The sequence below is a fragment of the Chionomys nivalis genome, chromosome 9 (genome assembly GCF_950005125.1).
Source record: "Chionomys nivalis chromosome 9, mChiNiv1.1, whole genome shotgun sequence".
NCBI lineage: Eukaryota > Metazoa > Chordata > Mammalia > Rodentia > Cricetidae > Chionomys > Chionomys nivalis.
In genome coordinates, this window is record NC_080094.1 from 65,945,998 (window position 1) to 66,018,086 (window position 72,089).

The window sequence follows — 72,089 nt, forward strand, 5'->3', positions numbered from 1 at the left end:
CATTGTTGTTCACGATGGTGTTTTTGCCCTGCTCTAGAACACTCTTTTCTCATGCTCTTCCTACCTGGAGTGTTCTCATTTTGCCCCTCCTTCCCATTTGTCACTTATCAAAACTACCTCTTACTTTTCCTTTCCCCAAGCAGATTAGATGAGAGTATTTCTTCACTCAAACACAGCCATGTTGCTTACATTCCTACTTTTCTACCTGGATATATATGCATCTTGATTTCTCTTAATGACTGGGTATGATGTCACTTTCTTTTTAGACTAATGTGTGATTTTGTTCTCCTTGGTTGATTGGAGGTTTTCCTATTTCTTTTAAGCTTTACTTTCATTATTCCTCGTTATTCCTATGTGTGTATGGGGACTGGTCATGTGTGTCTGTTCGTAAATAAGTGCAGGTATTATAGAGGCCAAAGGCATGAGATCTCCCCAGAGCTAGAGTGACAGGCGGCAATTTAGTGACATCAAAGTGTCAAGCACATCCTGGGTACATGATAGAGCATAAAAACTCAGACATGGGTGCTGGGAACTGAACTCAGGTCCTTTGCAAGAACAGCATACATTCTTAATCTCTGAGTCTTCTCTCTAGCCTGAGATTTCTTGAACCAAAAAGAATACCTGATTTTAAATAATAAATACATATTTATCCATATTTTCATTATTATGAGGCAAGTAACTTTTATTACTAATAATGTGCTTTGCAAAAGCCATAGGGGTAATCATGATTCTTTTTTGACAATTGAGCCCTATATAACATATGTGATAATATAAATAGTATTTATTAAATAATTAAAGTAGGTGCACTCACAGAGGTTTGAGGTGGTGACTTGGAGCAAATTCTTTATTTTCTGCATGTATTTTAGAAGATCTCCATCCTCCAAGTGTGTATTTAGTGCCATCAAAGTGTCAAACATCATCCCAGTTACATGATAGAGCATAAAAATTATCAGGCTCCCTGGGATTTAGGAAAGGTACTCTATCTTTGAACAAGTACTCAACATTTTCAGCTATTTTCTTAGTGATTTTTATCTTTCAGAAAAATACATATTTTGAAATTGAAAACTTTTAAGCAATTTTCTGTCTTTTCTGATGTACTGAGGGGGTTTACACTATGAACAATGATCTTTCCTTCATGATAGGAGACATTCTTCCTCGCATTATATCAGTTTTCCTTTCAGAAGCGGTGCCTGTTGAGTGCACAATGAAAAGTATATAATAGAGTTGCTGTGTGATGACATCAGTCTTTCTCCTTTGCATACAGTAGGAAATTTAGTAACTGATGTTTCCTTATTTCTCCTTCCCGTTGACTTCGGCTCCTGCTCTCACTGTATCCAAATCTTAACGAGCTTGAAATCCTAATGGGAAGGATGAACTTGATACTTTTCATTCCTCACTAAACACATATTGATTGTTTGATTGAAAATGTAACCCATAGGCTCATAGGAGTGGCACTATTAGGAGGTGTGGTGTAGGAAGTATGTCACTGGGACTTTGAGGTTTCAGATGCTCTAGCCAGGCCCAGTGTCACTCTCTTATCCTGCTGATCCAGATGTAGAATTTTCAGGTATCTCTCCAGCATCATGTCTTCCTGAGTGCCGCCATGCTTTTTAACAGGATGGTAGTGAGCTAAACTCTGAACCTGTAAGCCAGACCCCATTAAATGTTTTCCTTTATGAGAGCTGCCATGGTCATGGTGTCTCTTCACAGCAATAGAAACCCTATTTCTTCAGTAGAGGACAGGCCTCCTATGGACATCAACAAAATAAGGCATTTTAAGTTGTAGTATTCCTAAGCACCCTGCTATGTATTAAGGCTGGGCAAGGTGACCCAGTATGATGAATGGGGACCCCAAAGGCAGCAAAAGAGAGAAAGGGGTGGAAGGGGGGCAGAAGGGAGTTGAGGGAAGGGGATTGGAGGAAAGGAGTGAGGGGAAATGACAATCCAGTTGTAAAATAAATAATTTTTTAAAAAGTTAAATCCACTGGGAACAAAAATAAAACAAAAAAAAACCCCAAGATGCATACATTAAGTTTTCAATAGAATTATTTATGTATACACTAAAATGCAGTAAGAAATACAGTAACATTAAATAAGAAACCCAATAGAATTCCACCCTCACAAAGCTTACTCTTTAGCCTAAAGTCAGAAAAACAATCCAAATAAATACTGAATCAAATAAGTACATTGTATGAATTAAGTTCCATGGAAAAAAGAGCTAAGGGTATGGCTCAGGGGCAAAGCAATAGTCCAGCATGTACAAGATCTCAGGCTCAATCTCTAGTACTGCCCCAAACAAACCAAAACAAACCACATAGAACAATGGAGACAAAACAAGGATGGGAAGGATGAAGTAGTCACTTTAAATGGGTAATATGGGAAAATGATCTTTGGGAACAGTACTTAACAGAAAGGACAAGAGAACAAATCCTTGGAGCTTTGTGGGGAGAGGAGTTAAAATGAACACCGTCTCTGAGAAGAGAATTAACAAGTTGGAACATAAAGTTAGACACTCAAGGCAGGTGCCAGGTGTGACAGGAGTGCTGCTGGGCTTGTGGGCCAAGTGGAAGGAACAATCCCTGGGGCATTGTGAAGGAAGGAAAGACACATCTAACGTATTTTAACGAGATTATTCTGGCTGTCTTGTGTCAGACACCAAAAAGCAAAGAGAGAACTCATTAGGAGACCATGCAGTAACATGAGTGGGTGACAACGGTGACTTGCTTGACAATAGCAGTGATGCTGGAGGTGTAGAGGCCTAGACATTTAAAAGGTGTAGCTATAAAAATTTACTAAAAAAAAATGCGAGGAGACATGTAAAAGGGCAACATCAAGATTTTTTTTATTTAAGCAACAACAACAACAACAACAGAAAAACAACCAAATAAAAAACAATAGAGTTTTCATTTTGTAGGTGGCATATATTGGCAGCAGGAAGATTGAGGTGCCCATTAAAGTATTAGGTGGGAAGTTGTGTACAATATAGGATGTATGGGTACAGTTCTAACGTGTGATTTAAGTTGGTAACTCATTAGCATACTGATGGTATTAAAAGCTTTATGAGAGAAAAAGAGTTGCCATAGCTACATCAAGGATATATACTGTCTGGGAAGCAGGCATTCTAAGGTCAAGGGCCTGGGGTAGGGAGATGAACCAGAAACCTGGGGCAGCTTATGGGGACTCAATAGAACCGGATCACAGCACCCAGGAAGCAAAATGGCATGTGTGTCAAGGAAGGGACCAATTTTCAAATGCCACAAACTAGGATGCCGATTTTGCAATATGCCTTGAACAGATTCTTTGTGCTTTTACCCAAATCTGCATAATATCATTAAGGTTGGCATCTTTGAAAACATAGCTTTCATTATGTCCTACTTCAAACAGCATTCACTTGCTTGTATATGCTAAGTGCCCAAATGCCTAAGTTTGCCATTAAAGATATATTCAAGAGGCTCCTCCTGGGGCTCTGCAGTAGGGGGTAACTGGTAATTTTGAGCTCCTTGATCAATTACGCTTTCCTCATCCTTCATGTGCAATTCTACACTATTCTGCACTACATACGGACTTTCCATCCCCTTCTGTGAACCTCAATGCTCTTCCACACCCAGTTGAAGAGGCTCACATGGGTCTCTCTCTCTCTCAGTTGAAGAGGCTCACATGGGTCTCTCTCTCTCTCTCTCTCTCTCTCTCTCTCTCTGACTTACAGGTATCACTCTTCTGTCATTCACAGCACCACTTGTTAAGTGTTTAACACTCACCTGGGCAGATGTCTCTGCTTATTTGTGAGACGCAGAGTTTTTGTAAAGTAGGGGCTGTGTTTAAACTCTCTAGTTTTTGTTGCCCTCTGTAAGATCAGCTCTTCAATACGGAACACTTAGCCATCTTTCCAGGGACATTTTGAATCACAAGGCAAGAGAATTGAAAGGTGGCACTTGATATTTGGTTGATCTAGGCATTTTCTTCTTTATTTCATACCATAAAAGTCTTTTTTGACATGAATATCCTACAGAAAACTCAAGTTAATATCATAGGTAGTCCATGTGTTCCTATTAGGATACTCCTTTCTACCTAGCTTCACTAGGGCTGTGAATTGTAGCCTGTTCATTCTTGGCTTTACGTCTAATATCCACTTATGAGTGAAGGCATACTACATTTGTCTTTCTGCATCTGGGTTACCTCACTCAGGATGATTTTTTTTTCTACTTCCATTCATTTGCCTGCAAATTTCATGATGCCACTGTATATTTTTTACCACTGAATAATACTCCATTGTGTAAATTACCACTTTCTTTACTGATTCTTCAATTGAGGGGCACCTAGTTTGTTTCAAGGTTATAGATGAGATCTCCTGGGTAAACTGGGGACAGGGCTGGTAGAATGGAGGGGATGGGGGATGGGAACATGAGGGATTGGGATGATTGAGTTGGGGGAGGAAGAAAAAATGGAGAGCAATGAAAGAAATACCTTGATAGAGGGGGCCCTTATGGGGTTAAGCAGAAACCTGGTGCCAGGGAAATTCGCAGGAATCCACAAGGATGACGCCAGTTAAGAATTCTAGCAATAGTGGAGAGAATGCCTGAACTGACTTGCCCCTGTAGTCAGATTGGTGACTACCATAATTGTCATCATAGAACCTTCAACCAGCAACTGATGGAAGCTGATGCAGAGATCCACAGTTAAGTACTGGGCTGAACTCCAGGAGTCCAGTTGAAGAGAGGAAGGAGGGAATATATGAGTAAGGCAGGGGATCAAGATAATGATGGGGAAACCCACAGATACAACTGACCAGAGCTAGTGGGAGCTCACAGACTCTGGACTGACAGCTGGGAAACGTGCATGGGACTGAAGTAGGCAACAGTTGTGTGGCATGGTCTGTTTGAGGAGACCCTGCCAGTGGGTTCAGGATCTATTTTTTTCAAAAAAATATTTATTTATTTTTATTATTTAATTAAAAATTTCCACTTCCTCCCCTCCTCCCATTTCCCTCCTGCTCCCCCCATCCCCCTCCCCATCCTTCTCCATTCCAAAGAGCAGTCAGGGTTCCCTGCCCTGTGGGAAGTCCAAGGTCCTCCTCCCTCCATCAGGATCTATTTTCGATGCATGAGCTAGCTCTTTGGAATCTATTTCCTATGGTGAAATGCCTTGTTCAGCCTTGATGCAGTGGGGAGGAGCTTAGTCTTGCTTCAACTTGATATGCCAAGCTTTGTTGATTCCCATGGGAGGCCTTACCCTTTCTGGATGGCAATGGAGGAGAAGTGGATGGGGGTTGGCTAAAAGAGAGGTGGGAGGTGGGGATAGGAGAAAAGGAAGGAAGGGAAACTGTGTTTGGTATATAAAATAAATAAAAAAATTAATAAAAACTTATCATAGGTAAAAGTTGAACTGATCACCGTTGAGGTCAGGAGTCCTGGGCTCTGCCCTTTTGTTTGGCCGCTTCTGCACTTACCCTACAGAAGTTTCAGTAACAATTACAAGGAACCTTTTATTTTTTGTTGCAAACGAGGAAGGTAAAATTCAGAAGGTATTTATTAAAGCAACAAATGATAAAAAAAAACAAACCAAAAACCTAGGAGTTAAATTCCCAAACACTGCATTTTTCTGGCATTACAGAAGATGAATATAAATTAATTAGTCAATGACTGAACCAAAAAAGTGAGAGGAAATAGAAGACATTCATTCATCAGTCACCATGGCCTGGTACTCTTATTACATTTCTTTATCTTGTCAACAGGCAAGAAAGATCACTTCGTATTTCTATTAGACAGAGGAGAAAGGTTGAGGAGTTTAGCAGATCATCTCAAAGTTAAGAGATGGAAATGGGATTTGTCCTGGTCAGTGGTTTTGTTTTGTTTTGTTTTTTGTCAACCTGACACAAGCTACAAACTAGGGTCATTTGAAAGGAGGGAACCTCAATAAGATCCAGCTGGAAGACATTTTCTTAATTAGTGATGAATAGAGAAGACCAGGCCATGGTAGGTGGGGCTATCCCTGTGCTGGAAGTTAAGGATTCTGTAACACAGCAAGCTAAGAAAGCTCTGAGAAGCAAAACAGTAAGTAAAACCCCTTCATGGGTTCTACATCAGCTCCTGCCTCCAAGATCCTGCCATGTTTGAGTTCCTATCCTGACTTCCTTTAACGATGACCAGTGCTATGGGAGGGTAAGCCAAATAAACCCTTTTCTCCGAAGTTTCTTTGGTGATGGTGTTTTGTCTCAGCAAGAGCAAGTCTAAGACAGGATTCAAAGGATCTTGAGTGAGGACAATTGCATTATTTCTGTCACAGAAGAACTTGGCTAGAAAAGCAATAGCAAGTAACCAAGGCCCGATGGCCTAGGCTTAAAATCCCAGCACTAGGGAGGCCGAAGCAAGAGAACTGACATAAATTCAATGTCAGTCTTAGCTACATAATGACTTTGAGGATAGGAGGCTACATGAGATTCTCTCTCCTCTCTCTTTCTCTCTCTCACACACACCCCAAAACACAGTAACAAAATAAACCAAAAATTAGCAACTAAATAAATAAAATCTCTATATTGAAAGATTATTTCTTTTAATAAACACAAAATAAACAAAACCAAAACCCTACGAGTTGGAGGCATTAGAAAATATCTAGCACATCTCAGTTTTTGATTTCTCTGCAAATAGGATCTGTCAGCTAGCAGAGTTGTATTACTCCCTGTGTGTCATAGAAATCACTTAGTGTTGCATGGGTTTTAGCTATTAGTATTGCTTTGGGTAGAACTTTGCAGAATTTTTTAATGTTATGCTATGTGTCTTTGTAGCCTAGTTTTGATTTTCTACTAAAATTCAAATGAAATTCCTTCTTGAATGGACTGTAAACTATAGCCATCCTGGAAGCAGCATAGATGGCAATTATAAGGAATTCTTGAGTCTACATCTTGCACATTAAAAAAATGGTGAATGCTCAGATATAGGAAAAGAATAATTCTGTGATCTGTAGGATATTTTCCAGTTTTATAACTTGTTTTTCAATATCACATCCCATTTACTTCTCATAACAATCCTGTGATTTAGGAAACCATATCTGCTGTGTAGATAAAGAATTCAGTGATCACAAGACTTATCCAAGGTTAAAAGGCTCAGACTGACATTTTCTGCACATGTGAGAGGAGTATATTTCTTTATTATATTATCATATATTTTTAGATTCTATTTTTGTTGTTGTTTTTTAGGGAGGGTCTCATACTTTAGTTCCAGGCTGAGACTGAACTCACTATGTAGCAAGGCTGACCTCATACTTGTGACAATCCTCCTGCTCCAGCCTCTTAAATTCAGGAATTGCAAGCACAGACTACTATGCCTAGCTTACATGATAATGTTACCTTTTCCTATGAAGAAGTATATTTTGTCTTCCCAATTGGAAATTTCTCAAGTGTTACAACTTTAATATCTTCTAGTTAGCCACTATTACTAAACAAATGAAATTTACAAATGGTGTTCTCGGTACTGGGAGAGAAATGATAAGTAAAACCAAACAATGTACCCTTCAGGACAGTATGTGGTTCACAGACTATATTTATCTATAGTGAATTTATGCTTTGGTAATTCTGGGAAGTCAGGTGGGCAAACATCTTTGCCTAGATTTTATAGATGAACTCATTAAGTGACATGGTACGACTTAGATAATCACAGGGCATAAGAAGAAAGGCACAAATCCAGTCTTGGATGTCAAATCAAGGTTACAGATCTCATTTTAGAGTACTGTACACAAGATGTGGTGCTTTCCACATGGCATGATGATATGCTATTAACTTTTATTCATATATCAGTCTGGCTTATGAGTACGTTTAACCTTGAAAGTCAAATGGAAGACCCCATGATCAGTGGGCTAATGTGTGTAAACCCAGCTAATCACTCAGTTCTTTAATCCAACTGATAAAATACTTGACTGCAAACAAGTCAGGATGTAGAGGGCTGGATCTGAGTGGGTCAATTATTAAGTGGCCAGTTGGGAAAATTTGTGAGTAGAAGTAGACTTTATTTTACAATGTGGTGAGCCCTCTGGATATCATTGCATGGCTCTTAGCCAAGATTGGTTTTACATTTCATTAATTTTCTCAGGGAAGCAGGGGTGGGGACAAAGATGCCACAGTGGTCACTATGAATCACTGAATCAAACTTTGATGTGCTGTAAAATAAAACAACATTGGCATGAAGGTAGTCTCAGATAGCCATTAAATTGAGTAATTGGGAAATCATTTAGCACAAAACACGAAGCATCTATTTAACCCAGAACTTTCAGAGCAAGATGCTGTAATAACTGTTATTTATTATATACTTACCATGTGTTGATCCCCATGATAGATAAATTATATTTAGGTATTCCATAAATCAGACAGGCCTGGGAATGTTCCAATACAAGGAAGGCATCTGTCCTTACACAAATATGAACTCTCTCTTCCTCCTCATTTTTGCTTCTTTTCTCTCTTTCATTCTTCTTTTTGTATAGGGTCTTGCTATGAAATTCAGGATGTCTTTGAATTTATATTGAACCTGTTTTAGCCTCTCAAGTGTAGGGATTAAAAATGTGTACCAAAATGCTTTAAAGTCTCTTTAAAAATTGCACAAGACCTGCATAGGTCCAAACCAGACAAAATCCTAGCACTGTGAAGGAAAACTGGTAATTTCCACCTATAACCAAAAAGCTGTTTGCAATTGTTGTATGCTAGGAAAGGGAACATCAGTTTTCTCCAATGGAGTGACATGCCCCGGGCAAGGTTCCATTCCCAGGAGGAGTTAGACAATAAAAAACAGACCCTCATGGGTGTTTTTGTTTCTTTGTTTGTTTTGTTTGTGATTTTGCTTTCTAAGATATTTTTTAAAGTTTTACACACACACACACACACATGGGGGGGATATGAAGTTGGTTGGGTAGGGAGGTGTGTAGGATCTTTAAGAAGTTAGGAGAGAGGAAATGATATTATCAAATTTATAGTGTATGAAAAAGTACAGACTTGTCTCATACTTGGAGAAGTCTTCCAGCTCCCGGATTCTTAAGTGCCTGAACTGCAGAAATGAACCACTATACCTAGCTTATATTATCACATTACTTTTTATGAGGAAGAAGGACACCCACCCCCACTTAGTAAACAGCTTCTCCCACTGTTAGATCCACAAAAGAAAATGCCAAGCAGAAAAAGAAATCTCAGGAAAGAGGTTGGCGAGACGCCTGAATGCATAGGAGCAGTTGCTGCACCTACAGACGACCAGTTTCCAACACCCACGTGGTGGCACACAGTCATCGACAGTTCCATTTCTGAGGCATCTGACACCATCTTCAGGCATCCATAGTCATCAGACATTTATATGGCTCACATACATAAGGGTAGGTAGACGCCTACACACATAAAATAAAAAGTAAATTATTCTCAATTCCTCAGGAAAATGAATAATTAGATGTAATGAAATATTTAGCAAAAATATTAATAATAAAATCTATGTTGTAAATATACAGGTGATTTAATCTATTACTTAATGTACTCAATAATGGTAGATACAATTATTACCTAACCAATGCAAGTGATGAAACTAAGTCATTGAAAGGCTGTGTAGTCCGCGACTGCACACCTCATAAAAAAGAAGAAAGACTGCAGTGGGCACCAGATTTCATCTGATTGGAAAGAGCTCTGAACCTCCCCCAGTGTGGTTTACCACAGTGGTCACAGTAAACATCTTTTCTTGTAATCGCTATTTACATTCCACACAATTAGAGTTTCCCAGAATACATTTTAGAAAAGACAGCCATAGAGTAGAACAGAGGGAAAGAAGTTTCATTTATTTATTTGTATTTTTCACTGTTAATCTCATAACTTTTATTGATTAACTTTCTACCACTTTATATAGCAAGTCCATTAACTACTGACCTTAATTTATTTTTTTACAATGGGTACTTAGAGCTATTAAGTACCCCATCTATGGTCTACACATCTAAGAAGATTCTAAACTGGGTTTGGAACCCAAGAGTATCTGTCATTTCCCAAACCTCCACTCTACAATTGCTTTTAATTAGTGTATCTTCTTTTCTTCCTGCAGTGAGCTTAGAATAAACTGAAATGCTCAAGACAAAAGTCCTGAATGTAGTTAGCAGGTGTTAATTCTTATCTGACACATAACATCATTGGAATATTTACAAATTTTTCTTACAGTGGTTCAAAAATTATTTTATAAAAATTAAAATAAAAATTAGTCATACCTAACCTGATTTAGTAGATTCTATGATAATAACATACATCAAGTTTCCAACATATTTTATGACAGGGAGTTAACACCTTATTACTCCCGTTCTCTCAAGGGAAGGATATAGAAATTTCATTTAATTATTTTTCCACATTGCTCTTCTTTTGATTTCTTTAATCTGAAAAATGGACAGAATAACAATAATCTCAATCTGGTTGGCTGGTAGTGTGAAAATCAGTATCTGCTGCAAAACTCTTCAAAATATGCTTGTGTGACATTATGATCTTGCTCTGTAATATGTTGATTTATTCTTCCAAGTTATTTGCATGTGGTATTGTTCAGGAATTGACCTTTCTATTAGGAATACCTTTGAACAAAGGAGAATGCTCTGCCCCCTTGAAGGTCTTGTTCTGGTGAGAGAATCAGACAACACATGAATGAACCAAATAAATATGTCAAGTAACATATTTAGGAGAATCTTATCAGCTATGAAACATTAAAACATAATATACCATATCCAGGGATTAATTTAACAAATTGTTTATCACTATTGTAACTTTTTCAATGAAGGCTTTCACAAAAGATCTGCATTCTGTTTCTTCAGGATTCATGATGAGGCTCCATCACAATCCATGTACCATTTGTTTCAAAAGGAAATGCCAATTTGCACATATGCTTTTAAGGCCAATTGACACTATATTTCAGATGTATATGCTTTATGCCATGATGGTATGGAGGAGAGATGCTACCCTGTGCTTTGAAAGATTTTAGAATATCCCTGTTAGTGACCATGCAGAAGAGAAACAAGGCAGGCTCAAAGGCAATAGGGGGTATATATTTGACCAGGTGACTTAAGCAGACATGCAGGAAACAAGGAAATCCTTGTAATTGTTAATTGGGTGGAACGTTCTTTACTCCACAAAGGGCACTAAGACCCAAATTTGACAATATGTTTGACTGTGGGAAAGCCATATGAAGGTTTGGGTGATAGCAAAGGAAGACATTTAGAAGACTGATAAGTACTTGGGATTCTTAGAAGAGACCTGATGTAAATTACCTGTTGAAAAGGTCATTTGGTTTCTGTGTAGGCTAGGAGGCTGTGGAGTATCCAAATGAGACATGATGCTAGATTAAGTTGTGGAGTCAGTGTGCAATTATAGGTATAATTTGAATGTAGACTCATGGGAATTTGTGCACTGGCCAGGTGTTGGATATGGAAGGAAGTAAAGAAGTCAAAACAACTCCGAAGTTTGTAACTTGCACAGACATAAAGCTGAGGTGGAAACGTTGAGAGGAACAGAAACCTAACTATTTTGATCTTTAATCCTTAACAGCATCTCTATTAACAACAAATCACTAACCTTGCTGAGAAAACGCAGTGAGGCTCATGACATTAAGTGGCTTATCCATGGGCATCCTTCCTGATCATTCAGATATAAGATACACAAAGCAATTTCCTTTATTCTTTTGGTTTTGCAATGAACTGGTTTCTGATTTGTTTTTAGATTTGGTATTTAAAAAGTTTAACTGCTTCAGAAATAAATTTAATTCTTAGTGTGGAATATTTAGGGGACTGGTAAACACCACAAGCACTTGAATCTCTTAAAAAATGTTGTAATAGAAAGTTTTCGTTAGCACCAATGCTCCACATGAACTGTTAAAATTACGGCTCAGTGTAGGCCATGTGCCTATGTGCGTATAAATACTAGAACAGTGCAATTTCTAGAGAAGAAGAATAAAGTCAAGTGTCATTTCATATTTTACATCAATCATAAGGTAACAGCAACAGAGACATAAATATAAATTTTATTTATTTTATAGTTATATGTGTCATCTTTATTAATTTATGTTATGTAGGAATGCAATTAAGAAGATACATTCTAGTAATGTAGTTAGTATATATGTTATATATAATGTATAAAATATAGAAATAAATGATTGCAGTTTATTATCACATATTATTATGTATCACTGAATAGATTAATATATAAATACATACCTACAAAATATTATAGTAATTAATACATGTGTTACAAATTATATATGTAGTATATAGTATAAAGAGTATCTAACATTACATGTAATATAGTTTTATATCATATCATATTACAAAATCTAATAGTGTTATGAGAGATGATGATATAAAATATAGTATTTACAATAGTATACAATGTTAATATATAATACCTGAAAGGTAGATAGCTACTTACATGTACTATAATATTCTATACACTATTTAGGCAGTATAAATAGTAATATTCTATTTTATATAAACATATAATATATGTTCTTAAATGTTCAAAGTTATAATTTATTCCTAAATATATCTTATAGTACATTAATGTTATTAAGTGGTTGATATATATCTATTTTTTGACTTGTAAAGTTTGCTTAGGAAGTACAAGGGTCTTTTCATAGGTAGGTGTTTATTCTTTTAACTGTGAGAAGTTTAAGTTTTTGTGTTGTCCTTAGATCAGCATTTAAAGCCCTATGACCTGACCCCTTCTTCCTCTCTGGTCTAATTCCACTCTGCTCTCGATCTGACCAAGTATGAATCTCATAAATAATCATTCAGTTTGCAACTTAGTAGATTTACATATGCTCTTCTTTTTCTCCTAAAATTTGTTCTGCTCAACTGCCATTAACTTCACTCCCATCTTGCTTATCCTGTAAGAGTCAGACAAGGGCCAACTTTTTATTTGTTTCTTTGTTTGTTTTACATTCCAACTGCAGCCTCTCCTTTCTCCTCTCCTCCCACTCCCTTTCTCCTTTACCCTCCCCTCAACTGAACCCTCCTTTATACTCACTCAGGAAGGGGCAGGCCTCCCATGGACATCAACAAAGCCTGGCATATTAAGCTTCCCTAAGATGAAGCACCTCCCCCTGTTTTCAGACTGGGCAATGCAATCCAGGTTGAGGAATAAATTTCCAAGATCCAGCCAAAGCATCAGGATAGCCCCTACTCTCATTGCCCGTAGTTCCTCAAACAGATTAAGCTATTCAGCTGTAACATATATGCAGAGGTCTATCTTTTTTTAAAAAAGTCTTTGAAAATGGTACCTACAGTGACAGTGTGTGTTTCTTTAACAATGCCTATAGTATGCTTACTGAGTAGTCTTGCAGTTAGCAATCCTCTTTTCCACTCATCACTTTGGAGACCAATTTCATCCTATTACTTCCTTCTCCTAGTTACGAAGGTACACATATAAAGAGCCATGTGCAATTTATCACATAGTCACTCAAACAATATGTATTAAGCGGATGAGTCCAAAGAACCTTCTGAGCAAAGGATTTCACTGACAATGTCTGCAGGTTTTACAGTTAAGGCCTAAGCTGGAATACCAAGTCCAGTTACTTCTTTATTCCAAATAAAAGGATGATGAGTTTAGCCTCTGTTGGAGCCAGAAAAGCTGTTTTGAGACTCTCTCTACACTTGTCTTGGGGACCCAGGGTTAATAGGTGAGCTTTAGTAGGGACAGAAGAAGACAAGTTAATGAAGGTAGTCATTTAAAATTATTTGTTTGTGTTCCCCAATGAAAATCATGCAACCTTTATCACTCCCATGGGGTGTTATTTTCCAGTGGAAATCCTGCTATTAACTTATTTGTATACATAGTTGTTCCCATGATCCAGAAGAGAACTCTTTACTATACTTATTCAGGAGATTTTTTCCAATATGATCTGTGGTCTCTTAAAATGGAGTATTTCTTGAGAAAATACAAATCAAGCCCCTGATTTGATGTAAGGCCACACTGTTTTGAATATTGGCAGGTGCATCCAGACATATTATTTAATTTTGTTTACGAATCTTATCATGCTTTAGGAAGCCCATTTACATGACCTCAGAGGAAGCATGGTATTGAAGCCTCCATGATTTCAAATCTTTTTCAAAGTGGAATGAAGCCAAAAGCCAGAAAGAGAAGCAGTTTTCAAAATTCACTTATGCTCTACTGCTGGTATGAACATGTACTTCCGTCATCATCTAACAAGGTAACTATGTGGCACACACTTGTATACACTTACAATGTACTGTATTTTCAATAACTTTTTGTGTCTCATATTATGAAAATATCAATGTACCTATGAATAGGTTAGTATGAATTTTCAACCTTCAAATTTAATTACTACATAAATTTGCTAGCTATTTTACTGTAGGTCTCATCTTTATACAATATTTCATTTTCCCCAGTTTTCTATGTTTTAAAATGCTAATTTGTTTAGAAAATAGTTAAGATGTAAAGTAATAATCTTATTAGTGCCAAATATTGGCAAAGCGGAAGTAGACACTCCTGTGTTTTCTTCCTCCACAACCACTGTCTTTTTTATCATTATCAACATTAACATCAAAATCATCACGAAAATTATCATCATCATCATCATCATCACCTATATTGATTTGAGTGTGAAAACTTTAGTGTCCCGCTGGGAATAAATTTTATAAGTAACTTAAAGAGAACAACTAGTACCCTTGGGTCTCTTGTCTTTCTGTTGTCAGTCACCATGAACCAACTCACTGGAGTCTGAAGATTTATTTCTCAGTTTCTGAAACAGCCATAAAAGTTTGCTTTAAGATATTGTAATGTATTAGCATATTAGTCTGAGGAGACCTTTGTCTAGGACAACTGGGATATTTGTCACAGGCTATAATTTGGGAATTATCGAGGCTTCGGCAACAGGTGAACCTTGTATGAATGTAAATGATGAATTACCTCTATTCATTTTCTCATGACTGTAAACTTGCTCTTAAATGGACAACTGTGACCATGTATCGTGATAAGAATTTTATGTGAAAAAAACAATTGATACAGTCATTAAGGACCTACGCTAGCAGGATTTACAAACCCTCGTTGCAATATTAAAGAAGACGTTGCCTCTATTGACGAAGCGGAAAGTCAGCTGTTGCCCTGGGCTTCCCATCCCAGACATCTGTGTAAACACTGGTTACATGTCTGTGTTTGGTCACAGATTAGCACACAGATAAATGATTGCTAGCACCAGCATGGTAAAAGAAAGACTCCATGTGTATGCTCAGAATTGAAATGCTCTTTAAAATAAGCATTGTATTTATTTTAAATGGAAGATTTCACGTGAGTTGTTCCCAGGCTCTTCAGATATAGATCTGTTCATCAAACAATAGTGTTCTTGTTTTTCAACTTGGCAAGGAACTTGCGCTGAACTTTGGTGTTTGAAACAATTCCTCATGATAGGACCAAGTTTTCGTACTCAGTTTCACAGTGTTATCTTAGAGATGATGCTGTCGTTTATAGGAGAAAACTGAGGACAGCAAACTCTGTGCTGCATAAAAGTGCATTAGAGCAGTATTTCCCAAAGGTTTTAGTATTAAGATCCTTTTATAGGTATACAAAAAAATATTGAAGACATCAAAACAATTTCTGTTATGTGGGTCACATATATAAACACCACTGTATTCAAAATTTAAACTATGCATTTATCAGTTTTAAATTTACAATAACAACTTCAAATAGATGTATTTCCAAAAGAAAATATTTCAGGAAAGAAGAGTGGTACTGTTTCAATTCTCATTTTCTTAGTTCTGGCGACTGGTTCCCCATACATGCTGCTGTCCTACACTGTATAGCTCTGGTTGTGTTATAGGAAGACACTGTGACTTTGTATCGAGAGAGGAGTTCTCTAAAACACGTTTCTGATTACTGAGTATATTCTTACCTAGTACCAATTTTTAATTTTAAGTGGTATCTGGTATGTTGCTTTCTGTTACACTAGTACTATGATGGGCTATCAATATTTACGTATGTAACTTAAGACATTCGATTTTGGCACCATAATAGAATTATGCCAATGCAGGCTTTATATTACAATTGATCTCTTTGACCTTGAGTGAATATACTACCCTTGTATAATTTTGTAATATCCTTCAATGGTCATTTGGAAAATGCTGTTGCACAAAATTATGATCTAGCTCTTCTCAGGGTTGACTCATTCCATTACCCAGCATAAACAGCTGTGCCTATGAATATTACTACTTCCCTCAACAACAAAAAAAATGTCATTTTAAATATTAGGAAGATATAATACTCACAGGGAGAAATAAATTTTTTCTAGAACCCTAAGAAATATTTTTAACTGGCATATTTTGGTAGATCAGTTTCCAGCTTTTTGAGAAAACTTTGCTCTGATTTCATAAGGGTTGAAACCCTTTTCCTCCTACTAGCAATAAATAAGTGTTCTCCTTTCCTTGAGTCCTTGCCAGCATGTGCTTTCGTTTGTCATATTGTTCTTGATCTTTCTGACTGGATAAGAAAAAATCACAAAGTAGTTTTCATTTGCATTTCCCTGATGTCTAACTTTTTAAAAAATGTTTCTCAGTCATTTGTGTTTCATCTTTGATAACTCTCGGCCTAGTTCTAGATTCCACTTTTATCTTGTGTATTTATTTTCTTGAAGTTAAGTTTTTCAGTTCTTTATATATTCTAAATACTAAGCCTCTTTGAGATGTATAACTGGTGAAGAAAACATTTTACTTAATTCATTGAAAACTTATTTTGATCACACACACTCCCCATCCCCCCATTTTCCCCTCTATCTTCTCTCAGATCCATCCTTTCCTTCTCAGGACCTCCAATTTCTACGGCTTCCTTTGGATTTAACTTTTAACAACCAACTAAGTCTGGTCCTGCTGATTGTATACTCATGTGTGTGAGGTCATACACTGGAGTGTAATGACTGATCAGGAGCTATATTCATAAAGAAAAATTACTGTCTCCCTTCCCCAGAAGACAACAATCATCAATAGTTTCTCAATAAGGTTGTGGTCTTGTGAGTCCTCCTCTCTCTGTGCTTGATGGTTCACTTGTACAGACAACCACAGCTTCTGTTAGTTCATGAGTATAGTGGTCATCCTGCTGTGTCCCAATGACAGTTTTCACTATGATCATCCCAATATCTGGTTCTTACAGTTTTGTAATCCCTTTCAATGATGGTCTCTGAGCTTCAGACAATGTGATGTGCCCTTTGTGGCTGAGAATTCCCTGACTCTTTGCACTTTTATCAGTTGTGAACTTCTATGTTAACCAACACCAAGAGTGTTTGCAAAGCCATATGACACCTTTGTCAGCTTCATATAAAAGACTTTAACCAAAGCTACCTTGTGCAGGGGAAGTTATAAGCACAAGATTTAGGATACTTTTCTCAAATTTTTTGGTTATAATATATTATTATATATTATACATAATATATTACTATATAATATACATAATAGATATTATTATAGATAGTACATTATATATAAAATATATTATTATACATAATAATAAAATCGATTGCCATTTATATTGGTTTCCCACTAGAACATAATAGTAAGACCCTATAGTTGAAGAAACCATGGATTTTAGTTTCAGGATCTGAAGAAACCACACTATTCTTGATCAGGAAGCTTCCTTCCTGCTAGCTAGCTTTCATAATACTGGAAGGTGCTATGTAGGCTGGAGAAAATTCAGTTGTGAATGCTGTGAACTACAGTCACGCTCAGGTGACAAGACTTTTCCCATGGGTACAATTGTGGCCCGAATGTTTTGGAGCTAACTGACTGTGTCCTAGCTGGATTCCAGGCCTACTTCACAGCAGAAAGCCCATACCTGGTATTGTAGATCTGGCTAAGAATCCATGACTGGGAACTTCAGAGCTGCAGCAGTGAACTGACTATTACTCCATGTAAGTAAGCACAGTAGCACATTGCCCTCTAAATTAGCATCTCTGTCCTCAAAGATTAGTGAAACTTTCAGTCTTCGTCATAGAAATTTGTCCTGTTAATATTTTTGAGAGAAAAATTAATTTCTAATGAAAAGCTTTCAGTATCAGTGTTACAGTATAGTTCTCAAGACCTGAAAAACTGTGGCTCTTATACAAACATATAGTCTGTACTAAAGGCTTATTGATCAATAGGGGAAAGCAGAAGAATGCCAGTCTCTTTTTAGAGAAAAAAAACAGAGGAATAGATTTTATACTTAGAAAAAAAAAAAGACTGCAAAATGAGATTCAAAACGAGTTAGTATCTGGTACCACAGAACCTTAATATTTGGAGTTGTACTTCATACTAGAGAGAAATTATTTGTGCTTCTACTGGATGCCAATAAATTGCAGCTCATCTGAAAGTCTCTAGCCTAATAAAGATAACAAAATGAAGTACCGTTGATTTCCCCTAGAGCAGAATGTGACCCTTATATGGACTTATTCATAGTATTCCTATGTAGAAATGAAGGAGAATGCTGTAATATTTCTATTTAACCTCACTTGTCTTTGCTAAAACTATTGACAAAATTGTGGAGGAAGACACGTAAAGGAAAAACCATGCAGAATCTCCTCTGTCCTGGAACTTGTTCTGTAGGCCAGGCTGGCCTCGAATACAGATATCATACCTCTGCCTCCCAAGTGTTGTGATTAAAGACACACGCTACTACTGCCTGGACATTGCAGGATCTTAAAAGGACATACTCTTTGCTATTTATTTTGTGTGTTACAAGAAATAATTCCATTCATTGTTTTATTTGTATAACAACCTCATGAAATAGGTTGTCTTTTCATTTTGTAGAGGATGGAACAGGAAAGAGGATGTAGCAAAGATTCCAAGCAGAAAATATTACCAAGTTTCATGTCACACCTGCTGTGTACCCATCATACCCCAGTGCTTCCTCCTTACTCTGCCCACTTCAAGTTGACTGCTCTCACTGCAGGGTGTGCTTTCCACAGATATTCTCGTCTCCCATGTGCCAGATTTATTCACTTACTTGTGAAATAATATATGCTTGCGATTTAAGAAGTACTAAGAAGGTGAGCTTGGCGGTGGTGACACACATCCTTAATCCCAGAACTCAGGAGGCAGAGGCAGGTGGATCTTTGTGAGTTTGAGGCCAGTCTGGTCTACAGAGCTAGTTCCAGAACAGTTAGGACTGTTATACAGAGAAACCCTGTCTTGAAAAAAGAAAATACTAGCCAGAAGTCATTATAGAGATGTGGCAAAAACAAGAAAATTCCTCAAAGTTCTACTGTCCAATCATAAACCAAGTTAAAATATATTGCATGTCTTTTCATTTTATTAATTTTTAAATAAATTAACTAATGAAAGACTATACAGTAATCTAAATATATAATATTATTTAATAGATATAATACTGTATATATAAAATATTATGTACTTGATAAATTCCATATTATTAGACATTTAGGTTGTTTGCAATACTCAGTGATATAGCTAATGAGGTGGTTTGACAATAAAAGCATTGTCTAGTATTTATGTCAAAGGATAGGCATTCTAATTGTCTACAGTTTGTGGTCAATAAAGGTCAGAACGTAGCTTGCCAGATCAGCCCTGGGATGAGACTTTAGAATAAGCCCATATTTTCCAGCCACTGATAGAACAGAAACTGAGTTTAGGTTTTTCCACATCTTTTTCCTGAGAAGATCAATGTTTGAAGCCATATGGGAGTTAGCCTGTTATTCACTGTATGTCTACACACAACATTTAGACTTGTGTTTAATTATTATTAGTTATCTTAGATCTGTGTGTGTGTGTGTGTGTGTGTGTGTGTGTGTGTGTGAGAGAGAGAGAGAGAGAGAGAGAGAGAGAGAGAGAGAGAGAGAGAGAGAGAGAATGCATGCACATGCATGCCCACACATATGGATATCAGCAGTTGACTTTCCAGAGACACCATTTGCCTTCCACCTTGTAGAACTAGGGTCTGCTCCACTGCCCGCTTCAGGGTCTAGGCTGGTGGACTTTGCGGCTATTCTACTCTCTTAACTCTATCTCATAGTGGGTGTGCTGAGTTTACAGAGGCACACCACCACTTCTTCATCGTTAAGTTTGTTCCAGGGATTGAACTTGTTTCATTAGGCTTGTGAAGTTAGCAACAACTTTATCACCAAATGGTCTCCCTCGGCAAGTTTTTGCTTGTGCGTGGTGGTCGTGGCGGCCGTGGTGGTGATGTTGTGTACATGTTTGTGTTTATGAAACGAATCCATTTGCTGCTCTATTGCACTGGATACATCATCGTCAACTTTGTCCTTGTCAGGCAATGGAGAATATTCCAAGTGCCAATGCTTTACGAATCTGCATGCCATATGCTACCATTCACAGTCCACAGGTGTGTTTTATTAGATTATTAATGCTTCCGAATAGACACAAAACTTCAGTCTGCCCAATACTGTGAAACTCTCCTGGAGAAGCAGCGTTTGTTTATTAGATCAAAAGAAAAATTATATTCAGTTTTGACATATACAACATATGGAATTTCACAGCATTACCAGGCAAAACAAGAACGTAGCCACAGCTGTTCACACACCGAATTATACCAAATGTTCTAGATTTGAGAAGTGTTCAAAACCTCTTCACAGAAAATGAGATGTTAAAATAAATTAACCAGTCCAGCGAGCCTGCAGCTTTCATAGCTTATGTCCTCAAGCAATGGAGAAAGGCGATTGCCTATGTATTCATCCCATGCTCACTTTTAATAACGCAAAGTCCTTTGTTCTGCCATTCCAAGGGTTTCTCTCTGCTGTGCAACACTAGAGAATATATTTGCAAATCTTGGTGCCAGGCTCTGAAATTGTATTTCTCAGGCTTTTGTCAATTTGACTTATACTTGTCAGTATTTTTTTTCAAAAAAAGTTTCCATGGCATTACTAGTGCTGAGTGCCTCACTGACAAAAATAAACAGGAATATTTCTCTTTAAAGACTGATGTTTTTGCTTTGTAAGAGATACTGAGGTCAGAAAGGGTGGTTTCAATTGTCCAGACACAATCCTCTGCTTATTAAAAGCACAAAATAATACCAACCACAACCATCAATATCCTTTGTTTTTTCCAAACTTGTCTTCAAAATGAACTTTATGCAAAAGTAATAGAAATTTTGATGCAATTAGTAGCAAATGCCGGCATCTCTTGTCAAGGGACTAATGTGATTCCCATAGTATTTTCAGATGCTTTATGACATTTTAGATCTCGTTGATTATGAAAATAAAACTTACTGCTTTGCTTCCTGAGAGCTAGAGAAATAGATCCAAAAGGCCACACGTATGTTTTTCAATGTACATCTGAAGCGGTTGCAGTTCCTTGCCACCCTGATGGATTCATGCATTCCTTATCTTAGGGCAGGAGCATTGCTCCAGAGAGAGTCAGTATTCCAGTAGATCCTGGAATAACTGCTGAGCTCTGGAGGTGATCCTTTAAGGAATTAGAAAGGATTACTGTGGCAGCAATGTGCAGACATTCCTTAGTGTGAATTCGTTGAGGCTAGGCAAAATACAACAAACCTATTCACACTCAACAATATAGCCTAGAATTTAAATAAGCCTATTTGATTCTAGGCTTCCTCAAAATCCATAATATAAAAGGAAAACTTGATAACTTCTTTGATCCTAAGGAACTCAAAGGGTTAAAAAGGACATTCATTCCTCCATAATATATACAAACTTGTCTTTGGTATCTTATGATATGAATACCATCTGAACTTTGTGAACCTTTATGAACCTATTCATACTAATAGAGAAATGCAACTTCCTTTAAGAAAGAAAATGGTTTTAATGTCCCCAATTCATATTGAGATTGTGCAGCTGTTCTTATGGCTCGAGATGGGGGTATGGAGTAGAAGAAGAGACAGGAGTTAGGGGTCTGCAGTCTTCTGCATCTGACTCAATGATGTTGTTCTTTCCAAAGACTCAATCAGTTTCCACATGATATACTGAACACAGAAGGTGAGGAGACCTCGCCTGTTTCAACCACTTTCTAGCTGCCTTTCATTTTGTGTTCTTACAATGTGAGGGGTTCCCATGGGTTTTTCTTCTGTTTCCTTTCTGTAACTATTGTCCCACAAGAGGAGCATTAGTCCATTCTGAGTTTCTCTCTCCTTTCCACTTTCTGCTCTGCCACTGAGACCATATCTTTACCTTCAACAAAGATCATGGGATACTTCTAAGCATCTGTCTCTTTACCAAGGCGATAGAACCATTTCTTTTCTTGTATAGACAAGGGTATGCAGTAAGATACAATCAAACATGAATAATGCCTGCAACAGTGCCTAGACCATTTTAAGAGATAAATAAATGTTAGCTGTCATTTTCAGGTGAGATAAAATATTGTGGGCACCTAGCCCAGTTTCTGCCATATAAAAATATCCAATAATATTAACTATTTAGGGATAATATTTATTAACTACTGCAAAGTTTATTAATTATGATATAACACTCATTAATTATTATATTATTGCTAATTTTAAACATTGTCATCTGTAAGGAAGACAGGGTTTTTACTTTCGGGCCTTACAACTGTTTTGGCTTGGAAAAGGTATTTTTCTTCTCCCTCTCTTAAGTATCTCACTACAGACAACAAGCCAACTTTGAAAAACATCTCTCCACCTAGTCCTTTGGTGTTTATGCTTTGCCCTGGACATGAAACTTGGTGTCTTTTCTTTTGCCTTTTTCTTTTCCCCTTTGTTTACTCTCAGGCACTAAGCAGAGACTCAGGGGTTTCAGTTTGAAGAAGGCCTTTTGCAGCTAAGGCAAACTTCCTTAGGCCACAACCCAGGCAGAGGAGCGCTTGTGGCTCCTATGGATGCAGAAAGAGATTGTGCATCAGTAGACCCGGTGCAACTGAAGCTGCTCGTAGTCTTTTAATCAGTCCCAGACTCCTAATAACACCCACTACCCTGAAAGGACGAGATCATAAAGATTATTGTCTTGCCATTTTATAGGACAGAAAGGCCAGAATCAAAGTGATTCAGGCGATTGGTGGAGAAGCCTCTCTGCTTGGCTTTCACAAGGTACTTTCCTACTGTGCGCACACTTTCTTTGAGCATGCTGAGATGGTTAGGGGAATGTCTTGTTTCTTGCTCCTTTTAAAAGGTTGAAAGTTCGATAAACTAGAAGTTGTACCCTTATGGTCTCATGTAATTTATTCCACTAATTTTTCTTTTTGAACTGTTTGCTAAATCACATTCCTTTAGAGGGGATGGCACAGAAGACCTCATGCCAAATAGCCTAAGGAATGTTAAGACTCAGTAAAATGTGAAAAATCTCTTCCAATCATAATACGCATAATGTATTTTTCTAGCTAAAATTTAAGATCCCATGAGAGATCATTTTCTGCCACCTTTAGGACCATTTATGGGGGTGAAATTGTCCCTCAACAATCCACAACATTACAGGATTCCAAGCAAAAGTCTGCCCCAAAGGAAACCACAAATTTACAGAAGAATATGGATTATTCAATGAGAATGAAATGTGTTTTTATATTACTTCAAATTTGATACACTTGAAATAGAAAAACATCTCAATTGTAATAATAACTTAAAAGTAATCCTAATTGGGACCTTGTTCCGGGAATCATATTAAATCTTCGTAACTAGTTTTTCATTATATCTCTAAGTTTTAAGGTAGTTATTCTTAGTGCCTGCATAGGAAAATTAATATTCAGAGAGATTAAATGACTTATCCCAAATCATAGACTGACTGAATAACAGCCTGGACTCGACTCTGGATCTGCAAGACTCCCAACCTTATCCACATTAATGCTATTCAAACCACAAGCTTGTGTGTTTTCTTGTGTGCTGGGAGAGAGGTTAAACAACCCAACAGGGCTATGATGTGCATTTGTAATCTTGGAGTTCCAGTCATCCCTGCATCTCATGCTCGACTTGCTTCATACAGGCAAATTCCAACATGGAGACAGAAACACTTTAAAAGGCCCTTTGCAGTGCCTCCATTTCAGAGATGACAAAATGGGGGCTCACAAGCTCATAGGTTTCTGCCAGGTCATCCAAGTAAATTATGGAAAAGCTAGCTGAGAGTATTTACTACTGAAGACAAAAAGAGAAATAAGAATTCATGTTTGGTAGTGAATGCTTGTAAACTTATCTCTCAGGAAGCAGAGGCAATAAAATCTCCATGAGATCATGCCTCAGACAATAGCAATAACAACAAAAATAAAATATACAATGGTAGCTTGAAATGAATACAACTAGAAATCATTATCAGTCACTGTTTTAAAAGAACCACAGATATACAATCTATTAACAAACTAAATGCTTATGATATACATTGGTGGGATTATGTCTTTCTGTGTGTTAACTTCAATTAAAATGCATCTGATAAATTTGGAAACCATTAAAAATAAAGATTTAGTTGATAGCGGTTGATTCTAAAATATTTTATGGGTGAATTATCCACATAGCAATGTTGTGTTAAAGAATGATATATAGCTGTGTTTGGACAGTTTTATTGAATCAATACTATATTGTTGGATTTAGCATAATATGTTACTTGACATCTTCATTGAGGAAATTTACTATCTGTCTAATAAGTGAACCCACAGTAAATGCTAAATTTAAAATGATGGATGTGAACAGTGTTTTAAATAAACTACTCCATTAGATTTTGGTGAGAGTATTTTTAATCCAAATCAGGAAGCTAGATCGTAATAGTGTTTCTGAATGGAATTTGCTTTACCCTATTTTGGCAGACATAAAATTATTCAGGTACAGATTCTCATATACGACCATTGGGGAAGGTGAAAATAACTTGCTCAAAAAAAAATCTGTAAAATGTACATCAAGAAAAAAAATCAATTCAAAATCTAAATAACCCAGACAAAAATGACTTGGAACAATCAGTGTGAATAGCACTTCAGAGCATAGCTAATGGGATTACTGCTATATTTATCCATTACCATTGTTCTTTCATAGTGTGTTTTCACAGCAGACAAAACAACCAATGATTTTTCCTTTCTGCAGATATCATACTTAAATTCATCCATAATATTACTTATTGAATGATATGCCTTAATAAGGCAAATATACTTCAATTTCTTTATTTATTTGTTCTTATTCAATTTTAATTAAATAGAATTATAGCCTATTTACTGTACACAGTATTGGGTTTCATAAACATGCCATCTCAGAGTATGCAAAATGCGTTGACCATGTTCCTCATTATACTCCCCACCTTCCCTGTCTCTCTGTTTCCCTCTCTCGTTAATGTCATTTTTTCTCCCAACTAGACAGTTGAGTCTCCCCTTTCATGTTATAGAGAGGCACATGATGTTCTGTATTGACATCAAATCTAGTATCTGCAGATAATAGAAACTATGCTTTTCTGAGTCTGAATTAATTTGCTTGATATGACAATCTCTCCTTGCATCACTTTCCTGAAAGTCACATAATTTTGCTCTTTTGTGGTGAGTAAAGTTTCATCATTTATATACTTATTCCATTGTTAATGAATGCTAATGTTGGTTGCACAACTTAACTTTTGTAGTTTACACAAAAAAATAGTGTGCAAGCAATTGTGCTATACTGATTCAGAATCCTTTAATAAATACCCAAGACTGATATATCTAGATCATATGGAACATAAATTCTCCTTCCTTCCTTCCTTCCTTCCTTCCTTCCTTCCTTCCTTCCTTCCTTCCTTCCTTCCTTCCTTCCTTCTTCCCTCCCTCCCTTCCTTCTTTCCTTCCTTCCTTTCTTCTTTCCCTTTCTTTTTTTTGTGTGTATGTGTGTTGTTTGTATCTCTACCCTGATGCCACACTGACCGGATTAACTTAGCTTTAACCATCACTGTATAAGGGTTGCCTCTTTGCCATATCTTCACCAACATTTGCTGTTATTTAAGGTTATTTAATGATGTCAATTTGACTGAGATGAGATGAAATAAAAACAAAATTTTCATTTGCATTTCTCTGGTAACTAGTGATGTTCACTGATTTTTTTAATTTTCGTTTGTGCTTCATCTTTTGAGAATGTTCTGTTCATTTTATTAGTTTATTTGTTGACTGAGTTATTTAGTTTCTTTGCATTTTTATGTGTGTGGGGGGCGTTGTGCCTCGCTTTTTTATAACTTATTAATCCCATTAAATTAATTATCTCCTAATATTACTATAATGAAATTTGGTTGGGACAATATTCAAACAATAATATTCCATGATTTGTGCCTCACTCTTTGTACTTTTTTGGCTTTTGGTTCTTATTATGCTTTAGGTATGAACTGTTTGTCAGATAGAAATAGATTTCCATTGTGCAAGCTATTTCTTCAGTTGACTGTTTTGTAGGTGGGTTTCAATCTAATACAATTCTAGTTGTCAATTCTTGTTCTGATTTTATATTCTTTTCAATTTCTCTCTTTACTCTTTTATAATTTTTTAATTTATTACATTTTAAAAAATACCAATCCAAGTTTCCATTCCTTCCTTTCCTCCCATTCCCTCCACACACCCTCTCACCCCACCCCCATCTAATCCTCAGAGGGGGTAAGGCACATTGCTTTCTGGAAGGTCCAAGGACCTCCCTATTATATCAAGGCTGAGCAAGGTATCCATCCAAAGAGAATAGGATTCTAAAAAGCCAGTACATGCAGTAGGGATAAATCCTGGTGCCACTGCCAGTCTTCCCCAGCAATTCAACTGTCAACCACATTCAGAGGGACAAATCAAGATTGGGGCTCCTCTCCTCTATTTCTTAGGGTCTTAGCCAGGGTCATCCTTGTGGATTCCTGGGAATTTCTCTAGAGCTAGGTTTCTGCTAAATTTATAATGGCTCCCTCAATCAAGAGATATCTTTCCTTGCTTTCATCTCTGTCCTTACTGAATCTCAACTATCCCATTCCCTCAAGTTCTCCTCAACTCTCCCCTTCTCCTATTCTCTTCCCCTTCTACCCTCTGCTCTCCCCCACCCCCATGTTCTCAATTGTATCAGGCGATCTTGTCTGTTTCCAATTTCCAGGTGGATCTATATATGTTTTTTCTAGGGTTCACCTTATTTACTTTTCTAGGATCATGAACTATAGGCTCAATGTCCTTTGTTTATAGCTAGTATGCACTTATGAGTAAGTACATACCATGGTCTTCTTTTTTGAATCTGGGTTACCTCACCCAGGATAATGTTTTCTAATTTCATCCATTTGCATGCAAATTTCAAGATGTCATTGTTTTTACCATTGAGTAGTATTCTAATGTGTAAATGTGCCACATTTTCTTTATCCATTCTTCAATTGAGGGACATCTAGGTTGTTTCCAGGTTCTGGCTATTACAAATAATGCTGCTATGAACATAGTTGAACAAATGCTTTTGGAGTATAATTGAGCATCTTTGGGCATATGCCCAAGAGTAGTATTGCTGGATCCTGAGGTAGGCTGATTCCCAATTTTCTGAGAAACTGCCATAATGATTTTCAAAGTGGTTGTACAAGGTTGCATTCTCACCAGCAACAGATGAGTGTTCATTTCCTTTACTCTACATCCTCTCCAGCATAGGCTATCATTGGTGTTTTTGTTCTTAGCCATTCTGACAGGTGTCAGATGGTATCTCAGAGTTGTTTTGATTTGCATTTCCATGATGATTAAGGATATTGAACATTTCCTTAAGTATCTTTTAGTCATTTTAGATTCTTCTGTTGAGAATTCTCAGTTTAGTTCAGTACTCCATTTTTAATTGGGTTATTTAGAATTTTAATGTCTAATTTTTCAGTTCTTTATGTATTTTGGAGATCAGTCCTTTGTCTGATGTGAGGCTGGTGAAGATCTTTTCCCATTCAGTAGACTGCCTTTTTGTCTTATTGACTATGTCCTTTGCTTTTCAGAAGCTTCTCAGTTTCAGGAGGTCCCATGTATTTATTGATGCTCTCAGTGTCTGTGCTACTGGGGTTATATTAGCAATGTTCTTTCTGTTTCTATTATGTGGAACACTTTGAGGAGTATACATATTAGTTCTTCTTGGAAGTTCTGGTAGAATTTTGCACTAAAACCATCTGGCCCTGGGCTTTTTTTGGTTGGGAAGTTTTTGATGACAGCTTCTATTTCCTTGTAGTTTATAGGTCTATTTAAATTGCTCACCTGTTTTTGATTTAACTTTGGTATATAGTATCTATCTAAAAACTGTCCATTTCTTTTACAATTTCCAATTTTCTAAGGTACAGATTTTTGGAGTATGACCTAATGATTCTCTGGTATCCTCAATGTGTCTGTTGTTACGTCCCCTTTTCATTTCTGATTTTGTTAATTTGGATGTTTGCTCTCTGCCTTTTGATTAGTTTGGATAAAGGTTTGTCTATCTTGTTGATTTTCTCAAAGAACCAGGTCTTTGTTTCATTAATTCTTTGTATTGTTTTCTTTGTTTCTGTTTTATTGATTACAGCTCTCAATTTATTTCCCATCTTCTGCTCCTCCTGGGTGAGTCTGCTTCTTTTTTTTCTAGAGCTTTCAGGTGTGCTGTTAAGTCATGAGTGTGAGTTTTCTCCAATTTCTTTATGTGAGCACTTAGTGCTATGAACTTTCCTCTTAGCAATGCTTTCATAGTATCCTGTAGGTTTGCATACATTGTTTGAAATTAATATTTTTAGATATTAGGATAGCTACACCAGCTTGTTTACTAGGTCCATTTGATTGGAAAACCTTTTCCCAACCCTTTACTCTGAGGTAGTGTCTGTCTTTGAGGTTGAGGTGTGTTTCTTGTATACAGCAGAAGGCTCAATTGATGTAAGTGGGTCATCTATCTATCTGTTGCTTTCATTGGTTAATAAAGAAAACTGCTTGGTCTGATAGAGCAGAATTTAGATAGGTGGAGTAGACCAAACAAAATGCTGGGAAGAAGGGAAGTAAGCAAGATGCCATAGCTCTTCTCTCTGAGATGGATGTAGGTTAAGATTCTTCCTGGTAAGCCACCACCTCGTGGTGCTATACTCATTAATAGAAATGGGTTAATCAAGATGTGAGAGTTAGCCAGTAAGAGGCTAGAGCTAATGGGCCAACCAGTGTTTAAAAGAATACAATTTGTGTGTTGTTATTTTGGGCATAAGCTAGACAGGTGGCCAGGAGCCGGGCCAGCAGGAAGCGGCCTGCAGCTCCTTTCTACACTGGATCATGTTTTCATATTCACTCTCTTAGCCTATGTCTTTTATAGGTAAATTGAGTCTACAGATATTAAGTGATATTAATGCCCACTGGTTGTTAATTCTGTTTTTTCTTTTTTTCGGTAGTAGTGTTTGTGTGTTTCCCTTCTTTGGGTTATGCTGGTGTTTTTGTGGATGCAGTTAGTTTTCTTGGGTTGGGGTTTTCCTTCTAGTACTTTCTGTAGGACTGGGTTTGTGGCTACATATTGGTTAAATCTGTTTTGGTCATGGAATATCTTGTTTTCTTCATTGATGGTGACTGAAGCTTTGCTTGGTTTGAGCTTGCATCCACGGTCTTTTAGTGTCTGCAGGACATCTATCCAGAACCTTTTTGCTTTCATGGTTTCAATTAAGAAGTTGGATGTAATTCTGGGTTTACCTTTATATGTTTCTTGATCTTTTTTCTTTTGCAGCTCTTAACATTCTTTCTTTATTCTGTATGTTTTTTGTTTTGATTATTATATGGTGAGAGATGTTTTTGATGCAGTCTATTTGGTGTTCTGTAAGCTTCTTGTTCCTTCATAGAAATATCCTTCTTTAGGTTGGGAAAGTTTTCTTCTGTAATTTTGTTCAATATATATTCTTTGCCTTTGAGATAGAGTTCTTCTCCTTCTTCTATCCTTATTCTTACATTTGGTCTTTTCATGGTGTCCCAGATTTCCTTGATAATTTGTGTTGGGAATTTGTTGGATTTAATGTTTTCTTTGACCAATGAGTCTATTTCCTCTATAGTATCTTCAGCACCTGAGATTCTTTCTTCTATCTCTTGTATTCTGTTGGTTAATCTTGTCTCTGTAGTTCCTGATCATTTACCCAGATTTTCCATATCCAGAACTTCCTTGGTTTGTGTTTTCTTTATCGCCTCTATTTTAGTCTTCTAGTCTTGAACAGTTTGCTTCATTTGTTTAACTTTTTTTTTCCTGGTTTTCTTTGGTTTCTTTGAGGGATTTATTAATTTCTTCCAATTTTTTGTTTGTCCTTTTCTCCATTTCTATAAGGGAATTTTTCATTTCCTTTTTAAAGGTCTCCATCATTTTCATAAAGTTATGTTTAAAGTCTTTTTCTTTTATTTCTTCTGGGTTAGGATGATCAAGTCTTCTTATGTGACTACTGGGTTCTGGTGTTAGCATGGTGCTTTTTAGGTTGTCGGGGGAAATCTTGCATTGGCACCTACTCATCTCTTACTTCAAATAAGGCCATCAGTGTCTTTGCATCTTGGTTCAATCCTTGCAGTGACTGTCTGAGTGTTTGGGAATTTTTCTTGTACTGTCAATGTGTGTCTCAGAAAGCCTCTGAGGTCTCTATAAGCCTGCTCTCTTTGTCTTCTCTCCTTGTTTGCTCTCTTGGTGCTCTCTCTTAAACCCTTTAGTGTTGTAGCAAGCTCATAGTCCCTCAGTATTATAGCAAGCTCTCAGCTCTTAGGCAGGGTGTGGCTAGTAGCTTGGGGGGTCCAGTGGATGTGTTTGGGTTTTGGGGAAGCCTATCTGCAGAAAACTCCCTGCTGGCTGGCTAGAAAAGCCTAGGGAGTTGAGGGGATGGTGTATTGTCCCACTGTGGACTTTCTAAAGAGTATGGTGTCCCACAATGTGGCCTTTCATTCACCTAGTAAGTTCCCTCAGTATTGGAGCAAGCTTTGTTTCAGAGTTCCACTAAGGTTGTAGGAGGATAGCTGGGTTCACTATTTTATAATTTTCACTGTACAGATCTTATATCATATTAGCTATGCTTATTCCAAGATACTTTATTCCTTTTGAAGATACAAGGAATAGAAATAATTCCTTAATTTATTTTTTAACATCTTATATATTTGTTTATAAGAAGACTACTAATTTTTATGTTTTCATCTTGTATTCTACCACTTTGTTGAAAGTATTTTTAGTTTTAGGTAGTTTTGGCAGTCTTTAGAGTCTCTTATAAATAAAATCATGTAATATTCAAATTAAGATACTTTCAATTTTTCTTTACTATTGCACTTCTTTTTTTCCCTTCTCTTGTTTTATTGCTTTCTCAAAAACTTTAATCTACTGAGTAAGTGGGAAAAGCGGGTATTTTTGTCTCACTTCTGATTTGAGAGGGAAGGCTCTCAGGTTTCTCTACCTTATTGTAATGTTGACACTGCCATTCTTGTGATGAAAATGCAATTTATGAGTCCAGTTCAAACCTGTAAAACAATATTTGTGCGTATAGCATCCCGTTCAAGTTAAACAAATGTCATTTGGGTGGACTTTCTATCATAATTTTGTTGCATTCAGCAGAACCTTTCTCAGTCCCATAGCTGTTATATATCAGGGTAGTGATGGGACTCTCTCATATGCCCTAGAGAGTTACCTTTGGCATATATGCCCCACTTCATCTTTCATATCTGTAGACTGTGTTGGTCTCATATCTTTCTGGCCAGGATAAATCTAGTCCTTGACTGAGCCTTTACAGCTGGACTCTCCAGCTAGCTGTTCATGCTGCACTGATAGAGGTTAGTGGAACACAGTAAACATTACAGTTTCTATTTAGCTCAGAGAGAAAATAAAGCAGCCAGAGAAATTAAGTGCTTGCTAAGATAATTTAGTAGAATCAATGTTTGAATCTGGATCTCTAATTCCAGTGTAAATATAGTTAATATGCTGTATTATATAATATACATATAAAAGCTATAAAAATAAATACTAGGAAGGAAATTAGTATATGTCTTCATTATACTCAACATCATATCAGAAGGGACTCCTACTGCTTGCTCTAGTTGTTTTTCTGCAAATGTATATAAATGAGTATTTATAGGCTTATCTCACATTAATTTCTAGTTTTAAATCTGCTAAGTACCTACAGTGGCCTACTTGTTTTCAAGTACAAATAAAGTGACCCTCACTTTCTGCCTAGATATCCTTTCTTAAATTATCATCTTTTACTCATGTTCTCCCTCGTTCTACTCCTCATTTGGACCTTGGGAGCTCAGTCCAGTGCTCCAAGCAAGGAAGTCAGGACCACGAGGGGTGCACCCACCCACTGAGATGGTGGGGCTGATCTAACGGGAACTCACCAAGGCCAGCTGGACTAGTACTGAAAAAGCATGGGATAAAACCGAACTCTCTGAACATGGCGGACAATGAGGGCTGATGAGAAGCCAAGGACAATGGCACTGGGTTTTGATCCTACTGCATGTACTGGCTTTGTGGGAGCCTAGCCTGTTTGGATGCTCACCTTTCAAGACCTGGATGGAGCGGGGAGGACCTTGGACTTCCCACAGGGCAGGGAACCCTGACTGCTCTTTGGACTGGAGAGGGAGGGGAAAGGGAGTGGAGGGGGGGTGGGGAGTGGGGGGAGGGGGAAGGAAAAGGTAGGCGGGGAGGAGGTGGAAAATTTTAATAAAAAAATTATCATCTTTTAGAGAGAAATAAATTTTGATCGATTTTAGCCTGATTGGCAAAATTCTGTCAAATGTTTTCAGTCAGTGCCAATCTTAGAAGATTGTTCCTTACTGGTGAGAGAGTAATATGATTTTCATGTGATATTTTCAAATATGAATGTTTTCTGAACACCCCTCTAGTAACTAGATTTTTGGTCATTTTATAACCACTCTGCCAAACATCTTTGTCTTATTTCCAACCAGTGTATTCATCATCAGAAACCATCCCTCAATCCCTCTTTCCAGGCATACTCAAATCCTGAATTTCCTAATCTATTTAAGTGATATGTTACTTTAGTTATGATGGTTATACTCTGAGTCAGAAGTACTTATTCTCCAAAACACAGTGTTCCTGGGTTTACTATGTTCTATGTGATTATTTTTTTAAAAATTTTGTTTTTTAAAAACAGTGCAGAATTCACAAAGTTAGCAACTGCTGTATGAGGAACTATATCAAGATATGAAGTAATTCATAAGTGAAGACTAAGATACAAATGGGAATTGGCTTATTAATTAGTTTGTGACTTCATATTGGAATAGATATGCAATTATGTGACTTGTGTAAAAATTGAATTTAGTAAACACTGGACAAAGCACCAATAAAGTAACAGAATCTCCAGTCTATAGCCCTGTTTTGATTCTCTTTTCTGTTATATAAAATGAAACTTCGGGGTCCTTCTCAAGCCTTCACATACTAGCATACCCTAACTTTTCAGCAAAGTAAGTAACTTCAGAGTGTAAAGCAGGGCACACTGCTGTGTGAAATTCGTAGTGGAGACTTGCATAGTGAGTACAAAGCTTCTCATAAAAAAAGAGAGAATCAGGCAGGAGCGTAGAGGGTGGAGATGTTAAAGGAAAGTCTGTTTGAGAGAAAGGGAGGATGATCACACAGATCTGAGCAGAGGCAAAACAGCGGAAATTACTCAAGTGTTAGTGTGATAAGGTCTTAGGAGACTGAGATGCATGAGAGAGACTGCTGCATGTGCAGAAAGGGGCTAAGCAGAGGCAGGCATAGGGGCCCGAGTGTCTGTGTGCCCATTAATGCTGGACAAGGAGATGGCAGACTGTGATAGAAAACAATGCTAAATGCAATGAACATCAACCCACTGAGTTCTGAGTCTTAATTACCGATTTAATATGTTCATATAATCCCTTGCCAGGGGAATTACTTTCAATTAAAATATGATATCAGATATTGGACTAAAAAAGAGGAATTTTAAAATTTTTTCTTTAAATATTTAGGGCTCTGGAATCAGAATTTTGGTTTAAATCATCTTTATGTCCTAGTCTCTATGATAGATCATTTTTAAGCATAGTATTTTTATTGATTATTTGGGAGTTCACATAATGCACCCTAATCACATTCACTTCCCAGTGTTCAGACCCACCACCCAGGGAGGTTTTGAGTCTACATACTCAGCACATACTAAGTGATTGCCCTCCTTAGACCGTCATTATTTCTAAATTTACTTGGTTGGGTTTGGTGAGAATAATTATGAGTTTAGTTTTGAGAAAAGTTTCAGTGAAAATGGTAAAATATTACTGAGGAAAGTTATCATGTTGTCCATGTCTACCATTTTTTTTAAAAAAAGAACAAAGATATATTTTATTTATAACACTTGTAGCCTTTGTTCCATAGTCCATCCATCATGTTCTCATACAAGTTGATCTAACTTTTGAGTTGTTGTTGTTAATAGGTATTGAAATTCCAACCAGGCACCAGGACTTTTACAGTGTAGTCATTTGAATTTCCATAGGCCAATAAAGCTCAATGGTGTCATTAGACTCTTATTTATTATTTATTCATCCTGCTTCCTCAAAACTTAAGGGTTTAGGTTCCCTATTTCGATTTCTTAACTTTGATCTGACATCCACATGTCATTTTTCTGTTTTTATGTCAATGCCTCCTGGAAGTTCTTTGATTGCAATGTTAGCTCTTAAATATGTCCATACAAGTTTAACAAATACACTAAAATCATCTAATAATCAATACATACCAAGAATGGATAAGTATGCAATCAAATGTTTCCTATCGACTGATGAGGATATATTTCATTATATAATGTTGCATCATTTTGTGAATATTTCAAGGAAGAATATCAACTCTGTTAGTTGCTGCTATTGTAACAGATCTGTAACTTGAGAGAGATGTGCAGGAATGATTCAATTATCCTGCTCATGCCTGAGATTACCTGTGTAACTGGGACAGTGAAGGGCAGGCAAAGGCTCATGCCTGTTGCTATTTTAAGTTCGTTTTCTGCTTCACAGTTGTTAAGTTTCTCTAGGGCCATCACTACTTTTAAATATTTTAAGTACCGTAATTAATGATTTGGTTGTACCCTGAGGCCTTCTTAGCAAAAAAAGTACAAATTTGCAAATTGAGTAGTAAGTAATTACATAGGTGTTGTCATATATGAATAGTAAATGAACACAAAACCCTGGCTACTCTTTAGTCTGTGTGTTTAAATGCATGCTCTCAAATTCTGCATGATAGTTATAAGGGGAACTATCATTATAAAAGATACTGGTAGGAAGGTAATAGCCATTAACAGGACGATGATTGATTTTACAAGAGAGGATGGAGTACTTGGTCTCCAGAGTGCTTAATAGTAGCAGGGAACCATATTAATCCTGTTTTTCTCTGCAAGCTTCAATCTGCTGTTACCCACCCCACCCCCCTGCTTTGCATGCACACAGAAAGAATTGTTTTAAAATTAAAACAAAACAAAATAAAAACGAAAGGGTGGCTTTAGACAAATTGTGTGATTGTACACCAAAGCCAAGTACCATATACTTAGAATTAGTAGATTTTCCCAAAATGCAGCAAGCCCTCCTACTTACTAAATAATGACTTAAATTCATTTAAAGTTTGATGTCTCCCTCCAAAAGGGGAAACCTGTTTTAATACCCAACCCGAAAAGGCCCTTCCATAACCAAAGTCCACCTGGCTATAAATAGATATCATGATGTTATTGCAGCTGAGGAGATTTCAGCCCATTAGAAACTTCACTCAGAAATGTAGAGGAGTGGTTAATAATGAATGAGTGTGATTTAAGGCCGCTTTATGCTGATGACACTTTTCCTATAAATATTACAGAGACGTTTAAATTTTTATCTCCCGTAATTCTAATGAATGAATTTTCCTGACCCTTACTGAAAATGATACCTGTAAAGTCGGCAATTTGCTGATGATTGCTTGGGCTATTAAAGGGACTTGGGTTTCAAAACATTTTCATTTCATTCATAGATTCCAGTAATGCTTTTAGAACCAAAGCTTAAAGAAGTTGCTTTGAATGCACTTCAGCCTGAGCTTCTCCCACAGCTAACACCTAGCCCTAATGCATAGAAGCCCAGCAGGCATTGGTGCATGGGTGAAGATACCCATGGGGTGGCACCCCAAGTGGAAATATTCGTGCAGAAGAAATGGTGATGTTGCTGCTATGGTTAGGAGTGTGTGTGTTCAACTAGCTTCTGTGTGAGTGCTCATCCAACTTCTGTAGATGTCTGTTAAGTCCATTTGAGTCATAACATCGTTTAGTTCTCCTATTTCTCTGTTAAGTTTCTGTCTGGTTGACCTGTCCATTGTGGAGAGTGGAGTGTTGAAGCCTCCTACTCTGAGTGTGTGGGGTTTGACATGTTATTTAAGTTTTAGCATTATTTCTTTTACACATGTGGCTGCTCTGGTGTTTAGGACATAGATGTTCAAGACTGAGACTTCATTTGGATGGATTGTTCCAGTGATCAGTATAAAGTGTCCCTCTCCATTTCTTCTTATTGATTTTAGTTTGAAATCTAATCTGTTAGATATTAGGATAACTACATACTCTTGTTTCTTAGGTCCATTTGCTTGAAAAAATCTTTTCACAATCCTTTACTCTGAGGTATGTGTATCTTTGAGGTTGAGGTGTGTTTCTTGCATAGAGCAGAAGGATAGAACTTGCTTTTGTATTGATTCTCTTAGCCTGTGTCTTTTTATAGGTGAACTGAGTCCATTGATATTAAGAGATATTAATGACCAGTGATTGTTAATTTCTATAATTTTTGGTGGTACTTTTTATGTATTTCTTTTCTTTGGGGTTTACTAGTGTGAGGTTATCTGTTGTCTGTGTTTTTGTGGGTGCAGTTACCTTCTTTGGATTGGAGTTTTCCTTCTAGTACTTTCTGTAGAACTGGGTTTGTGGATATGTATTGTTTAAATCTGGTTTTGTAATGGAATATCTTATTTTCTCCATCGATGGTGATTGATGAGTAGAGTAGTCTGTGCTTGCATCCATGGTCTCTTAGTATCTGCATCACATCTGTCCAGGACCTTCTGGCTTTCATGATTTTCATTGAGAAGTTGGATTCTGATAGATCTGCCTTCATATATTTCTTGTTCTTTTTCCTTTGCGGTTATTAATGTTATTTCTTTGTTCTGTATGTTTTGCATTTTGCTTATTATATGGTGAGGGGACTTTTTTAAAAAAAATTGTCCCGTCTATTTGGTGTTCTGTAAGCTTCTTGTACCTTTATAGGGATGTCCTTCTTTAGGTTGGGAAAGTTTTCTTTTTTTTTTTTTTTTCTTTTTATTGAAAAAAAATTTTTCTGCCTCCTCCCCGCCTCCCATTTCCCTCCCCCTCCTCCCGTCCCTCCCCCACTCCCCCCACTCCTCTTCTCCTCCCTCTCCAGTCCCAGGAGCATTCAAGGTTCCCTGCCCTGTGGAAAGTCCAAGGTCCTCCCCCCTCCATCCAGGTCTAGGAAGGTGAACATCCAAACTGTCTAGGCTCCCACAAAGCCAGAACATGCAGTAGGATCAAAACCCCGTGCCATTGTCCTTGGCCTCTCGTCAGTTCTCATTGTCCGCCATGTTCAGAGAGTCCGGTTTTATCCCATGCTTTTTCAGTCACAGTCCAGCTGGCCTTGGTGAGCTCCCAATAGATCGGCCCTCCAGGTAAAGGAGCTGTTGATTCTACATGGCACTGCTGTGTAAGCCCTGTCAAGCATCACTCTGATCTGACATTTACACACGAATGACAGAATCAGTTTGTTCATCTCAACAAAAGCTGAACCTTCATCTAGCTATGGATGGAGATAGAGACAGAGACCCACACTGGAGCACCGGACTGAGCTCCCAAGGTCCTAATGAGGAGCAGAAGGAGGGAGAACATGAACAAAGAAAGTTTTCTTTTATGGCTTTGTTGAATATTTTTTCTGTGTTTTTGAGCTGGAGTTCTTCTCCTTCCTCTATCTCTAATATTCTTAGGTTTGATCTTTTCATGGAATCCCAGATTTCCTAAATGATTTGTGTTAAGAGATTATTGGATTTAGCATTTTCTTCAACAAATAAGTCTATTTCCTCTATAGCATCTTAAACACCTGAGATTCTCTCTTCTATCCCTTGTATTCTGTTGGTTACACTTGCCTCTGTAGTTCCCATTTGTTTACTCAGATTTTCCATTTCCAGAATTTCCTCAGTTTGTGTTTTCTTTATTGCCTCTATTTTAGTTTGCAAATCTTGAACTGTTTGCTTCACCAGTTTGATTGTTTTTTTCTTGGGTTCCTTGAAGAGATTTATTGATTTCTTCCAATTTCATTAAGGGAACTTTTCATTTTTTCTTTAAAGGTCTCCATCATCCTCATAAAGTTTCATTTAAAATAATTTTCTTCTGCTTCTTCTGGGTTAGGATGATCAAGTCTTGCCGTTGTATGACTATTGGGTTCTGGTGTTTACATGTTGCTTTTTAGGTTGTTGAATGAATTCTTACATTATTTCCTACCCATTTCTTCTTCCATTGGTTCTGGCAGTGTTTTTGCCTCTTGGTCCAATCCTTAGAGTGTCTGTCTTTGTCACTGGGAACTGTTCTTGGTCTGCTTTGTACTGTCACTGTTTGTGTCTCAGGGAGCCACTGAGGTCTCTCTTGGCTGGCTCCCTTGGTCTGTACCCTTAATCTGCTCTCTTGGTCCACTCTGTGCAGTAGCAGCCTGTGTTTCAGAGTTCTTCTGAGGTCACGGGATAATAGTAGGGTTTGGGGATAGAGTGGAACTTGTAGCTTACAGGGTATGATGGATGGGCTGCGGGTGTTGGATCAGCATACCTGCTGGCTGGCTAGGGAAGCAGAGGTAGGTGGGAGAGAGGCCCTGGGTTTTGCCTCAGTATGGAGGGCCTAGAGAGTGTGGGGTGTCACTCACCTCTTGGTCCTCTTTGTACAATCGCAGCCTGTGCCTCAGAGTTCCTCTGAGTTCTAGAGGGATAGGAATGTTTCGGGGCAGAGTGGGACTTGTAGTTTGAAGGGTCCCATCAATGGTGTCGGAGTATTAGATCTTCAGGAAGATTGCCTACTTACTGGCCAGAGAAGCTAAGGCAGATGGAGGAGACAGTATTGTCTTCTATAATCATTGTAGTTAAACATTTATTTACTTTGACAGAAAGCCATCTACATTATACTCCTTAGTAGGAACTATTAAAGCAACCAGCATGTTTGAAAGCATGTCTGTGATTGAGTCTGCACTGAGGATGAGGGTGCCCATGCATCAAAGAATGTATACAGGAAGTTCACATGAATACAAACCTGAAAAGGTAGCGTGAGGACAGAGCACGGGAGACAGACTGGGCCATTCTCCAGACACACCGTGAGACTGAGTATAAAGGTGAGCTCTTTCTTCTTCATGAAAGCAAACACTTTTAGGCAGAGAACAGTTTTTGGAATCATCTGCAAGTTGGAGCGAAATTTACCTTCTCTGATAAGATATTTTCTCTGACTTTACTTGTCTCCTCCTCCAACATTTAACTGGACACTGTAGATTTGAACCTTTCTCCCCATTTCTCTCTAAGCTCTGCCCTTCCTTTTGTCTACTGTACTGTCACTGTCTTAGTTCAAGTCCTTATCCTTGCTTCCCTGACCACCACAGTAGTCTGTGTGCCCCAGACCTGCCTCGTTTCATCCTCCTACCTCTGGGCTCTCAGAAGGAGTTTCTTGAAACCTGCTGGCAATCCTATTTCTTTTTTACATTGGCTCCACTGATTACTAGATACAGTGCAGACTCCATGTCTCTGCTGAGAACGTTCTCTCCTGCCACATCCCTCAATCTACCCTTACCCTTCACAGAGACTACTCACAGTTCTCCAAATAGCCCATGATTTCTTGTCTCCTTGTTTTTAGTTGTACTTGTTATCTGGGCCTATATTGCTCTTAGCAATTTCTGGATCTTTAGCCCAACTCCTAGAGGTCTTTAAATATATCTGTCCTCTTCCTTGGTGATAACCCATTTCTCCCCTGGCTTTAAGTAGATCCAATTTCTTTTATGCTCCTAGTATATTAATTACTCTATATGATGGAGATTATCAGCGAATGAATCCATGAAGCATTTCTTTCTAGATGTAATATATGCTTATTACTCATATATTAACAGAACAATCTTAAGAAAACCATGCTCCTTCTGACATGACCCTGTTCATTTTAACATATCCATGGCCTGAAATTTTCACTAGCTCATAGATTTTTATTTATAAACACTTGTTTGAATGAATAAGCCTAGCACTAAAGGTTGAATTGTGTCTCCAAAGAAGTGGAAATCCTGAGCCCCTAGTACCAAAAAGTTTGGAAAAAATGTCTTTGAAGATGATCAAGAGAAGGAAAATTTGATGGAATGGGCCTATTCCAACATGACTACATGGTAAATCTCACCTAGATCCTGAAAGCAACTACACACACACACACACACACAGAGAGAGAGAGAGAGAGAGAGAGAGAGAGAGAGAGAGAGAGAGAGAGAGAGAGAATGCTGTTTGAGCACTAGAGAGTGAGGGTACAAAGCAGCAAATATGTTCAGAAGCTGGGAAAATAACCTGGCATGGGTTCTCCTTCAGGGCCTTGGCACTTGCCATTGGTCCAAGATTTCCAGTCTATCAAGCTGTGAGATAATATATTTTTATTGTTCTCAGTCACTCAGTTTCTTAAGAGATCAATACAAGTAGGGACAAATTTGGATACTTCATCACTGCCAGAGGCTGAGATGAATATGTAAGAGGATTCAGTGACTATTAATGATAATTGTGGTGGACACAGGGAAAGCAGGTTCATAGGAATCATTGGCAATCTTCAAACTTGATAAAATTACTGTGGGAACTTGGTAAAGACACTGATCCTTTGACGGGAATGTTGGAGCTAATATTCATTTTTAAAATTCAAGGTTAGTGTCTGGGTGTGTATATTGTTATACAAATACCTTCAAGTGACTTGTTGTGTGTACTAATTTGTGACTGATGTTTTCTTTAGCTGTGCACTCTGTTCTGCAGACTCAAGCTGCATTCCTTGGAATAGTCCACTCATGTGTATGTGTGTGTGAGAGAGAGAGAGAGACAGAGTCAGAGAGAAAGACACAGAGAGAGAGAGACATAGAAAGAGACAGAGAGAGAGACAGAGAGAGAAACCAATGGTTCCACTGAGATAATGTAGTAAGCTGGCTTTCTCTGGCTCAATTTCTGAATAATAATAGCCATGCATAAAAGGCCCATGTCTAACACAATGTTGCAAATTGGTTTTATTGTTATGTTCACTTTTATTTCCAACAATTCATTCATGGTGATCAGTCTTGATAAAATTTCTGAGGCTTGTTGTACTTTCCTACCACTTTTGTTTAAAGAAAGAAGCATTTGGCTCTTTTTTTCTCTGGGTGTTAGCTTCTCTTTATTCCAGACTTTCAAGTGCTCCCTGTATCAAAATGACTGAGCTCAAACATTGTCAAACTAAGTAAAAACACTGCTTTCCAGGTCACCTATTATTTTCTAGTTGATTCAAGGTTTTGCCTCAGTGAATTTGAAGTAAATCAGTATCCCAAGAGAGAAAGAAGGGTATCATGTTAACTGACTGGTTTGCTAGGTTTGAAAGAGAAAAAAATTCTTTAGGAAAGAGGGTAATGTGGTTTATGAAAAAAATAAAGGTATTTCAATTTCTTTTTAACCTAAATATATCAGAAAAAGAGTAGGAACAAAAGATTTCAAACTATTATACATAAGATAAAAGAGTTTGTAAAGTGCCATGGTTGGGAGCCATTGGATCTAGCATGAGCTAAGTGGAAACGGATACATTTGAAAAACCTATATGTTCCTTGCAGGATGGTTTGTTTAAGAGACTTGCTAGTGTTTACATTAATATATTCTGAAATACTTTCTAATCAAATATACCATGGCAATAACTTCCCATATTGCTGTAAGTTGGAAACTTTCCACCCATGTGATTGGCTTTTAAAAATCACATATTAAGTTCTTCCTGTGTTCCCAATTTATCATCTCCCATTATTCTCAAATGTTGTGTTCATTTTCACTAAGATTTATGGCTGACCACAAATGCCTCAACATATCAAACTTCCAGGTAGGAGATGATGCATCTGTTGTCTGGGTTTTGTAAATCATGGAATATTGGTTTTGCTTTTTGTTTTGTTTTTCACAATTAAACCAATGACTCCCAGAGTGTGTGTTGGTGATAAGGGTGCCGGGATTGATGACAAATGGAGCCACTTTCTCTGTGGAAAGCTCATAGTATTTTCGTGAAGCCAAGTTCAAGCCCCACAAAACATATGTCTATAGTGCCTTGTGGCTGAAATTTTACACCTGCTTATATTATACATGAATCGTGCCTGGTATCATATGAATTGTTGATGGTGAAACATGAAGCTACATGAAAATTATCTGGTTTCAGGGTTGGTTTCCAAAGGAAGACTCAGACAATAATTAGAGAATATTCAGGTGAACCTGGGCAAGTTGCTATAATTCTCCTGGCATAACCTAAGGGGGTTGTTATTGATCCTACTCAATGTACATTAAAAGTATGAAACAAACGTAGTGATAAGTATTTTGAGGAAATTGTAACGAGGATTAGGGATGCAATAAGAAGTGGATAAATGCCAGTGTTTCCTAGATAAATAAGTTGAGCCATTTTCTGCTTCTCTGCACTTAGTACTTAGAAACTCTACTCTTTGTGACATCCAAGTCAAACATCACCTTCTCTGTGAAATCTTCTATGACCCCATTTATAGGCAATGTATGGGTTTCACTCCTTAATTGTTCCTAAATATATTTTATTACAAAACAATAACATTTCTGGCACTTTCGATCTGTTTCACTACTCGAAATTCTTAAAGACAACTCACAAACTTTAGTTTGCATTCATTGCTGTGTTCCCTGTATAGTGACTACCCTGTGATAGGCAATTGACATTTGCTGCATAAATAATGACAGAATGGATTGATTATGGATCATCACTATGGCTTAACTGTTTAGAGAGTGAATATAAACAGAATGCTGAGCCATGAACAAGTGAAGAGATAGAAATTGGCTAAAGGCTGTGAGTCAAAAAGCTCTTTCCTCTACTACTAGTTCTCCAGGGCTTATTGTGAGAATCAGAGAAAAGAAAAGTATTAGCTAGAATCATTGCAGTTTAATTAAGCTTCAGGAAACCAAAACAGACTTCAGAAAGGACCAGCCATCATTCTCTCTCCAAAGAGCTATGAAGAAGGTGTGAGGTGGATATGCAAAGGCTCTTACCTCTCGTTATGAGTTACTGATATATCAATGAGTAAGTGGTATATCAATGTTTTTTTGACTTTTACAGCATCTGCTGAATCTGTGCTCATTGGAATCATGAAGAGTCTGAGTTCCAGAACTGCTATTTAAACCTCTGTATAGCTTAGAGTTCCTCCCTAGATCTTTGTTGAATATTAGTTTATAAACTTCACTTAAATCTAAGTTCTCGAAGACATTGACAAATAATAGCGATAGCAACCTATCGCCTAAGTGAGAAACTTGAGAAGTAGAGCCTAGAAATCCATGTTTTAATAAACACTCAGTTACTCTTATCAAACAAATATGGCCGTATCTTTAAGACAATGTGCTTCTCCCTAGGAATTCACTGCAGGTTTGCTCCTAATTCTGGACTCACTTGTTATGCCTCCAGTGTTTGTTTTAGAATTACTAGCACACTGTTACAAACCTTTGCTTCTATCCAAATGCTATCTCCACCTGGACTGTGATTATCCTTCAAAGTCAACCCTATCAACACATTCCCTGGAAAGGTTTTTTGTTAGCTCCTGGAAGAAACACTAGACATTATCTTACCTTTTCACTTCTTTGGTTCTTTACTGATAGTCTATAGCAGGTCTTCTAAAGATTGGCAAACGTATAATTGTGCATACCACAATTAGAGATTTAAGAAAGATATCTATTCATGCATCATATTTATATTTGTGTGTCTGTGCACATACGTATGTGGTTGTATATGTATATGTGTGAACATGAATGTTGAGGTCAGAGGTCTCTATCTGATATCATCTTCTAATGTTATATAGCTTATATTTTTGAGATAGTGTCTCTCATTAAGCCCAGAGCTCACCAACTGCTTGAACTGACTAAGGAACTCTGAATTCCTTTGCCTCCACTCACCAATGCTGGAGTCACAACTAAATGGAAGCAGGCTCCATTTTTACCCTCGGTGGAGGGGATTCACATTCAGGTCCTCATGCTTGTATGACCAGCACTTTTGTCACCAAGCCATTTCCAGCTACTCATTTACTTTTTAAAAATAATTATATAGCACATATTGCTAGAATTCCCATTGTATGTTGTCCATTAATTGCCTGTATATATCCCGCCCTTTCTTAGAAGGTGTGTCACGTGACACCCCTTACATGATGATCTCATGGGTTTTTAGCTTTTCCATTAACCTATCTTTGTAGACCATCATAATCACTACTTTCTATTCTTATTTTGACCTCCCCACACATCTAGTTTATATCTTTCCACTTAGTGTACAGGTAGCTTCTGTGCAGGAACATTTATATTTTCACTTAACTCTCCAAAGTAAATCGTCTTGTAAGCATTTGACTGTATCTATAATGATGTTGACAGAAATATGTGACAATGTTACTTATTTATGAAATATCAGTGATGGGCATTCAGGAACACATGACATAATTTTATTAAATTTAAAAAGGCTTGTAATTTTAAAACATCACAATATTTTTGGTTGCAAATTTTCAACCTAAGGATCATGTACTCCTGAGTTCAGAAATTTCTTTCACTCATTTCAATTATATGCAATTTTAAACGTGTGCATTTTTCTTTTTCTGAAGCAAGCTCAAAATAGAATTATATTTTCAAAGAGCCCCACAGTGTCAAATCATTTAAACTCAGCATTTGAGAATTGGAATAATGACAGTGAGTCTAATCTGCTTGTGGGGAATCCTAAATGATATAAAGAAGTTGCTCACACAGTAAGATAAGCTTCTCTCAGAGTGGCTTCAAGCAGGAGTGCAGCAGGCGATCTTGTTGCATGGGTCAGAAAAGGTAACTAACAGCTGAGAGGTTATGAGCCTCCGGAGAGTAGGTCTCAACACTCCAAAGCCGAAGCTTTCCCACACTGTGTGTCAAGTGGTTTCTTTCCATAAACCCTGGTTTGCTCAATCTACTTTGCATTTATGGAGTAGGTTAATCCCCAGTCATCTAAAGACTGGCAGGAAAAACTGAAACTATCCTTTACAGTCAGTGAACAGGATGAGTTTCTATCCTCTCTCAGTAATTTACCTCCAGTGTCCTGATTATATATTGAAGAATTTTCTTTTCCCTCCTTTATCCTAAATATAGAACGAAGAACATTCCCAGACTCTCAGCCATCTTCTTCATTCATCATGGAGAATTTTTTTTTTTTTGCACACATTTCTTAGAGCAGATACTGTACTTAGTACTAACAACTGTAAATATGAAAGCAGATACAAAGTAAGCAGCTGGATAATTAATACCCATGAACACTTGCTAGCCATGCAAGCATCAAGAATCTGTAACCTTTAATACACTGTTTCAGTGATACCAAGGAATGTACACTTGGAGCCCAGTAATTACATATATACAAAATGATCTTAAGTCTTTAAAAAAATCTACATGAAGTAAGATTATTTAGAATATGAAAAATGGTAGGAATTTAAGTTTCCAGTGAACTTTTATTTACCCCTTAGTAAGTGAATAATTGAACCATATGATCTGTTTATTTGTTTTACCTCAACACATCAATGATATTGATCTTTATCTGTTGTATTTATGTTCATTAATGGAGTAATTTATAGCTGAAACATTAGAAAAGATGACTAAAAAACTTTCTAAGACTGGCAGAGTTATGTTTTCAAATATACCTCATGAAATTCTCTTATTGTAAAATAAAAGCTTTCTTATTTTCTAAGGGGTTAGTAGTCTATAATTTTGATAAATAGTAATGTGTTCCTTTTAGCTCTCCATTCTTTCTCTTGGCCTCAATTTTGGAAACACCATGTCTATTTTTGGGAGGAGGGAATTGAAAGATTTAGAGTGGTGCCACCCTGGCAGGTCCCCGGAGGGAGGGTGGGAGGTCAAGGTGTGTGAGAGACAGACAGATACACCATGTGTAGAGAACTTGGATATAGAACTTTATAGTGGATATTGGAAAAGGTGTAAGAGTAAGGGGATTATGGAGGGAGGGAGGAAAGAAGGGAGGGAGGGAGGGAGGGAGGGAGGGAGGGAGAGAGAGAGAGAGAGAGAGAGAGAGAGAGAGAGAGAGAGAGAGAACCAGATCAGCTTCAGCTTGCCTCAACAGAATGTGGGGAGATTGGAAGTGGGCAGAACTTATCTCTTAAAAGGGCAACATACCCAGGTGACAGGGAAGGCCAGCAGAATGATAACATTTTCATGTTTCTCTTATAATAAAAAGGCGAGGAGTTAGGCATGAGAAGTTAAAAGGATGGTGCCCTCAAGTTCTCAAGACTACTTCCTGCTGGTTTGTGGTATCGGAATCTTGGGGGACCTGAGAAAGCTTGGTTGCTGGCCACATCCTGGGGTAGCTGGTTGCTTCACCCCTGCCCAGGATTTGTGGTGTGGAACTGTTCAGTGTCTCTTGGACCTGGCAAGATGTTGACAGAGCAGAGGACAAGGTTAAGTTTAGGGAGAAAAAAAATTCTTTAGGTCCTGGTAATTAAGGAGGAGGGAGGGTATCAGGACCAGGGAATTGCCAGAGGTGATTAAGATGAATTCTTCAGTTCCGCACCCTGGAACTCACAAGAATTCTTTGAGTTTGTAAAACCTAAGTTTTAGACACATACATTGTATAAATAGTAGCATATTTATGCTAGAATGGCTGTGACAGATGTTTTTGCACAATGAAAAGTGTCTTTAGAAAACGACCAAAGAGAATCTACAACCTTGATCTTGCCGTCGTGGTAGCAGTTGTACTCTGCCAGAGTTGGATAACAGCTCAGCATTTTATGGATAATGTTAAGACAATGAGCGGCTGCATGAGAGAGAAATTTGATAACTTGCATTTGTCCTCAGGCCTGTATAACTTACAGGTACGCACCTTAATAACTTCCATTTGTATACCTTAAAACACCTTTTATTCAAAACATGGTAAGAAGTTACACTGAAATTTGTGAGGTTTTCCTTTTTAAACTGACAAAACCTTTCAGCTGTCAAACTATATCAGAGATCTTTGAGAAGGATAAAATTTTATTTGAGTTATTGATTTAGAAAATGAAGAGAGAACTTACTCGATTGACTACCTAGAGTCACTCCTCAGGGCCCTCCATGGTCGTTGAGGGTAGGGGCATCAGGCTGTATTTGTCTTCTGTTAGCACAGGGCCTGCCAGGCTTTAGCGTATCCTATGAGTTAGGAAATCAGTAGGAAGACAAACCTACTTCACACTGAGCAGCTTTCGTGGATTCTAGCAATTCCATCCACTGTCTGGAGATCTTCAGTTTAGATGAAAGGCAGTTCCTCCCAGTGGTTAGTGCTTTCACATGATGAAGCGAATTGCAGGTGGATGGTGTTCTGTGTCCATTTTGTGCCCATTTGTCTTCTGTTTTCTTTGGAGAAGATGAGGTGCTGCTGCCAGGAGCCAATCTGTTTCTCTGTTATAGAAAGGCTTTTAATGATTAAACATTTAGGGTAAGGGGATTATGGGGGGAAGACTAGATAGATAGATGATAGATAGATAGATAGATAGATAGATAGATAGATAGATAGATAGATAGATAGAGATAGACAGACAGGAGAGAAGGGGGAAGGAGGGAAGAAGGACAGACAGAGAGAGAGAGGATATAGAGAGGAGGGAGATCAGCTTGCCTTGGTGGGAAGTAGGGGGAGATTAGGAGTTGGCAGAGCTTGTTTCTTAAAGGGACAGGATACCCAGGTGACAGGGAAGACTAACAGGAATGAGTTGCTATTTACTCACTTACATTTTTTAGGAATATCAGTCATAGTTTCTTATACCAACTTTGAAAGGGATTCGGGGGCAGCTAGAAGAGAATGATGCACACTGCACACATTCTACCATGTTAGAGGAAAGAGTAAATTGTCTTCTCTGAACGTAATTTTATTTTGGCTTCTGCGATTTACTTTTAAATTATTCTTGACTATAACAAGTTAGTATAGATTATATTAGAACAGCACATTAAAGCCAAACAAAAAACAAGCAAATCTGAAAATTTTTATTCATAGGAAAACTCTATGGAACTTTTCTAAAAGAATCTCTGCTGATTTATTTTAGATTGACTTTTCTCTTGTTTCTTCTACATTCTACGTTCTACCCACAGATTTTCTGAAACAACTGTATACTTTAGTGTAAACTGTCAATAGCAGCACTCACAACACAAGTGATTTGACTCCATGGTAGCTTCTCAGAGAGGAAAGGAAGAAAGAAACAGACAGTTGGATTCAGAGTGCTTTTCCCCTTTTACTATCTCCAACTGAATCTCGGGGAAATAAACTGAAATGTTTAAGTTGCATGCTGTCAAACATCTGTAGCTGTCCTAAAGGATGCTGGAGGAAAATGTTAAATCTCCCATTGTTCCCGAGGAATGTGTAGGTGTTTTCTTAGGAGAGACTGTCTCTCTCCTAAGAAAAGGTATAAAGGAGGCTTTTATTTAAAAGAAAGCAAAGAATAAATATCTTTGTAAATGTTAATGCACTCATACAATGTTCTGCTAAAACTGCTGTTAAGCTGCTGAAAGAGATGTTGACAAGGTCAGGGCCACCGAAGACCACCTCAGCAAGTGACCTACTGTTTAATCCCAGCATCCTATTGTTAGATGATGCTTGACTATTACCTTGGAGAGAGTGAAATGCCTATGGTGATCTTTATATCCTCTTAGCTTTATCAGCAACTGACAAAACCTTGGATAGAGCAGACTTTAACTTGTTCTCTTTTTCTGAGTGGAGTCCCACGTTCTTTACTCCTGTGGTGTGTAACAGTCATACATTCTAAACCAAGCAAAGAAAGATAGCAGTGCCTCCACAATAGCCTGTAATGGTCTGAAAAGCAGCTTGGTTCCTCAATCTTTGTGTAGGCCATTTGCCATCAAAGATTAGATATTTGAAACTGAATGGAAGGTCTTAGCATAACAGGATCAAGTCTACTTGTAAGAATTGGGACTTGCTACATCAATAGTGATACATTTCTTTAAAAAGAACTTAAAAACATCTCACACACTTAACATAATTGTTCAAACTACTACAGTGGTTTTAGGGATTTTTTTGCAAGACAGGGTTTCTTTGTGTAGCATCGGAGCCTGTCCTGGAACTAACTCTTTTAAACCAGGCTGGCCTCGAACTCACAGAGTTCCACCTGCCTCTGCCTCCTGAGTGCTGGGACTAAAGGCATGGGCACCACTGCCCTGCATGGTTATAGGGATTCTTAAGAAAATTTACTCCCATTCTGTATCAACTTGACGTTAAATAAAAAAAAATCATTATTTAATCTATGTTTGTTTATGAAAATCTGACATCTCAAATAGAGAGGAAGAAAATATGACCTCTAAGAACTGGAATGAAGCCTTGTGGAGAGCCATGGAGTTGATTTGGTGATTGTATAAAGTTGCCTCAATACAGTAATTAAAATGCTGATATGGCATAATTTGTTTCAAGCCTTTATCTGTCCTCATCTGAAGTGGTTTCATCTCTCAGTCCTCCCTGATAAAGTTAGTTTCCATTCCTCATTACCAGAGAACCCTTCCAAAAACTAAACGGAAAGAAAACTGACTTCTGTATAAAATAAACATTCCCTACACCATAGTCAACGATATTTTATCGAACCTGAATAGCAAAAGATGAACATCTAAAAGAACTTGGGACTTGAGAAACAAAAACAAAATTAGTGTTTTTAACGGCTATCTAAAAAAAAAAAAAGAAAATTCATTCTTGAATGCATTTTACATATGAAAATGCTTTAAAATTTTTCGAAAAAGCAATGTGTGGATTATTTTGGATTGTAAAAAAGTGACATCAGAATATTTATGCATTATTGTTTGTGAAGTGTTAGTTATGCGTGTTTGTTAGTTATTAGCTATTACATAGCTTGGCTTTCGGGAAGTTGTAGTATGTGTCATTCTTACAACTGAATCTTCAGTTAAAGAACATTAAACCAGAAAAAAAAAAATGGGAAAACTCCACTAATAAGATGGAAGTTCAGTGGGCATTCAGAAAAGTTACCCTCTAAGCTGTATTAGGCATGTTGCCATTAATGATTTTATATATAACCATGTTAAACACTCACCACAACCTTTTGAGAAAGTTGAGTAACTGAACAACACAATGAGCTAACAAATGGGGCAATTGGTTTACTAATTTGTTTACAATTTGTTTACTAACTTCCAAATTACTAATTTGATTGTCATCTAGATCCGTGTCCCCAACTACTGTAACTTTTACAGAATATCAGAAAACTTTGGAAGATTTTTTTTTTTTTTTTGTAAGCTAGAGAAACTGATATTTGAAGAGGTCAATTACAAAAACCATATTCGTGGAGTCCCTCCTCCTTCCACGAGAGAAGACACGGGATTCTGTTACCATGACAGAAGCTTCGGTGAGAACCCTTGAAGAAGGTACAAGTGTGGATTGCCTTGGCAGGCTGAAATCATCTTTACGAATGAAGGAAAGCTTTTAAAGTTTCCAACTCCTTCTCTGCAAGTCAGGTGTCTGCTGTGATACAGACCCGGCGGCAGCCCTCACCTTTGTCTGCGGTTAATCAGGATACTCTGTCCTTATTGAAAATCTATAGGCGGAAAGCAACAATTAATAGTGGGACAGCAAGATCCCTGTTGGAACAGCTGCTTGTTGATCCAGCTGACATTTTCTTTCATCCACCCATCCATTGTTCTCCTTAAACAATAGAGAGATACAAATGTGAGTTTTACTTACTCTGATGAAAAGGGTAGAGTTTCTCTTCCTATAAATATTTTCAAAAGCCTTGATGATTCATGAGATATGCACAAATACACTTAGTGCTGAAAGCGAGTGTACAAGGCGTTGGAAGACTACCCTGCCTTGGCATTAGAGAGGCGAGGGCACTTACATCAAAAATAACTCCGCTTGTGCTTTAAGAAAAACATGCTCTTCATTACTTTCTCCTCTGCCCTGACTCCCCCCACCCCCACGCCCAGAAAGAATAAACTTCCTCCTAAACAAAACCTGATAGAAGAGCACACTGCTTCTTGGGTGGGCACGAATGTACTTTTGCCTCAAGCAAAGGGGTGTATACAAGATGACCTCTAAAATGTATTTTCAACTCCATTGCTCATTAGATTTTTCTAAACACTATCTATGAAGGAGGATAAAATATGGATGAGTCCCCAAGGGAAAAAAATCAGAAAAATATTACTAATTATCTTTTGCAAAGGGGAGATTGGATATGTGCCTTCAAGCCCACATTTCTTGCTTATTTCATTCAGGTGTTTGGTAGTTATGGCATATGTCAAATTTACCCCATGGAACTTAGCTGATAAAAGAAAAACTTGGTAGCTTTATGTCTTTTTCCCTATAGAAACCTGTGTTATTCCTTAAGATTGGTAGGAATTTTCTGAGAGTCTCTCTCAGGGAAGAGTCTGACATTTGAAACATCTCCTCTAGCCATTGCTCTTTTTGAGTCGCTTATAAAAAGAGAGGCTCAAAGTATCCATGCAATTAGGCTTGAAACCCAGGAATTTTTCCAAACATGCTGTCAGGTATCAGATTTCCTGTTTGTATTCCCTGACCTATATCTAGAAGCTGGCCTGCAATATTCTCAGGATGCTACTTCTAAAAGTCTAAGATGAAAGTTGATGCTGTTTCTTCAAAGATATTTCTTGCCCACCCATATCTATAGCTGTCAAACTGTCTCTAACACATCTCTAACACAGGACTCTGGAGAATTTGTCATGAATTCTTACCAGAATGTACTCCATAAGAACACAGTTGTACCAGAGCTTTCAAAGAATATGCAAGCTGGGGTTCCTATTGCTGTGATAAAGCATCATGACTAAAAAGCAACTCGGGGAAGAAATGGTTTATTTCAGCTTGGACTTAGAGGTAACAATACCATCACTAAGAGAAATCAGAGTAGGAACCTGAAGATAGAAATTGAAGCAGAAGGCATGAGGGAATGCAGCTTACTGGCTTGCTCCCTGTGACTTGCTCACCCTGCTTTTTATATTACCCAGGACGATGGACCTAGGGGTGCCATTCCTAATGGGCTGAACTTTCCCACAGAAATCATTTTCAAGAAAATACCTTTACATATTTTCCTGTAGGCACTCTGATGGACCTTTTTCTCGATTGAGGTTCCTCTTAAGAGATAACTATAAGTTGTGTCAAGTTGACAAAAATCTAGGCAGGAGGGCACCCTGTTGCTATTTGCCAAATGAATGAATTGTAGGGTGCCTCCAGCAGAGAAGACACTGCAACTATCCATGAGCAATTTCTCATCATAGAAATAGCCTGCCCAGCCGGGCGGTGGTGGCGCACGCCTTTAATCCCAGCACTTGGGAGGCAGAGGCAGGCGGATCTCTGTGAGTTCGAGACCAGCCTGGTCTACAAGAGCTAGTTCCAGGACAGGCTCCAAAGCCACAGAGAAACCCTGTCTCGAAAAACCAAAAAAAAAAAAAAAAAAAAAAAAAAAAAAAAAAAAAAAAAAAAAAAAAGAAATAGCCTGCCCAAGGAATTCCTTCTCATCAAATCTATGCACATACACAAGGGTAAGGAAGATGAAGAATGCACAAAATTTAGGCATATATATTAAAACAAGACATCCAAATATAAGAAATTACTCTGACATTGCTTCTTTAAGTCAGAAAAACTGCTTTCTCATAGAAACATACAATGGGTTCTCAGTATACTTGCTGGCTCAAAGCTTTTATGGTCTCTTTTGTTCCCTTTGAGTTCTATATCCCATTTCTCCACTGAATCTGATCTTTTATTCCAGACCACTGGATCTCAGTATTATCCTTGGCTCTGACAGATTTCCCTGAGCAGAGATTGGTTCTGCTCTTCAGTTTACAATTGTTTATACCCTTCCTTGAAATGTGTCTGTCTATGTTTAGTAAGAATCAACATCAGGTAACCCTATTTTGACTTATAAATCCTATTTTAGCCTCTCTCTACCAAGAATTTAAGATCAAGGTCTTTAATTCTTTTATCAAGCCCATATGATTTTTTGTTTTAATAATTTTTATTATATTTTAGTTTATTATGTGAGTATGATGGGGGGTTACATGTAGAGAACAGAGAACTGAGGACAAGTTGTGGGAGCTAGTTCTCTCCTTCCACTGTGGGCACAGGGATTCATGGAACTTACAGAATCAGGCGTGATGGCAGACACCTTTACCTATTGAGCCATCTCATTTGACCAAATCCATGCAATTCTTAAACTTCTTAAACATGTTTGTCTTTTAGGGGATCATACCTTTTAGTTTGATCATTTCTGCTGGCTTCTTTCTTCTCTTTCCAATTGGCTTGCCAGGCCCTATCAATTGCATAGCTTTCCTGTCTCCCCAGTCTGGAAAACAATAAAAGTTCAGAGTTTAATTAATTTCTTTCTTAATTAAAGATGATATCACTAGTACAGGTCAGGTCATATTTTAAAATGTGCCAGCATTAGTGTTAAAAATGTTGAGAAGACTTCCCAGAAAGAAGTGTAGGATTCTTACACTTCCTCAAATTGTGCGCTGTACTAAAAGGTGATGTTCGATTCCTGAACCAATTTTACCATAGTCTAGCCCCTAACACTGATGGCTGACACCACATGCAGGGGCAGCACTCATTTTTCTGAAACAGAGTTCTCAACAAACACATCTTCAGTTGACGGGAAAGACTGGCAAGCGGGGAAATGAGAAACAACTCTATCTAGAATTGACATAAATTTCCTTTATCTGATTATGTTAAGAACTTGAACTTGCATGGTTATGAACCTAAAGATAGGTGGAATTTGGATCGAGTTCATTGTTTTTGAGTGAGTTGGGAAAATGGTGAGATAGAACACCTTGCTTTCTTTCCTCTTTCTCCTTTCTTCTCCTTCTTCCTTCCTTTCTTTCTTTCATTTATTTATTTATTAAAGATTTCTGCCTTCTCCCTGCCACCACCTCCCATTTCCCTCCCCCTCCCCCATCAAGTCCCCCTCCCTCATCATCCCTAAGAGTAATCCAGGTTCCCTGCCCTGTGGGAAGTCCAAGGACCACCCACCTCCATCCAGGTCTAGTAAGGTGAGCATCCAAACTGCTTAGGCTCCCACAAAGCCAGTACGTGCAGTAGGATCAAAAACCCATTGCCATTGTTCTTGAGTTCTCAGTAGTCCTCCTTCTTCCTTTCTATCCATCAGTACTTTTGCTTTAATCTTAGATCACTTCTAGTCCCTTGGCAAAAATTAATACAAAATATTACTTTCTGAAATTATTGTATCTTATTTCAATGATCACGAATACCTTCTATGTAGATTATTGAACTAGACTCCAGAACATTCTCTTTGGTATTGCTCTTGGTTGATGTAGTTTCATCTCATCTGAAAATGTGCGTCAGATCTTTTAACTTAAAAAAGATGTCCAATACCTTCTCATGTCAGTAAACCCTCAAGTTTGTTGTTTAAGGCACATCAGTTACTGATGCTTCCTTTAGAAGATAAATCACCAGATTTGGGGGCTGGTGTTATTTGTTGTTGACTGACAGAAAAAAGCTCAGTTCCAGATTTTGTGTTGCTCTATTCTTGTCAATAAAATATTTCAGTCTCTTTTTAAAAACAGCCTCATTTCTATTTCATCATAATATCATGGGTTCTACAGGGGAAGATGTTTTTTGTTTCCTGCTCCATCATTTCCTTCTACAGCAGTGCTTAGAAACAATCGCCCAATTCAAAGATTTAGCAAATGAATTCCGATCTCAAGATCTTCTTTTTTCAACATCTAGCTGGGTATCCTAGAGCTTGCTTTGTTGGTCAGTCTGGTCTCAAACGCAAAGAGATCCACCTGCCTCTGCCTCCCAAATGTCTCTGAATTTGATGCCACCACTGCCCAGCCAGCTTCTAGTTTTCAATATTAGAATTCCCATTTACTTATTTTCATAAATTATAACCATCTATTTTTTTCTTTAACTTTACCTGATATGTCTTCAATTCCCGAGACTATAGTAATCATAATTATTTGAAGATTTTTCTTGGGCCCCGGAAAACTCTGGGAATCATCCATAGGTCTGGTTTTACTTTTTATTTTGTAATAAGTTGCTTTCACCTTTATTTTTAAATCTGACAATCTTTTAATTGACAAATGAAGCCCTGTAAATCTTAACAGTGTCAATTTCTCTAAGGGGTAATCTTTTCCCATTCAGATTGCTGGCAGGTTACCACTGTTCTGAGACTTGTTTATAAATACTGGTAGGAAAGGCTCACTTAGGATTTGCTCTCATATCTAGACATTCTCCCCCCATATTCTAGACATGCTGGAGGAAGTGTCACACTGATTTTAGAACCGTGCTCTCTGAGTCTCCCTTGAGAAATAATGTGCTGTTTGCAATTTTTTTTCAGTTTGGCAAAGATTAAACTTTAGCTTTTGTCTCATAAATTTTACTTAGTCTTTCTATATCCTCTTTTTTTTTTTGTTCCATATAATGTAGAAAAAAGAATACATTTAAGCACTTTTAGGTGTCTGCAGTTGAGACAGGGATAGGCGACTGCAGTTTTTTGGTTTGGAAGCTCTGAAATCCGATACCCACTTCCAAAGCAATGTGTCCCTTTTGATTTATTCATTTTATTTCTGTGTATTTGTGTGTGCACACACGCATGTGCACATACATGCATGTGGTGTATATGCACATATGTGTACAGGTGTGTGCCCATGTGTGTGCACTCAGTCCAGAGAGGATGTTGGGTGCCCTGCTCTATCATTGTTTGGTTTATTCCATTGAGACAAAGCCTCTTGCTAAATTTGAAGCTAGGATGGTGACCAACTAATCTCAGGGATTCTCTTGTTTCTGTCCCCTCAAGTGGTGTGTGCAGTCAAACCCACAATTAAACATGAGTACCAAGGATTTGAACTGAGGTTCTCGTGTTTTCTGTTAGCATTATTATCCACTGGGCCTTTTCACTAGACTCTCCAAGGAGCCTGTTAATTTTTTTTAAATGAAAGTAACATATAATTGTTGTAAAAACAGATAGATGATAGAGAAATGACCTCTTACAATGACATGATAGTTATAATGGTCATATCCTTTTAACTGTAATGCAGTTTTGCCAAAATAGAAATTGTGAGTCAAAGTGCATATGTTTTAAAGGTTATTAGCTACTACTACATTACTTTAAACAATGCTTTTATTGTCTCTCTAGCAATATATAATTACTGCTTTCCCACATTCTTTGCAGAACAAAATGTGTTGAACATTTTAAAATTTCAATACACCGAAGTGGGTTAATAATGGATCCACAGTGTTGATTCAGTTATATTTTTGGTTTGCTCTTGATTTGTGCGTGTTTCTTTGCTCATTTCTCTCTTTTTAAATTTATGTTATTTTTAAGTTAAATAAATTTGTTTCTTTAATATTTATTTAAAGAAACTGTTTGGGAGTCAAAGAATATTAAATAACTTTCTAATACTTATTTTCTAGTCTATAAAAGAATTATCAGTCATATGTGGCTAATAATTTTTCTTCAGAATTTTATAATAGTGTATGATAGTTGACCTTGATTTATGTGCATAGCCTCTTATGAACTGAAAAGGAAACTTGGGGACAACTAGAAGTAATTAGAAACAAGAGCGACTTCCAGAAGCATGCTGTGTAGAATGAGTGAAACAAGATAAGATTGCTCTCAAATAATTTTTCCTTCTGACTCAACTTAGCTGATTGTCTCTGTCCTTATTCATCTAGATTCTTCCATGGAAGGTCATTTCAAGAACATACCAAAAATTAGGTAGTCAAAGAATAGCGTGGATCTTTTCATAAGGAATATGGGTGACTTCTGATATAAATTGAAAAAGAGCTATTAGTTAAAAAGAACTAGGGCTATAGAAATATAGGCTATATCATTCAATTTTATGTTTTGAAGAAAGTATTTATCAGTTGTTGTTATTCCAGATTGTCAAAAGAATCTAGCTTTATAGTCACAGATTGACCTATGACATCACTCAATCTTAATGCAGCTCACTTGTTAAAACTGTAAAATAGAGATAATAGTTAATTCAAAACAGAAATGTGAAACCCGAGATAACTTGTAGTAAGTACTATGCATAGCATGGGTACTCAGTCAGGTACTCTATCTATTACTCCTACAGCACTAATGGTGATAATAAGACATTTAGCACGCAGATGGCTTGGGTTAAAAATATTCAGACTTGGTCTTTCAATTTTTAAAATATTTTCTTCAGTGACAGTTACTAGTGGTTTACACTCATTAATATTCATCCGTGGAATGTCTTGGCCTACACATTATTGATGACAATGCTCCTGTCCTGCTTCTTTTTTTTTTTTTTTTTTTTGGAAGTAGGATTAATTTATATGCTGATTAATTTGGGGGTCTAGTCACCTTATTCCTCTGCCTTTGTCACAGATCTCATTTGTTTATAATCAATTTTCTTTAACCTTTAGACATCCAAGGAGATGGTATATGAGCTGTTTCATGCTTTCATTCATAAGACAAACAGCTAATAGATTGAATATAAAAGAAATAAGAAAATTAGAGCACGAATTGAGACAAGATGTTTTATGAGAATTATTGTTCTTTCTTCAGGAAAATTCATACCAGTGTGCAAAGTATGTATATAAATGAAAATAAACATAAAATGTACATGCAGGGATTAATAAATAAACAGGAATTGTATATAAAGGATGCATGAAAGAAAGATGATGGTATTGCACAAGTGTTGCTTTCTTCCTCCTACCAAAATTCACACATGTTTTTAAAATACAAACTTAACATCTTTGGTGAAATGTGTGTTTCTGTAGTTTTAAATTATTACTTAGTTGGTCTACTAAATAGAGAAAATTTGAGCTAAGTGTTAGAAATGCATTTCCTTAATAGTAATACCTTTCAACCTTGAGTATTTTATGAAATAAGTGACATTGAAAAGTGTAAGGAAAGATGGATGAAAGACAGGAGAAATGAGTGAAGGCAAGAGGAAAAAGAGAGAATGGAGAGAGGGAAGGAATACCTCTCTCCCCCAAAAGAAAGCAAGAATAAAGAAAGGAAATAGAAGGAGCAATTTCTTACTATTCTTCTGGATGATAACTTACACATGCCATTGCTTCTACACTGTAGCTGAGGTAGAGCCTTTCCGTGTTTTATTTATGTAGTTATGTGAAACCCATAGAACCCATTGAAAGAATACTTAATTCCAACTTGTCATTCATGCATTGAAGATGGAGCTACTTCAAAGTCCTCACAACTTCTTTCTTCACTAGTTTTATTTTGGGTTTGCTTTCCTGTCTGTTCCCAAACCATCATAACACACTCGCCTAATTTTAGCCACAGGAATTATAATAATTTTAACTACAGATGGTGAGGCAATTAGTTAATTTTATTTCTCTAGTGGCAGATGCCAATGTAGTGATGCTGAAGCCACTGTTCCTTAAGGTCACATGCTCACCAAAGTCTCCAGTGACTTGTCTTTACAGGTACAGTCTTTCTTAACTGAAATCACAAAATGGAAATAGGCAAAATATAGTAATGAGATTCCAATTCAGGACCAGACTGCTGTCAGACTTTCTTTTGAATCCACAGCCCCTAAATAATGACACGGAGACTTGTTATTAATTATGAAAGTTGGTCCTATTACTTATGCTTGTTCCCAACTATTTCTTATAACTTAATTAACCTATTTATCTATGTTCTAACATGTGACTCTTTACCTCTCCTCCATTCTGTACATCTGAGTTCCTCTGTGTCTGCCTGGGGAACTACCATGAACCACTCATTCTTCCTGAGTTCCTCTCTCTACCTGGATGTCCCACCTATTATTTTCTACCTAGCTATTGGCTATTCACCCTCTTCAATTATCAATTGGAAGGTGTTTTGGGAAGTATATTTTCACAATGTATTAAAAGATTATCCCACAACATGAGAGAGATGGGGTATGAACCTGAGCTTTGATTTTTACTAATGGGTATCCTCGATCAAGGTGCTTAAGCATTGATAACTCAGGATTTTTAATCTGTATAATGAGGATGATAATAAATTATACATCAACAGAGTGTTTCCTAGCATCCATAGGTTAATTTGCAAAAATTCTGTCCCATAGCAAGTGTTACTACTATTATTAATTCTTACCTTTTTCAGACTACATTCAAGCTTTGCGATTGAATGACAATAGAAGATGGCATGCTTCCTTCAGTGCTTTTTCGTGCACCCTTCCTGCTTCATAGCATACTGAAGACCTTGTTTTTACGGAGGTCACTGTCTTTAGTCATTACCTGTTTTGATGTTTGATGTTCATAATTATTATGGAGCAACTTGTAGTTAGGCAAAATTCTTCTTCTTCTTCTTCTTCTTCTTCTTCTTCTTCTTCTTCTTCTTCTTCTTCTTCTTCTTCTTCTTCTTCTTCTTCTTCTTCCTTCTTCTTCTCCTTCTCCTCCTCCTCCTTCTCCTCCTCCTTCCCCTCCACCTTCCCTTCCTCCTCCTCCTCCTCCTCCTCCTCCTCCTCCTCCTCCTCCTCCTCCTCCTCCTCCTCCTCCTCCTTCTTCTTCTTCTTCTTCTTCTTCTTCTTCTTCTTCTTCTCCTGCCTGCCTCCACCTCAAAGTAAGGCAGATTGGCAACATGTATATATGTCAATGTTAATACATCAGTGTAAGGGTTGCTAGCAGTTCACCATCACCACACGAAAAGTGGCTGTCTGTAGACAGAGGACACAAAATATCTTGAGGTTTTACCTGATGTACTGAGTATAGAAAGAGCTTTAATAAATCCCAAAATGAGTAAGAGAACTTGCTGCCAGGAGGTACAATCCAGGGAAAATGTTCCAAGCAGCCTAGGACCCATAAAGTTAGGAAGTAAGTACATAGCCACAAACTAGATGAATAAATAACACTTAGTTTTTTTCTTTAGCTATCTGTTAGGTAGCTATATCATATTCATGTAACTTACAACATTTAATAGTAACTTTATATTTACTTTCTTATTTAATATTCACAGGACACTCATGTAATAGATTATACTCTATTGTACTAATGAAGAAAGAATCTCAAAGCACTAACTGCCACAAATTGCTTGAATTGAGCTTAAACTCTGACCTGTCTACTTTCAAATGCTATCTCCATATTCACCTTTTCAGAAGGATTTAGTTACTTTTTTTTCTATTCTTTATGCAAATTCTATTTTACCTGGTACAAATGAAGGGTTGATATGTCTTCTAAAAGTCGATCTCTTTTGCATTCTCATCTAGCCAGTCTATCTTTTTACTTCTTTGGAAATATTTCATATTTTATTAAAAAATAATGTAAATTGAGCATTTCTAAAATCAAGATAAATTGTGTCTAAATTTCTAAAGTGACTCCAGTTTCACTTGGTTTAAATAAATGTATTTTGCTAAATCTATTAATTGAAAATGAATGTCGGCAACATCTACATCTCTGTAGAGCCTCAGTTTAAACTGAGTACGTTGTCAAGTTTTGCAGCCAAACCAGTTGGTAAAGAGAGAGGCCGTGATTTTCTTGACCATCCACATATTTTCCTGATAAAGAATAAGATTATAGCTGCTGAATAACCAGAACTATGTCTTCTAAAAATTCACTCACATTGGTTTCTCATTCCATGCAAATGAGTAAGTAGTGGTGAAAAAATATGAATGAGATGTGTTGGTTTTAATATTTTTCTTAAGTAGAATTTATGAGTCCATTGCTTATGTTGTCTCTAAGTTGAGCAATTAAGACAGATTAGAGAGAAGGCTGTTAAGATGGTCTGGTACCAATAAACAATAGATTACATTTAGTCTGGACAGGGAGTTTGTAGTAGCTTGCTGTATTTTTTTTTTTTTTCTGACCTACAAGAAGTAGATAGAGAGTTAACATTTCCTGTTAAAACTCTAGTCCAAATCATGGTCCTTTCATATGCTATCAACATTTTACTCATTCCAATTTAGTAATTATGTAAAGGGAAAGGAATTTTTTTCTTTCAATTTCCAGGTAAGAGAGACTGGGAAATAAAGGTTATGCTGGGGTCATCATGATGGTACAGGGATTTTGGCTGGAATGCGGTCTGAGAGCTCAGGATTAATTATTCACCCCTCAGCTTAGTACTTTTGATGTGAAATGCTCAGGCTTTCATCAAAGGAAAATCTACAGGACTTCTTCATAGCTTAGAAGTTAGAACTTGTTCTTCTATGAAGCAAACTAGGACTTCTGAGCTTTGCCATGTATCAATTCTTGTATTACTGTTTCCCCTTCTTCAATAGCTGGAGAAGACTTCCATCTGAAGAATTCTTTTCTCAAGTTACAAGGGAAAAACATTGTAATAAAATCTGGTTTATTCTATACATCCAGGATTTTCTCATAGGTGATTTTGAGAAAACTCACTGTAAGTATGTAAAGATAAGCACAAGATAAGTATCTTGGGATTTAATCTTTTAACACTCATTCCCAATGTTGTTTGATCTCTTTATAAGAAATACTTACATCCAAGTACACTCTTGTTTTGCTTTTATTTTGCACACTCCTCTACTTCAGTGCTAGCTTGACCATCACTGGTAAGGCTCCACATTAGTGGGAGACAATGCCAGAGTAAATATGATACATTGACTTCTACTGAAAGCATGCCCCCTCCTCTCGGGTCATACTGACCTTCCTGGGGAAGGTAAAGACAGCCTCCTTCCTTTAATCACCGCATTCCACAAGGGGAGACGTCACTTCAGCTGCTTTCCTCTTCATGCCAGGAAATCAGCTCAAAGTATTTTTCTTCAGATAAGTGAACATGCTTGTCATAGCTCACTTATGCCTGTTAAATCTTTCTATGAAATATTTTACAGGGAAATATGTAAATATTTTGACTGCTTTTGCCATTCTGCTCAGACTGCCTTACAGATTACACATAGATCCCGCATGGAACAGGAAGGGAAACTAAGAAGAAATCTCTTAGTGTCGCATTTTTCATAAATGAACACAGGAGGATCAAAGGACGTTTCTTTATAAATGGACTACTAATGTAAGCACGCAGGAAGGGTGATGTATGCCCCTGGGCCGGCCCTGAGTGATGCCAGGGTGATGGAAGCACATAGTGAGTTTCCAGGACAGCATGTCCTCACACCTCTCCCTCCTGACAGCTGGTGTGCAGTAGGCCTTGGGTATAAGGCTTGCAGCATGTAAATTAATAGAAACTTTGTACATCGTAAAATTTTACTGGTTCCTTAGATTTTAGCTGAAAGAAGTCTATAAACCATTACCACATCTCAGAAGTATATGATACTCTTTAATTTGATTACAAATTATATTTAGTAGATCAGGCACATTCTGAAGATAGCAGGGCAGAAATAAAAAGAAAGAATTTTCTCTTGTCCTTCATAGCAGATGGGTAAAATCAAGACTTGCTTTCAATGTAGCTATTTTGTTTTCACTTTTCTTGTGGTTAGCACAGGAAGCATAAGATAATGTGTCTGAAATTTGAGACATAGTTAACAGAGTAAACATCACAGCCTGGCCATGCCATTCCACTAGGTGTGTCACGGCTATGGTCACACGGTCATTTCTCTAGTGTTTAATTTCTGAGTTTTGAATCAGTTTTTATTTTGAGAGTGTTGGAAATGCCAGTGTACAGTTATCTGTGGAGAGCTCTGCTTTACCCCTACTGGCTTTTGACAGTTGCTGCGCTGTCTTCCAGAAATGAACAAAAGAACCTATATATGACCTTGACAACAACAATAAATATGTGTATGGGAAAGATATCAGAACTGACATTTCAGCTGGTGGGCTAAGGCTTGGTAAATAGGAGTTACAGCCAAGAAGCAGCAAGTACAGACAGCCACAAGGCAGCAGCTGTGACGAGGATTAGTTCTTCGGCCACATTTTCTTCATGCTACCAATGAAAGATTCTAAGTCCTAGAACAAACATATTATTAGCAAGCTCTGGCTCACTAAATTGTTCGGAGGCACAGATTTACAGGGGAACATCTCTACATCTATAGTTTGGGGAGTGGATATCAATAGATGATTCTGACTAGGAATTGATTTCTGAGCATGCTAGGACACCGGAAAGAACCCTTAAAGTAGCTGAGAGCTGATAATGATCAGTTAAAGCATAAAGGATGTTTTCTTTTAACAAAAGAAATATTACTTCGGAAGTAATGATGGTCTTTTAGAACAAAGATTATTGAGAAGTAAAATGATTTTGTGCAAGCATTTTTCCCTGTAATTAATAGTAATCTTTAAAATGAAGAATTTGGGCAGGCAATATGGCAAAGTGGGTAACAGTGTTTACTACCAAACCTGAGGAACTGGGTTCGATCTCCAGGATCCCCAAGACCAAAATGGTGAAAAGAAAAAACCAATTCCCATGGGTTGTCCTCTGTCCTACATATACAAAGACACACACACACACACACACACACAGACTTATAGACACTCATACACACAGACACATAGATATGTGCATGCATGTGTGCACACACAGACACACAAACACTGATCTTGAAGGTACATCGCTCGATTTTGAAATTTATTGTTTATCCTCTGCTCTTAATCCGAGAGAGTTCTGATGACATTAATATTATAAAAGAAAATATTTGTCTGAGACTCATAACTATCAGTTCTATTGTTGATAAATAAATATGTATGTATCATATGTATTCTTTAATATATACACACATAGTAAAGAAAGTATCATTGGGTATTGGCTATACTGTTAATACCAAAAAAACTATTATTTCAATATCTTGCTAAAATACCTAGATTTCTCTGAATTCTATCCTAGATTTTAATGGGATATATGTTCTTAAATCTAAAGGTGGTTGTTATTATAAAATGAGAATTTTCTTTTTTTTCTGTTTTTTGTTTACTAATCTTTTTTTTTTAAAATATTTATTTATTTATTATGAATACAATATTCTGTCTGTGTGCATGTCTGCAGGCCAGAAGAGGGCACCAGACCTCTTTACAGATGGTTGTGAGCCACCATGTGGTTGCCGGGAATTGAACTCAGGACCTTTGGAAGAGCAGGCAATGCTCTTAACCACTGAGCCATCTCTCCAGCCCCTGTTTACTAATCTTTTGAGTAGTGATGTCTCAGTAAGGGTTTTTATTGCTGTGAAGAGAGACTGACTATGGCAACATTTAAATGAGGTGTTTTTCTTACAGTTTCAGAGGTTCAGTCCATCATCATCATCATGGTGGGGAGCATGACAGCAGGCAGGCAGACATGGACTGGAAATATAGCTGAGTGTCCTACATCTTTCAGGCAGCAGGAAGTCGACTGAGACAATAGGCTGTATCCTGAGTATAGGAAACCTGAAAGTCTATCTGCATAGAGACACACTTCCTCCAACAAGGTCATACCCACTTCAAAAAAGGCACGCCTTCTAATAGTGTCATTCCCTATGAGATTATGGGGCCAATTCTATTCCAACTACCACATTGTACTCCATACCCCCCCCATAAACTTGTAACATTATAATGCAAAAACTCATTTAGTCCAACTTTAAAAGTCTCCATAATCTATAATAGTTTCAGCAATATTTAAAACTCTAAAGTTCAAAGTCTCTTTTGAGATTTGTGAAATCCCCTGTAAAATTAGAATGGAGAAACAGATCATATACTTGCAACATATAATGGCATAGGACACACATTGTCGGACCAAAATATAGGGAAGGGAGCCCTAGAGGAAATACTAAGCCAAAGGAAGATCAAAAACCAGCTGGGCAAGCTCCAAATTCTGCATCTCCAATTCCTTTTAGCTTTGTTGACTGCAACACACTTCGTTCTCTTTGGTTGGTTCCACTCCTTGACGGCAATTTTCCTCGGCAAGTGTACCAACTCCAACATCTCAAACATCTTGGGGTCTCCCAGACAATTCAGACTTCAACTTCACAGCTTCAAACAATGGCCTCTCTAGGCCCCATTCAGGAATACCCCTGACACATGCCTGACCTCAGTGTCTTTATTCCTTAACTCCTTTCTTCTATCCTTAACTCTAAAGCCGGGAGCATAAGACTGATGCTACCAAATTCTGTGCTTACTGGGGTTACAACCTGGCCCCCTTGTTTAATTACGTCATCACCAGCCTTCTGCTTTCCTTCACTGCCTAAACTTGGCTGTTCTTGAGCGCGCTCTTTAAAGCAAGCTGGCCTCAAACTCAGAGATCTGCCAGTCTCCGCCTTCCCAGTGCTGGGATTAAAGGTGTGTGCCACCAATTTCCTTTTCAGAAATTGGAAATTTAACTGGGAGGTATCATGCCCTGAGGTCAGCACTCCTTCATTTGTTAATCTGCTTACCTCCTTGAACATAGGATTTAGCTACATTCCACTTCCTAGTGTTCTTTTTCACCTCAAAATTTACGTTTTGTAATTTACCCTGCTCAGCTTGTTCCTTTCCTTTATAAATCTTCACTAGAGTTACCAATAATATCCCTGTGACAGAGTCTATACTAGGCTGTTAGAGATTTCCTCTGCCAATGGAATTAACCCAAAATTCTTCACTTTAGCGTCAGTCAGATTCTTTGGACAAGGGTAAAAGGCAGTCACTTTCTTCACCAATATATCACAAAACAATCTCTAGGTAACGTACTAATTTTTTTTCCTCTGAGACCTCTTGAGGTAGGACCCCACAGTTAATCAAATCACACTCAGCGAAATTGTCTTCCTCGTTTCTACTAATATGTATGGCCCATTAAGCAGTGCTTAAAGCATTCCACTGTCTTCCAAACCTAAAGTACCAATATCCAAATTTCTCCAGACAAACACATGATCAGGCCTATCACAACAATAACCCACCCCTGTTACCAACTTCTGTCTCAGTGTTTTTATTGCTGTGAAGAGACACCATGACTATGGCAACTCTTATAAGGAAAACATTAACTTAGAAGGCTCACTTGCACTTCTAGAAGTTTGGTCCATCAATCATCATGGCAGGGAGCTTAGGAGCAGCCAGGCAGGCAGCCATGATACTAGAGAAATAACTGAGAGTCCTACATTTTTCAGGCAACAGGAAGTCTACTGAGACAGTGGGCAGTATCCTGAGCATAGGAAACCTCAAAAGCTACCCCCACAGTGACACACTTCCTCCAACAAGGCCACACCCACTCTAAAAAAAGCCCTTCTTCCTAGTTGTGTCACTTCCTATAAGATTATGGGGGCTAATTATATTCAAACTAACACAGGTGGGTTGTCATAATTTTTATAATACAGTTGCTCCCTTGGCATCTCATTTTAGAAGTGGCATCAATTACTTGAAATCTAATCAAATCTGTTGCCTTTGGTTTGGGTACTGCTTTCCTCCCTGTGTTGTTTGTGACCTAGCCTATTTGTTTCTCATCTCACTGACCCAACACATCCCACAGGTGCTTACAATGACAAAGCTAAGACTTGTGTTTTCTTTAAAATAGCAGATCTATAACCCCTGAGGAAAATGTAAGCGATAATGTCTGTCCATGAAACCTTATAAATAGGGAGTCCCATGACTTCTTTCTCTCTGACTTCCTTCTCATTGGTTGAGCATCCTGCTGTTCTTGGGTCTCCTTGGGAGCATTCCTCATATTGGATCTGTGAGTAATAAATTGTATCTGTTGTTACATGTATTTTATCCAGCTAACTGCTTTGTGCATTATCTGATGCAATTTTTCTATTAGTTGGGGCTTTTGTAGGGAGCAGCTAGGATGGGAACAATAAGTTGGGCACAAGTCAGAGAAGAAACAAATGGTTTCTTCCTACACAAACCTGTTTGCTAATAGAGGAACATCTGGCCATGGGCTGGACATTTAGGCATAAAGTTATCTACTGGGTAAAGAGTTGTTCTGAGGAATGTCAAAAACATGGTCACCTCTGCTGGAATAGTGTCAGTGCAAGAGTAATATTTAGTTAATAGGGAAGCGAGAGGAGAAGGGAAAGTCAAAGGGGGTTATTTAGATAGTTTATGTATCTATTTGTTGATTGCTTGTTTGTTTGTTTTTCAAGCATGACAAGTTAAGTCAATTGGGATAATATTGGTACTTAATACTTCCTAGCATTTAATCTCTGATGGCAAATAATATCCCTTCTCATTTTTATTTCTTACTTCCCTTCTTCCTAAATATGAGTCTGCACATGTGGCATTTGTCAAACGATTATTAGGAAATATGATGATGGTAGAGGTTGAAAACCACTTTGAAGCAAATCTGCTTACTCCTCTTGGAAACACATACCACCATCGAGTTTCCATAGGCTAGCCTTCAAGACCATGGTAGACATGTAACAGTATTATTTCTATTACTCTAGGTACCATGTAGTTTACTGTTAGCCAAGTCACTGAGCACTCCCAATTCTATTCAGCCACCTGATCCAGGGTGTCATAATTGCCAAATTAACAATTCTAGTTCTTTAAGAGCATGATGACTTGGAGAGGATTTTCAAGCACCAATAGATTTGCCCACAGTTCATTTCACTCTCCCCATCCTGCTTCCCTTCCTTAGCTCCGTGGGGAGAATGGGGCACTGTAGTCTCCTTATCATCTTTTCAGGATGGAGTTGCCAACCATCATGGGGTAAAGCTCACGTATTCACTATAAACCCCTGTCTTTAAACTGATTGACAGTGCAAATAATATGTACTAAAATTGAGGCCCCTACTGCATCATTATTTTTTTTCTAAAAGAAAACCCACTTTGGATTCTTTTTTTTTCATTTAAGACTTTATTTTCTAAACAAACATGACATATGGCAGAATCTCCTTTAAGGACAGGAATAGCTAAGATGTTAGACATCTTAGTATAGCCAATAAAAACATCATAAATTTTAGTAAACTCCAAACCACTAAAAAAAAACAAAACAAAACATGTTTTTGGTTTATTAAGAGTTAATCTGACAGGGAGATTTGGCTTGCCATTGGTAAGTAAAAAAATAATGGATCAAGTTTGATAGAGAGGAAAGGAGTCTATAGTAGTTTAGCTACATGATACCTTCTTGATGGGAAACTACAAGCGAGTTTAGTTGTAGAAATTACATAACTTTCCATAGGGGACATGTTTCTTCAGGACAGACATTCCGAGCTGTATCCCACATGGCATCCCAAGTGCAATGGAACCAAGGCGCTCCTCCAGTCCTGGATGCTTTCAAACAGCACATCAGTTGGCTTAACCTCAAGTGTCCTCACACATAGTTTTGACTTTGTATATCAGTCTCCTTTAAAAGTGATCGTCTCGGCTTATGCAGATATTCAAGTCACACTTCTCAGTCAATGTGCTGTGGAAATGATTTTCCTGTGGAACGTTGGCTAGAGATACGTTTTGGGGATTCTGGCAAAACATAAACTCTATGGTTAGAGACGGCATGTCTAAATTATATATCAAATCGACACTTACCAAGTGCCTGCTTCTAGCATCATATTTCAGAAATGTGATAGCTCTCGGGAATATAAAATATGTTGTTTACTCAATTTTGGAGTTCCTGACTCTGGTAATATGACCAAGTCAGTTACCGAGTCTCAAGAACCCTGAGCTGACAGAAAGTTCCAGTCTCATGTCTAGGCAGACAATTATGTTGGTGTTACATGCTTTAGAATTCAAACCACAGGGAGAATTCTTGTAAAAGTCATTTGAATTGTGTTCCAACAATCAAGAATAAGACACTTTAAAGAAAGAGAAATCTCATTTTTCGTTCAATATCCCTTGGATAGGACATTCACCATGTAATGTTTTCTTTCCAAGTCAATAGCCATTCTGAACACCTTTGTTTTAGATAGTTCTGCCCAAATTCTCTTCATATTTCTCCCTTCAAGTTATTGTACTTTATATACTCTGACTGACCTACTAGCTGTAAACTCTGGGTGGAGTTTATTAAATAAAAGGAGAAAGACTCGGGAGGTTCTATGAACCATGTTCTCAGTTCTTTAAAAGAGGAGACTGTGCACGTTTGATGGGAAAAATTAAAAAACAACAATATTCTGTGTTAATGATGGATACCATAATTATAACATATAAGAAGTAAATTGGAATTCCTTACAGTTCATCACAAGGATACCCAACAAAAATCTGGTGAGTCATCAAGGATCATGGAACTAATTAAAATTTGATAATAGAATCTTTGAGAAGGGTAACAATAAACATGCATCTTGCTAAATGGAACACCTGGGTACTAGTGGGATGTGCTTTGCTCTTTGTCATACAGTAAAAAGCTGGTTAGAACATGAATCTTTACTCTGCCTGCTGTGGTAGCCCAGAATCTAATTCTGTTCTTTCCTAATTCTCTTTTCATAAGTAAAGGAGGTGAGGAGGATGCATTGGCCTTTCAACACAATTTGTTTCCTCCAGTAGCTTGTTTGCCTATAGATATACTGACAGTATACAACAAAGTCAATGTTTCTTGATCAGCTTCCCAACCTCTGTGTAGGAATTACAATATAAGCACCTTCAAGAGGGAAAACACACAAAATTTCTGCCTCATATGCAATCATTTTATGCAATTAACCCCAGGAATTGTCACAACACCAGTAACAAACTGACGGTACTAATTTTCTTTCTACCAGTAGTTACTGAGCAGTTAGAGTACTACATCAAAGCAAGCACTGTGTCTGTGCACTTGGGATTGAAGAGGATGAAGACTAACACAGACCACTCAGGAACTACTTAGATAGTAGAGTGGAAGTGTGGAATTTTATAGAGAGTCTAGGTAATGATAAACTTTAATACAGTGTGTGTTGGGTTTGGGGATCCAAGCTAGCTCTCAAATTTTAAAATTTTGTCTTTTAATATAACTCATAACATATTTTGGGGACTGGAGGTTCAGCAATTAAATTGTTCATTAAACTGTTCATTAAATTGTTCATTACTTAAGAAATTCTTTGTTGGGGCCCAGCAAGATAGCTTAGTAGATAAAAATGCTGGTCTTACAAACCTGGTCACCTGGGTTAGAAACCCAGAACCCATCTAAAGATGAAAAGAGAGAAAAGTATCTCTGAGCTCCAAATGTGTGCATACACACATAAATATATACATTATGTATATACACCTGAGTACACATAATAATAATATTTTTTTAACAAAAAGATAACTACTTGGTGGCTATCTGTTATATACTAGATACTTGTCTCTTAAGAATAATGAATAGAATGAAGAAAGGTCTCTGGGTAGAATTGTCATTAAATTAGGAGAAAAATGCGATGGTAAAATGAATTTAATACACATTAACTGACATAAAAGAAAATGGAAATGGGAAAAAAATGAAACAAGAAAATTAAATAATCAGTACATCCAATTTAAATTGGTCAATGACACTTAGTTTAGGTAAAAATTAATAAAGTAAGGAAATAATCAGAGAGTAATAGAGGAAGACACTTGATGTTCTTTGGTACATATCCATACTGATACATGCACATGTATCACATGCATAGTTCATGAGTAGACCACATGCACATGTGTATACAGAGAATACATGTAATAAAATAGACATGCTCACAGAGTTTAACTCGGGGTGGAAATCTGAATTTTCTTTTAGTTTACTTGACATTAGACTTGTTACATTGACTGTTGTTCATTACATTTGTAAAACTCAAAAAATAATTATTTCAAAATCAATTCCATTAGGACATTAAATGTGTGTTTTAATAATATATTTCTATACTTTTCATTCTCAGGAATCATATACCTTATTTTTTTTAATCATTGGAAGTATCTGTAAAGCTCAGAGTTGTTTCGTGAATGAGAAGATTCTTACCTAAAGTTGAATATTGCTTAGCTAAGTATTATTAGTTTAAATTGGTAAATATTTTCTTTTTTGCATATGTTTCAATAAATTATTTTTAAATTGTCATTAAAATATATAATAAATGAATTCTAAAATAATCAAAAATGACTTATAATGCTTTTTTCCATTTCCTTTTATATTTATTCCAACTTCATTCCTATGTATATATTAAAATATATATAAGTATAAGGACAAACTCAACATTATTTATATATTGTTCTTCACCACATCTCATTGAACAATACATTTTCTATATCATTCCTTATGGATATGTAAAGAAAGACAAGTAACATTCTTTTTATGTGCTTAAAATTATTTTTTGACAAAATTACATATGTGGTATAAAATATGATGTTTTAACAGGTGTATACATTACAAAATGCTAACCATCACTGTGGAGATAATTAACACATACTAATTCCTGTTGTTTTCTTGCTTTCTAATGAGATCTGTTTTTAAATTTTATTTTTACTTTTCTTCATGATTATGTGTGCATTTCTATGTGTCTATCACGTGTGCATTGCCTGACAGTGTCAGACTCCCCAAGAACTGTAATTGAGTGTTTGTGAGGTTTGTGAGCCATTTGACTTGGGTGCTAGGAACCAAACTCAGTTCCTCTGCGAGAGTGGTAAATATACTCAATTGCTGAGCCTTCTTACCAGTCTCCTGTGGGAGGTGTTCAAAATCTTTTCTTTTGGCAGATTTTAAAAAGTGCTTTCCACTATGTCATGATGTACCCAGGAGACACTTAAGAGATGCCAACTCCTTGATACTGATTTTCCTAGCCCCTGAAATTATGAATAATACATTTCTGCTTATTAGGATATGTACTGCCTCAGGTAGTCTGTAGTTTTCTTGGAATAATCACCCCACTTCTCTTTTTTAACCTACATATGGTTTTAAAGCTACAATATATTTTTCATGGACAACATATAGTTGGAACTTGTAGCTCATCTTTAAGTTCTTTATCTAGCATTTCTTTTAATTGAAGAATTTAATCCATTTATCTTTCAAACAACCATCCATAGATAAAGACACTCAATTTTTATTTATTTTAAAATTTAAAATAAATTTATTTTTACTTTTGCAATAATTTAATTATGTTTCTCCCTTCCTTTCAGCCCTCCAAACCCTTCTATATATTTATCCCTACTCTTCTTTAAAACAATGGTTTCCTTTTTTATTGTTAGTGCATGAATATATGTATATGCATATGCACAAATAATCTGAATATAACCTCTCAACTTCATATATTTTTTCCTTTATGTATATTTCCATGGATGACTATTAGACACTAGTTTTTTGAGTAGGGTTAAGGCCTCATTAGGCTCACATTTGAGTGGTCACAATGGTGAGATTTTATGGCTATGACTTCTGATGTTACTAGGAGATTATAACCTCAAAGCATCATCCTTATATTGTTACTTCTTAAATTATTTTCTGATGTTTAGTTTGTCTCAC